This window comes from Cryptomeria japonica, chromosome 2 (assembly GCF_030272615.1).
Source record: "Cryptomeria japonica chromosome 2, Sugi_1.0, whole genome shotgun sequence".
Classification (NCBI taxonomy): Eukaryota; Viridiplantae; Streptophyta; class Pinopsida; order Cupressales; family Cupressaceae; genus Cryptomeria; species Cryptomeria japonica.
The window spans coordinates 471,464,083-471,536,171 of NC_081406.1; the positions used below are offsets into that span (position 1 = coordinate 471,464,083).

Sequence of the window (72,089 nt, forward strand, 5' to 3'; positions counted from 1 at the left end):
TTTGTTCGCAGGCTCAGATCCATTTACCCTTGCAAGCCACTCCGATCTCATTATGATGAATTCAATTATGCCCTAAATTTTGACGAAGGCTCTTGGAAAGAATCAGATGATCTTTACCATTGTAGTTCTGCCAGATTTGCTTCGCCACTACAAAAGGCTAGGGTTTTCTGAATCTAGATCTTTATTCAGGTATGGTTGTTGGCATTGTTGCTTTTGGTCACTGTGTATCCTTCCACACAATTGCAATTATCCAGACTGTGGATCGCTTGGAGTTTGCAGGCAGAATGAATTCTAGGGTTTGTAAAACTGCTATTCTAATATAAACCAATGTCTATCCCTTTGGTGCCAACTAATGATCACTCTTTATCCTGTGTTCCATGATTAACAATTTTTTTTGCGCGCTTCTCTAAATTTTCCTGTCGGAGAACTTTACCAAAAAAAAAAATTACCCATCCACTAATGAAGACAATGATGTACCCCGATCATGGATGCAAATTACTTTTCATTTGATTTCTCTTGGTGTGTTGCACGAACCAGCACAAGTGATACCACAATTTTCAATTTATACATCTCAGCCCATATTTGTTATTGCAGGGTTCTAGTCAATTTCTTTTTTGTTTCTTTAATTTAACATTATTAAACTATATAAATTAATTAATTAATTTAATAATTAAATCAAACAATAATCACAACACTATACAACAAGAATAACCCAAGGAATCACTAGACGCTAAACAACAACTTGCACCAAGACACTAAACTGACAAAGGTGATCAACTTAAACCTAGAGTATAGAGTGGTTTTTCATGTCATCTCCGGTCAACTTGCCATTGGGATAAGACACACTCAGACCTGTGAAGCTAGGTGGAGTTGATGTCTGATACCTGCAAACTTGTCATCACCAACTCAAGTACAACAACATATAATAACATATATCATATACTAGGAAGACAAGTGAAGGGGAATCGCAATGCCATATCATGCTCATGAATAAGTGGTATGACATCATCCCTTTCACAACCGTAGTAGAAGACACTCACAATCAACAAGCACTATCATAGTCATCCTCATCATAAGATAGGGTTAGTACACAACATGATATCATCAAATCACCATAAGCAAACATGAATCACACATATAACATGAATACATATCAATCATGGAAGAGTAATCCATCATCACAATAATCTAGGAATGTCATCATCCACAAGTAATCATGATGTCAATATAATATATCTAATATCCATAAGGAAGCATCTAAATCATAAGTAAACCCATAAATATCTAATCAAAGCATCACAAAATAGTCTTAGCTATGATAATATAGTCTAACAATGCACAAAAAGGAAAGATGAATTAGGAAGGGGCACTACACCATTCCCCCTTGTCCCAGGCTTACTCTTGGAAGCCTAAAACAAGTAGGAAAGTAAGTCTCTCAACATGTTGCATCCTCCCTAAAACACTGATGAATCATCACTCAGGTCCCCTTGGACTCTTACCTACTCCATGTCGCGACCCCTGAGGATCAACTATCAATGCTACAAAATGTACATGGGCACCAAAGAATGTTTCTCGTCCATGACCTGAAACCTCGCCTACTGCACTATGATGCTCACCCTGATGATTATCCATCGTCACATATATATGATGAGACTGCCCTACATCACTTGTTGTGGGCTCTAAAGTTGTTGGACGTTGAACATATACTTGAGTAGATCATTAAGGACAACTCACTACATAATGTCCCTAATGACCACAAATGAAACAACTCCCTCAATTGAAACCATGAATGACTAAAGGCACATTGGGTTGCTGAAAACTACCTCCACTAGAGTTTTGTTGAGAACCCTGTGTTGCCTGAAAGTGAATAACATGTTGCCTGCTACTCTCTTTGTCACCTCGTGATTTGTGTCTATGGGAACATTACGATTCTCATAAATATCCTTCTACTGAAAATACTCACCTCTGAATGATGGAGGATCACTCCTAGAATGTCCCAACACCTGTGACTGCACACCTCTCACATTTGATCCCAAAATTGGAGTGCTAATAGTCTACACACCAGGTGTACCTCTTAAAGCCAAAGTCAAGTTCTCCTTATCCAAACACGCATTCTCTACAACTACCTCCATAGTCTTAGGTTTGTGCATCCAAACCTCACCGCTAATGCGGTCACAGAGACCTCTAACAAAATGTTGAATCAACATTGGCTCATCATCTGCTATCCCATAGTACTTCTTAAGATCAAAGAACTTACGCTCGTACTACTCATCTGACACATCTTACTGCCTCAAAACATGAAACTCATTTGCCTTCCTCTGCCTCCAATGATCTAACAAGAAATGAGCACGAAACCGCTCCAAAAAAAACTCTCATGAAATTGTCGCAAAATCTAAATGCAATTTTTGCTCCTCCATACACCACCATGTAGACGTAAAATCACGAAGATGCATGATTGCACACCTCGCCTTGGTATTACTACTATATGGATGTATAGAAAAACACTTTCACATATCGAACAACCAAGTCTCTGCGTCCATACCACTGCTAAAATCATCGAAAGTAGGAGGGTGAGACCTCAAAATATCTCTCATATGGCCTACTATAACCACATCGTAATCCACCTCAACTCTCCTCCAAGGTGAATGTGAACGCTCCCTCACACACTCTTGTTGGTTCTCCTCCTGCCTTAGTCCCAAATTAACGACCAAGAATCTCCTAAAGCACATTGAACAACTAAGGAATTGCATCACCCCCTTGCTGGCCTTGGTGTTGCTACTCATGATGTGACACTTCAGAAACCTCAGGACGAGGATTCCATCAAGTACCCACATGACCACAACCTCTACCTCTAGTAGGCATCTTGTCTAAGCAAGATGCAAAACACTATAAGATTAAATCTAGGGCAACTAAACACAATTAAAGAACTACTAAGGATAATCATGTGGCTAATCCCACACTAAAGTGCTAATACGCACAATGGGCTCATATGAAACTAGAGTACCTAGTGTATGAACATGAGTTTTGATACCAGATGTAATGCCCACCAAAACACCCTAGAGAAATATACTAACTAACATGCAAATAGAGATTAAAAAAAAATTAAAACATCTACCAATGCCACATAAATAACTATCTCCTCCTATGCATCAAACATTCAATAACAAGAATAACATCTAATCATCATAACATAATCTCAAGAACACATAACACGAGTGGAAATAAACATGATGCATCTAAGCATTCCCTAGCATATCTTAACTCCATTACCTAATCTATTCATAATAAATAACTACATGAACATTACTATAACTCGTGATAATATCTCTAACATTATTTATTCCTTCCATGCATATACATATAAACATTTACTATCGTTTAGTATGAATACATCCATGTACTATACATACATAAACCATCCCCTTTTAAGTTTATTTTAAATCACCAATACCAAATTTTCCTAATCTTGATCACTTATACATTTCTAACATCATATTCCAATTCCAATATAACCTATCACATTTCCAATATTACGAGAGACCAAATGCATGTCATAAAATCCAATACCATTATTATAATTAATGAATCAATGTCCAAGATACACATGCTACATCAGTATGCTTACTTATACATCATCTACCATCTCACATGAATGCAATATCATTTTACAACAAGAAGCATAACTCTTATTTACATTACAATTACATCATGTATCCAATACATACATATGCCATATGAATCATATACATCAATATCTAAAAATATACATTCATAGCTGAGAAGGCAAGAGATCCACATCCACACAAGAGATTCCAATGAAGAACATCCCAATGGAAGAAAGCATCAAACCACTCGATCATGTGGAACCATAAGGAACCACCCCCTACTAGGAGATGACACAAGATCCCACTCACACTCTAGATCTAAGCTGAAACTTAACAACCAAAGGAAGGCCAATACAAAACAAGTGCAAGAATGCAAATCACAAAATCTCCAATCATAAATCCTCCAAAGTCAACACATGAAATTAAGACTCGAGGCATTAGGACCTACATGTAGGAAAAGAGTGTCATCGCATATGACAAATGGGAACTTGGGCACCTATCCCAACCATCCTAGATGCACATGCGGAGCCATGTCAACCTCTATGAAGTAAGGGAGATTATCTTACCTGGGTTACCAAGGCCTTCCCAATCCTATCCTTGATCTCTACCACTGGGCAATGCAGAGGGGCCACCAACTAATTCTTATCTTATTAAGATGAGCTATTCTACCCAAACCCCCAAAATTATTAATTAGATTATCACTTGATTACAAAGCATAAACTCCCAATGAGATATTCCGGTGATCTAGACTTTGAGTAACCTGGCCATCTACTCCATGCAATCCCAATCATTCACTTGGAAGCCCACTCCCCCCTAGCATGCTCCTAGACCTTTAGGGTAATAACATAACAATGCAAAACATGACCATGGAATTACAACCCAACAAGACTTGGTAAACCAAGGTGCAAAACAACCAATAACATGAAAACCACAACAAGAAGGCTCACAAGAGATATACAAAATAAGAAACTTCACCAAGCATGGCAATAAAAGAACTATAACATAGGTATAAAAACAAGACCAATCCAAGAGAAACTCCAATACTCAACAGTGAGGCAATAACATCCCATTGGAGTTCTCATAAACATTCCTCAACAATAAGGCATCCTTCCTCTCATTGGAGCAATCAAACACATAAGCACAATCCTTAACGGTAGGGCACAAAACCTCATACCAGAGCATAAAATCATTATGAAAAGATCAAATTACATCATAAACAAGTTAGAGAAACTTAATTCAATCCAAAAATGCCTTTGGAAAATGCACAAAATCCAAAAACTAATCATACAATTCAAACTGCCAATTTCGGCACCCCTAGAGCTGTTTTGCACTCCTAGTTTGCAGATTAGCATCCCTAGTAGCCATAATAGTTTTTTGGGTTAATTCCCTAGTTTTTTGGGTGAATTGTGCATCATTATGGGTCTTAGAAATGACATTTTGGGTAATAAAATCAGGGAAATTTGACAAATAAGAAAATGTCCCTTGCCCAGGTCTGCATAGGAGATCACAATAGACCCAAGAGAACTCCCAAAAGGTTCAGGAGATCGAAAAATCATAAGGGAAACACATAATTAAGGGATTACACACTCATGGAAAGAATTAATCATCAACATACAGTCTTAAACACTCTCCAAAAGTGCTTAGAATGACACCCTGTTTGCACATCAACAAGGGAAGACATAATAACAGCACAATAGCTACAAGAAAACATTACAAAGGCTATTCCGAGCCCTATCACATCTACAGAACTTCACAAATGGTCTATGGCCACGATGCAAGTGACAATAAGACAATAAACAACTCTTGACAAAGTCATAGAGAATTACAAACTTGCAATCATGCATAAAACTTTGGGATAATGCATAAGACACATAAGGAGAATGCCAAACATTCCAAAATCATGATAAAATTCCATATAGTTACAAATAAGGGGAATACAAGTCCATTAAAGGAGAATACAGAATAAACACTTCCCAACAGTCAACACTTTTAGAAATTTAAAATCAATCAATCAATCAAATACAAATCCCAACCTTCCTAAATCTCTCCCTCAAGCACAAATTGAATACTCTAAAATTCAATCTAATCCCAATACAATCTTTAACAGGTATCGTGCATACAATCTTTTCATAAATGAAATTTGTAGAGAGAAAAATAAGAATCTCCAACGTGGAAATCACAATCCCGACAAGAATAACTGATGAAGGGCAATCAATCCAACAATCTTCAAACGAAACCTTCAACCAAAAATCTTTCGGAAATCCAATCCAAAACTCAAACTAAATGCAAAGCTTTCAACTTAAAAATGTAGAGAAGCGAACCACCGTGAACACACAGGCAACCAAATTTATAAAAAATAAAACAAAACTATAGAAAAACCTCAACCAATCAAAAAATTCAATGAAACAATATAGTATACCTACCATACCATATACCAATGCAAAAATAAAATAAAATAATATTTACCAAACTTACCAAGCTCACAACCAATGGTAAAATAGGGCAGGTAGAATAAACAAATAACTAAATAACCAAGGGGGTAAAAGGAAATTAATAATAATATAATCAACCCATATAAATAAAACAATGGGCACAATTAATTATAAAAGCCCACTAATAAAATAATCAAAGAAATATAAAAAAATACCCACATAATATTATAAACCACGACAAATAATTAAATAAATAATAATTAATCCTCAATCATAATAATGATATTAAATTATTAGTTTAAATATAAAACCGAGGATAATTAACAATAATAATCACCTGTTAATTTTAAAATATTTATATCGACTATTTATTTAATTTATTATTATAAACTATATTAATCCATTAATTTTAATTTAAAATTATTAAACTATACAAATCAATTAATTAATTTAATAATTAAATCAAACAATGATGACAACACTATACAACAAGAATAACCCAAGGAATCACTAGACACTAAACAACAACTCGCACCAAGACACTAAACTGACAAATGTGATCAACTTAGACCTCGAGTATAGAGTGGGTTTTCATGTTGTAGACACTAAAAATTGTCCTAATTCTTCGACGACACTTTTCACTAATATTAGTCATCTAAACTATTTTTTTTGTATTAATAATAGCGAATAAACTGAGGTACAAAAATGAGAGTTACAAATTTATCAGTATATCATAACTATGTAAAATAAGATCTTCTTGTACATGCTACGTCAAAACAAGTTCTCTGCACAAAATACATGTCTGACTAATGATTGGGTTATGGACAACGGTTGTCTAATTACAAAACTAGGGATGACTAATTACAAAAAAGACTGTCCAAGGTACATGCCTGGACTAAATCCAGGTGATCCATCATGCAAGTCCTTCCATCCATACTAGTCTGCGATCATCCAGCATCCTGGCAGATTGGATCATCTGTTGTTGCACCAGATGGCCATTTCCTCTGATTTCTTCCATGAGAGCATATAGGGCGTTCACAAATGGGGTTCTCTCAGCATTGGTTCTTCCCTGTGTGTAACCATGTGATAGCTCGAAGATGAATACTGTAGTGTGTCCATCTGATAGGAATCTCTGAAACTTCTCTTTGTTTAGTCTGAAAACCATGGTAACCTGCAAGCAGACGGAGTGGAGAGTGAGACTTCAAAAGACTCAGTAAGGGCCCTTTATTGCCCTCAAAACTTTTCTAAATTCCTAACTTTCCATAAATACCAAAGGATATCACCAAAAAGTAAATTCCAAAACATATTAGTATCTTTCTTAATGCCTTTAATGCACCCAGTAACAACATCAAGAATACAACTATGCAATGGAAGAGTAAAACCAAACATAAGCCAAATTTCCTTAGCAATAATGCAGTCAAAAAAGATGTGTCTACTGGATTCCTTGACTTTACAAATAGAGCACGGATCCTCTTTCATATAATCAGATCTGACAGGCATCTTATCAAGTAGTAAAAGCCATCTGAATGTTTTCTTCTTAGGAGCCAGTGGAGAACCCCAAAAGGCCTTTAGAATATTGCTCCATTGAGCATGCGAGAGGTTAGAATACCAAATAGAGTTGAGATGGTTAAGGATGCTGAATTTAGAGGAGAGGGTTTTATAAATAGAGATAGGTTTAAGGTTCCCAATCGGGCTTCCATCACTCCAAACAAAGGAGAGAAAATGGTTATCATTAACGGTACAAGTTTTGGGAAGCTGAAGGAGATTAAAAGCATTGCATAAAATGTTATGTCCTCTTATTAGATAAAGGCAGCTTAAATTTACTGGAGAGATCGTCCCATGGGATCAGATTGTCGTTAGCTATGATATCTTGAAGACAACAAATTTGTTGGCCCACTTTTTGGCCAAGCACCCTTGAGTAAGGGCGAGAGGCTTACCGTTATGGGTTAAGTTCCACCAGATTGACCTTTCCCCAAAGACTTGATTATCTCAGCTGATCCAACCATTGCCAACACTAGACCTAATGTCTTCCCATGCTTTCCAGATGGTTTTAAAAATAGCAGAGCCAGCAATAGAGACTGGAAAGGATCCAGCTAGCAAATCACTAATGGGGAGGAACTTCCATGATTTAGCTTTCTTAGGAACCCCCAATCTAATATTATTGCGTACGAGAACTTTCCACAGTTCATTACCTTCAAGTGCATGAAAAATCCATTTGGCAGCCAATGCAGTCCCTTGGATTTTCATATCCTCAAGACCTAGACCTCCAATAGATTTATCCATATAGCACCATTCCCACTTGATGGAATGAGTTTTCCTATGGCCTCTACCATCCGACCACAGAAAGTCCTCGATGGTTTTCTATATCTCATTGATCTGATAGTTGTTAAACATCCATAAAGATGCATAATAAATACTATAGGAGGAAAGGATCTTTTGGCACACTTGCATTCTTCTTGCTATCGATAGATAGTGTTTATTATATTTGGTAAGTTTGGATTCAATCTTCCCCTTAATCCATGCCCACATATCCTTAAGGCAAGGAGAGATAGCAAAGGGGATCCCCAGATATTTGACAATTATGTTTGGACCTCCCCATTGATAGCCATAGGTAGAGAGCCAGTCTGGAGGTTTCTCAATCCATCTGAGCATGGTAGATTTGGATTGTGAGCTATTAGCCCCCGAGGCGTCATAGAACAGAGAGAGCTTAGATGATAGAGCATTCAAGTTCTCCTTTGATAATTCAAAAAATAGAGTAGTATGATCTGCAAATTGAATGTTGATCAGCTCTGAGTCATCTGGGAGGGAGATTCCCCTAACCTTAAGGGAGAGAGAGTCATCCCTAAGCAGATAAAATAGAGCATCAGAGGCTATCACAAAGAGAGCAGGGGCTAGAGGGCATCCCTGATGAATAGATCTATTGAGCTTGAAGGGCTGAGAAATATGACCATTTACTTCTACCTGGGCATGAGCATCCCTAAGAAGGACCTTAACAAACTGGCAGAAGATCTCGGGAAACCCAAAGGCTTGGAGCATAGTGGAGATAAAACCCCATTCAATCCTATCATAGGCCTTTTCAAAGTCCAACAAGAATATGGCCACCTTTTGATCCAAGACTCTAGCCCATTCCATAGCCTCCCAACTTGTAATAAGATTTTCCAAAATGTATCTCCCCTTAATGAATCCGGTTTGGGTGGAGCAGATAAATTTAGGTAAGATATTTTTGAGCCTTAAGGCAAGCATCTTAGCAAGAATCTTATAAGATATATTGAGTAGAAAAATAGGGTGCCAATTCTTGATTAGAGCCTTGTCTCCTTCATTGGGAATAAGCTTGATCAACCCTCTATTGATGTTAATTCCCAGAGACCTCGTCCTGATGGCTTCATTATAGACCTCAAGAAGATCATCAACAACCCATGCCATATTAGCCTTATAGAATTCAATGGTAAGCCCATCCAGCCCTGGGGCTTTATCATTATGAAGAGATTTAATGGCTTTAATAATTTCCTCAGATGAGAAGGGTTTACTAAGAGAATTAACCTCATTGGGTGATACGATCTTAGGAATAAGAGTCCCACATTTGACCCTAGAAGCCCTGGATGCAGGAGAGTCCTCAGAGGAGAACAATAGCTTATAGAAGTTGAGGAACTCACTCATGATTTCCTCATCAATAGAAATTTCCTTGTCATCCACCCAAAGCTTGTCAATCCTTTCCTTACATTGTTTTTATTTCAGAAGATTGAAAAATAACTTAGAACCTTTATCTCCTTGAGAGAGCCAAAGCATCCTAGCTCTGGTTTGGGCACCTAGTGCTTTATGATGTTGTCATTTTCTGAGTTCATCTCTAGCCACTGCCACTAGGTGGATAAGATGAGAGTTTCTAGGATCATTTTGAATTACTTGTTCCACATTGTGGAGATTAGAAGATAGGACAAGCTCAACCTGCCTAGCATCCTTGGCCTTCTTTTTACCAATGGTGCTAAGGATCTTCTGCCGACTTTTAACCATAGTATCCCATTTCTTGATATAGGAGCCATTAGTGGGATTCCATTTATTAAAAATCCTCACAATATGGATAGCAGCAAGAACTTCCTGGTCTTTAAGGAGATTGTTTTTAAGAATGAACTTACTACCAGTCTTGCTATGGGGTTTGTTTGCACTCCTAGTGACAATCTCAACAAAAATGGGGTGATGGTCAGAGAGGGAGGAGAGTCTAACCACCACCTAACACTCTTTATGATTCGGGATAAAGGAGAATAAATCTTTATTGGTGTAAAATCTATCCAATCTGGAGTAGATTATGTTACCAACTTTCTGAAAGTTGCACCAAGTAAACCAAATGCCCTTATGAACATGTTTTAATCCTTCCAATGGGTCAAACAACCTCTTAATGTTTTTCATTCTATCCCAGTGAAGCTTTTCCCCTCCTTTCCACTCAATAGAGATACCTCCTAATTTGTCTTCCTTATGCTCGACCATATTGAAATCTCCCCCCAGAATCCATGGAATATTAGGAAGAGAAGCAATCCACTTCCAGAGATCAGATCTATCTCTATAGTCATTGGGGGCGTAGATGGTGCATAGCCCAAAGGAAGAGTCTCCATGTTGGAAGGTTACCCAAACAACTCTATTACAAGGGGAGACTCTTGAGCAAAGGATAGAGCTTCGCCAGTTAGGGTTAATAAGAATGGTTGCTCCTCCTTTGCCTTTCTCATGCTTAGTGTAGAATTTGAGGGAGTCCCTCCAAATAAAGTATAGATTGACCTCCAATGCAATGTTAATTGCTTTAACCTCCTGAGGTAGGACAATGTCCGGATCCTTATGATTATTAAGCAATATTCTCACCATATATTTCCTGTCAGGGGATTCCAGCCCCCGAATATTCCAGGATAGGCATTTCATGGAGAACAAGCAGTAATTTATCATTCTTGTTAGCCTTAAAGTTGTTAAATCATTTAGGGATACTCGCCTTTTGGTTAGATTTTTTATGCATGGGAGAGAGTTTGCTTTTAGAGCCTAACAACCTCCCTCTTTTCCTTTTGGTGAGTGCTTCACCCTCAGATATTTCCTCATTTGGGTCGTCTGTATCCTTCAAATCCTCACCATTAATGGATGACAAGTTGGATCTCAATTTAGTGTTAGGATTCCCAAAGATACTGAGAAGGGGCGGGGCGGGGGAGGGGGGGGGGGGTGAATCAGTATCTAACCAGTTGACATATTTTGTGACCTTATTAAGTATTTTGCATTCCAAAATAGTGTACCGGTAAACAAGAATTAATGCAGTAAATATGAACAATAAAGACAACGTAGAAAGAACGCCATAACAGAAGATGTTTAACGAGGAAACCCGGTGTGGGAAAAACATCGATGGGATTTGTGACCCACAATATTCACTCACTGGCCAATGAGTGGATATTACTTACAAGAGGTGCCTGCACATGCAGGAAGGCAACTGCCTAGAGCTTACTGCTCAATTACAAAAGGAAGTCTCACTGACTTACAAAATGGATTATGAAAATCCAATATAATGTACTGCTACAAAAAGCATCTGCTATGCCAGGTTCAGTACCGGTTGAAGCTCATACAATAACCATAAACCCTTCTACAGAATCTGCCTTAATATTCGCTCTACATATCCATCATATCTATCCTCTATGTCGTGTCGCACAAAATGATCTACAAGATCTCATACTTATATATGAGTCTAATTACAATATGTCATGTCGGCTTACAAAAAGATATTACAATTAAATATAAAATACAATAATCAAAATCCTGTCGGCTAGGATGCCGATAAACATTATTGTCGTTGTCGGTGAACTATCTATCAGTGTAGAGTCTATTGGTGCTGGTTCCATAAGATTGCAAGGTTGCCATCAATGACAATACATTCAATCACCTACAATTCTCATTGGAGTGTGCAATGCCAACAATCTCCCCCTTTGGCATTGATGGCAACACCCATGAGAAAAATTGTATCCAAAATTTGAAGTCCAAAAATCTTACCAAAAATGTGTGCTCCCCCTAAGTAGATGATCTCTAAGTTATTGGATTTTTCTCTTCTCTACTACCCCCCCTTTGACATCAATGACAAAGGTTGTCAAAATGTCAATTGAGTGCAGTTTTAGCTCGAACCTTGTAACCGGTTGGTTACAATCTGGAATAGGTATGCTAGTACCAGATTCAGGCTCTGAGTGAACCTGTCACTGTCCTTCAATGTTGCCTCTGTTCTTTGAATTGTATAGTGAGGTGATGCATTTTCTCTTCCAGTGTCTTCTATCCCTAAATAAGTGCCTCTGAGATCTCTTTCCTCGAAGAGATGAGGTTATCCAATTTGGGACTAAGTCTACATTTAAGATCTTTTGCCTTGCCTTTTATTCTTTCCTTTTCCTTCTCTAACTTCTCAAGTTTCTCTTCAAATCTAGCTATCTCATGTTCTATAACTGATATTGATTCAGATGAACCAATGATATTGTCAGCTATATCATCAATTTCCTTTTGCACTTTGCTGATCTCCTTATCGATATCCACTGTCAGAAGATTTGTCTTACATGTATCTCTATATAGTTCCTTAAACTCCATTGTTGTTTTACTCAATGCCGGTAAGAGGGTATCAATGTGTCCCATGCACTTCTTTATTGTCTCGTCAAAGAATTTCTCTTTTTCCTTATCCATTTTCTCTTTAAATATCTCTTCATTTATTTGATCAACAGCCAATATGTTGTCAGTGATGTACTTAGACAATGTGTCTAATTGACTCAAAGAATCTTTATTTTCTACATTGCACTTGGGTGCAATCAATTTAAGAATGGGGATGGTATCATCTATAGCCTTATATGCCAGTGCATTGCAATTAGTAATCTTCTTAATGGAATCCAAAAGTACCTTAGTTACATTTGTTGGTCTGAATTCAGTCATGGAAGTACTAGATGACTGTCCAATTACCTTAACAATCTCCATGCTACCGGTGGTAGTAACAACTTTGCTTGTTTTGACCTCTGGTAGGTCAGTTTGTGTCTACATTTCAACTAGCAAAGGTTTAGGTTTCTTAGCAGTTGTCGGTGGCACTGTCTCTATATGTACCTGAAGGTCAACCTGTTTCTCTGCCTGTTTCTCAACTTGTGTCTCTATGCTCTCTTCTGCTGGTTTTTCTAATTGTTTCTAAGTGGTATCCACTGCCGATTTCTCTGTTTGTACCTCTGCACTATCCACTATCGGTGACTCGGTAGGTTTCTCTGTATTCTCGGCAGCCAATTTCTCAGTCTCTATTAGTTTTTCAATGTTTGCATCAATGGTGTCAGTCACCATTCCAATCTCAATATGTTTCACCGTTTGTTATGCATGTGTCTCTACCTCAATATTTTCAGTCGATGGCTCAGTATCCACATCTTTCTTCTCACCAGTGGTCTCCTTATCAACCACAATATTGACCTCCTGAGTATCAATGTTCATTGTGTACAGGATTTCTGATTCAGGATTTGTATCCTCATGTGAAATCTCCACATTCTTAGTAGCCGGTGTGTTGTTAATTAGTACCGGTGGAGTATCAGAAGGTGGTGGAAGGTTATCTATCACTTTTATATTTGGTAGTCCACCTACCTTGCCTTTACCTTTGTCCTTATCCTTTTGGTACACCTTGAATGTTTTTGGTCTATTTAGTTCTTCTTGTTTTTCTTTCTCCACAAAGAAAATGTCCCATTTATCTGTTGTCTCTTTTGTGATCTCATTAACCCTGTCGGCCATTAGACTTACATGTCAGTGTCCACTAGAAAATATTGTTCTGTTAGCTTCACTGTTCAGTTCATCAATTTCTTCAGCTGATTTTACAGGGTGAACAGCTAGCAGTTTCTCAATCTTGATTTTCTTGTCTAGATCCATAATGGCTAACCTTTTAGCATCAAGTCGCCTATATAGGTCACTAGGCAAATCATCTACAACCTCTATCAAAAATTTGTTATAAATGTCGAGGTGTAAAATGATACTATTTTCTATGCTTTCTTTCTCCTCAATGGTAAATGTATCATATAATTTGCTAACATTTGTTAAGTTACCATCATCTATTATTTCATTCAATAGATTGTCAAGAGGAGGGATAACCTTTTTTTCCTTTTTCTTCCTTGGTGTCATGTTTTTAGCTGGGGGCCTTACAGCCTGTTGTTTTTGCCTTGTTGTCCTGGTTTTCTTGGGAGGAGGAGAGGGTACCGGTGAAGGTTTTCTCTTCCTATCTACTCTTTTAAACTCAGCTGGGATATCACTTTCTGATGAAGTTCCAACTGGTGAGAGGTGAGCTTCCAGTTGTAACCCTTCCAAATCACTTTCTTTGATACCAATGATATTCATTATGTTTTCCTTTATCTCTTTCACCAGCTTAGATGCACTCCTGATATATTTTTATCTTCTCTTCCTTTGTTTCAGTGTTTGCACACCACTTTCAATGGTTTCAACATTACCAAACACCTTTTCCTCTGGTTCTCTAGGGGCTTCAAGTAGGGCTTTGGCATATGTCTCAGTAATGTTCACATCAGTCTCATAACTCATCTCTATCACCCAAATAGTTCTAGGAAGAACTGCTTCCATCCAGATCTCATCCTTCTTAATCACAAAACAAATTTCTTTTTGATATTTGTCAACAATACTCTAAGGTAACCTTTCCCTAGTTTTCATTTTAGCCTTAAAGGCTTGGAAGTACTCTGTTATTTTGTTTTCCTTGTATGTTCCCATGCTGGTGAAGATATCCAATAGTTGTTTACCTACCGGTATGTCATAACCAAAGTCTTTCCTGCCTATACCGGGGACTTCTTTTATAATATATAGCATTAGGCATACAAGAAGATTTCCAAATCTGAAAGTACCTTTCTTATCTCCTTTAATTTTCTTCGGATTATCAATTAATTCATCCTTCAACCATTCACATACATCTATCTTAGCATCATTGTTAACCATATCATATGCACTCTTGATACATAAACTAGAAACTGAGTTCAGTCAGTTATTATGTGTGGTTTTGTATCCTAAGATCATACTAATGAATCTAACATTATCATCCTTTACATCATTAACTCTCAAGGATCTACTGTCATGGGTTGCACTAGTTAAAGTCATCACTGTGTTATTAGGAACCTTCTTGGTTTCATCTGGCCTGTTATCGGTGGAAGGTAAGCCAGTCACAGCCTTAACTACATCTCTAGTGATCTCATGGATAGAGCCTAACCAAAAGAATTCTCCATGGACTCTACTAAGTACAATCCTCACAACTTCCTTAGGAAATTCCAAAATGTCAAGGATTTCCACAAAACCTAGGGTTTCAATAACCTTATGTTCTAGTTTTACAATTCCACTTTCATCACAAATAACATGTTTATACATTTTCACGATTTCATCTGAACCTAGTTCCTCAATATGGCAATGTATGTAAATTCTTGGGTCTTCTACATATGCAACTCCTTTAGGGATTTTAGAAAATGCACCTAGGGTATCATCCTGCTTTGCTAATTCAGGAATAATCTTGAATACGGGCCTAGGGCATTTAACTACTTCAATAACAGTAAGGTTTGCAATGAATTCAGGAGCAGAGGAGGAAGCCATTGATAAATACCTTAATCTGCCTTATAGGTTTGGATGCTTGAAATATTTTGCTTCACTTCTCACTGTGGATGCCTTCGCTCAGGTTTTTTGTGCTCTTAGGAAATTTGAATGCTCGGTGAATGAAAAAGCGTGAAAAACACTGATTTATAATGTCTTTTCCTTCAACTACCACAATAAATGCTTGTCGGTTAAGTGAAACTTAACACATATGTTGGTAAAGAAGAAGTTCATCTTCTCACCATCAACTGAGGGTAAACTTGCATGATTTTCAATTTGCTGCAATACCCCCAAGGGTTACTTTTTAGTTGGATAAAGAATCTCCTACCAGTGGAGTAATACTCTGTTCTATCGGTGAAGGAATAGTCTCATCAACATTTTGATCTCTCTTTCTAATCCATTGTTTTGAAAATTCTTGCTTTACCTCATCAACCTTCTCTTTTCCTTTCAAACTTGGTCCTTTGTTATTTGCCAGTGAAGTCTTGCTTCTACAAAATTTTGCAATATGTCCAATTTTCTTACAAGCATAACATGTCACATTGTTCTTCTGAATAGCCTTTCCATATCCTATGCCGGTATGTGTTCTGCATTGATTAGATAGGTGTCCAAATCTTCCACAAACATAACATCTTACATTCATTCTACAATTTTGTGAATTGTGACCAATTTTGTTGCATTTGGAACATTAACCGGTGGGTGCATTAGTGTTTTGATAGTTTCTAGATCTACACTGATTTGCTCTATGACCATACTTGTTATAGTTAAAGCATTTCCCATTAAATTTGTAGGCATTAGGTTGTCCTATCGGTTTACTATGATCATGATTGTTTGTAGTACCAGAGCTTTCACCAACTTCAAATCCAAGTCCATTAGTGTCTCCATTAGGTTTTTGACTTTTCAGCATATCATCAAGTTCTTCTGAACTTTTCTTGAATTTCTCTTTGTGTTGATTTGCAGTAGCCAACTCATTTTCCAAAAATTCCTTCTGTCTCATAAGTTCAGTTTTATCATGTTCCATGTGATTCAAATCTGTTTTTAACATATCATTTTCATGACTGAGTCTTAGATTTTCAATTCTAGCATCTTTGAGTCTCCTAGTTAAGTCATCTTCATTCTTCTTTCTGTCTTCAGTGTCTTTACAAAACCTCATAGTCATATCTTGCATCTCATTCCTCAAGGTCATGTTTTCTTGCCTCATCTTGCTTACAAGATCATTAAGAGTTTCCTTTTCATCATCATCATTTTGTATCTTCTCATGAAGTTCTCTTCTTTTGTTTCTAGCAATAGTGAGATTCTCCTGAAGTCCTTGAATGAATTCATGCGTAGTCCTTATATCATCTTCAAGTTTGATATTCTTCAACTTTTCTGCATCAAAGTCTGCAAGAGCTCCTTCTAATTGCTTTCTCAAGTTTTCCATCTATACCGGTGTCAGAATCTTCCTCAAGTTGTTAGGCTTTTGAAAATAAAGGACTAGGATCTAATACCAATTGTGAGGATTTCCAAAGATACTGAGAGGGGGGGTGAATCAGTATCTAACCGGTTTACATATTTTCTGACCTTATTAAGTATTTTGCATTCCAAAACAATGTACCGGTAAACAAGAATTAATGCAGTAAATATGAACAATAAAGACAACATAGAAAGCACACCATAACACAAGATGTTTAACGAGGAAACCCGATCTGGGAAAACCCTCGATGGCATTTGTGACCCACAATATTCACTCACTGGCCAATGAATGGATATTACTTACAAGAGTGCCTGCACATGCAGGAAGGCCAACTGCCTAGAGCTCACTGCTCAATTACAAAAGGAAGTCTCACTAACTTACAAAATGGATTATGAAAATCCAATATAATGTACTGCTACAAAAAGCATCTGCTATGCTAGGTTCAGTACCGGTTGAAGCTCATACAATAACCATAAACCCTTCTACAGAATCTGCCTTAATATTCACTCTACATATCCATCATATCTATCCTTCAAGTCGTGTCGCACCAAATGATCTGCAAGATCTCATACTTATATATGAGTATAATTACAATATGTAATGTTGGCTTACAAAAAGATATTACAATTAAATACAAAATACAATAATCAAAATCCTGTCGGATAGGATGTCGATAAACATTATTGTCGTTGTCGGTGAACTATCTGCTGGTGTAGAGTCTGTCGGTGTCGGTGCCATAAGATTGCAAGGTTGCCATCAATGAAAATACCTTCAATCACCTACAATTCTCATTGGAGTGTGCAATGCCAACATTTAGTTTCCACCTTAGACTCATGAATGTGCACTGAATAGGCATCTTCCGGGGAATCACCCTCAAACATTCTTGTCTCAGCAGAGCAAAAGGTTATAGGGTTGTCAATCGTTGGAGCAGCCAGGATAATCTCATAAAGGACATTATCATCATCAATCAAGGAATTTGCTTTCACAGGAACAAATGTCGGGGAGGTAATGAGGATAGAATGAGGGGAGCAACCCTCATGCTCTGGGGGATCCAAAGAGTCATTCTATACTAATGTCGGGTCAAATGGATTATCCCAAGCTTGGGATTGATTAGTTGCATGAACAGATTGAGGATCACAGAGGGCAGGGGGGTTGCAACCCTACTCCAATTAACATCATCCCCACGATCAACTCCTTCAAAGGTCCTAACTATTGACTTGACATGAGAGTCCTTGCCAGAGTCTCTAGAGGGGTTCTAGATCCATCTACCTCTATGCCTGGGTCGACAGAATGAGATTTCTGGTGTCCTCTGGCCCTAATTTTTTCCAAGGCTAATTGTTGGGCATTCTTCTTTTTAGACCTCTTCTTTTTCCTTGAGGCCACCTGAAAGCTAGAGTCTTCGATTCCATCCATTTGGGAGACGGCTGCAGACACCGCTGAGTGGGGGGGTTCCACATTAAAGGGGTCAAAGTCATAATTACTTTCAAAGTTAGGTGGATTGACAGGTTGAACCATTGGGAAACTAGCCACTACATTATTGATGGCCTTGCTGAGAAAGTCCAGTTTATCTCTAATAGACGGTTCTTCTGAAGGTTTAGAGGACGAATGGGGTGGAGCAGGGCCACCTTTATTAGCAGCGGTTCCAATTGGGTTAACATTGGGTTTAGACCTATTTGAGAGAATAGGGCAAGATCGTTTGACATGTCCTTCCCTTCTACATAGGAAGCATGAGTTCAAACCACCTAGGGTTTCCAAAATGCAGGTGAAGGATTCGTCACGAAGTTTGATATCGATAAATCTAGGGATGTCAACGCCCGAGTTGATAGAAATCAAGACTCTGGCATCCAGGTTGGGGACAAGATTTGTAGAGTGATCAATTCTAACCACTTTTCCTATTGATTCAAGAACTTGAGAAATGAAATTCCAAAAAATGGGAGGTAAATTTTTAATTAGAAGCCACCGAGGGCAATAAATAGCCAAAATTTCTTCATTAATCGCATCAAAAGACCATTTGAGGGCCCTAAAGGTGGTTTGGCCAACGACCTAGAATTGTTTATGCAGAACCTCTATCTGAGATTTATTATCTTTAAAGAAAATAGCAAATAACCCTTTTTGAATCATTCTACAGAAGGAAAAATTGAACCCTAGCTTTCTAACCGACACATTTTTCATCCAATAATCAAGAAATTTCCTAGCCGTACACTTATCCAAATTAGTTACTGCAAAGAAAATGGCAATGTCTTGGAGTCTTTTATTTTCAAACTCAAGGGCTTCAGTCATGGCATCGTTAGGAGAGATAGAGAAAGTACAAGGAGCCAAGGTAGGGTCCTTACCTCGTCCTCTGTCTCCGCCATTGAAGCCTACAGAAGAAGCACTTACCAGAGAAAATTTGGCCTCTCGCGAGACCTACAGAGCGTCACCAACGATGGCGTCTCAGAATGATTTACCAAAAATCTCTTCCTCCATGGTTTTTGAAAAGGGCACATGGGTCGCGTCTGACCCATTAACTTCCGCCTCCATTGAGCATTAACTGCTCCTGCCTTCACTCGTACCTGTAATTACTACAACCGCGACGCACAAAGAGCTTCGGCAATAGGTCAGTAACAAAACAAGAAAAGTAGGAGAAAGGCTTACCATCGTGGAGGAGGTCTTACCCCTCGTCCACACGCAGGAGCGAGAAGCCCGATGCCATGCATGCAATGGGTCCACATCAACCCTAGTTGCAGAGCCATCTAAACTAATTAAATAATTTTAATTATTTAATTAGTACTAATTTTCTTCTTCTAATTTCCTATGATTAAATAATTCTTAATTATTTAATTACTGTTCTTCTAAACCATTAGTTAAATAATATTTATTTTTTAATTAATATCCATCATTATCTCTTTCCAATTAATTAATCTTGATCTTAATCAACTAATCCTAACTATTCCTCTTTGATTAAATAATTCAATAAATTATTTAATCCCTTTATTCTAAGCTAATTATTCTTCCATGATTATCCCCTTTCTCCAATTGTTCTAATGAAATAAATTTTTAATTTATTTAATTGTCATGTGTGGATGAAATAAATGAATTTTATTTATTTATTTATGACCCCACTTATCTCTTCCACTTTCTAATTTTTATATCTCTTATCTTTTCAACTTGCTAATTTGGTATTAATGAGAAGATAATTAAAGATTTTATTATTTATTCTCATAATATCTTCCCATTTGCTTTCTTCTATCTTCATCCTTCCCCGAATGGCAACTCTAATGTGCACTTAATCTTGTTCGTTGGTTATTTTCAATCTCAAATCAATCTTACCATCCAATTAATCCTTAATTTTTATATAAATTGAGCTCTCATTGCTCATTTTTAACAACCACATCTCAAGTATCCTCACGCAGGTGATTTTGCTATCATCTTGCTTCTATCACACTTGCATTTTGTAGGTGAGATCCACAACACATTTGGAGGAAAAAGAGAAACAATGGAGGTCAAGGAAGGAGATTTTTACATGTGGTTTACGCTTTTGTTTTGAAAGCTTGTCTTTCCTTCTTTCATTAAATGTATTAGGATTAATTTCTTAGCTTGTTATGTTTTGTGGTTGCATAACTTAGGCTTTGATATGTTATTCTGAATTCCTAGTTACACATGTCATCTTTGATCAACTTGCCATTGGGATAAGACACGCTCATACCTGTGAAGCTAGGTGGAGTCGATGTCTGGTGCCTACAAACCTGTCATCACCAACTCAAGTACAACAACATATATAATAACATATATCATATAATAGGAAGATGAGTGAAAGGGAATCACAATGCAATATCGTGCTCATGAATGAGTGGTATGATATTGTCCTTTTCACAACTGCAGTGAAGACACTCGCAATCAACAAGCGCTATCATAGTCATCCTCATCACAAGATAGGGTTAGTACACAACATGATATCATCAAATAACCACAAGCAAACATAAATCACACATATAACATGAGTACATATCAATCATGAAAGAGTAATCCATCATCACAATAATCTAGGAATGTCATCATCCACAAGTAATCATGATGTCAATATAATATGTCTAATATCCACAAGGAAGCATCTAAATCATAATTAAACCCATAAACATCTAATCAAAGCATCACAACATAGTCTAAGCTATGCCAATATAGTCTAACGATGCACAAAAAGGAAAGATGAATCAGGGAGGGGCACTACATAAACTTGAGATCGGACTTGTACTATATGTACACTAGGAGTTTCTTTGGATTCCCTTCTATACTATCATAAATTGAAGAAAACATTAAATCTAAAGACAAACAATACTGTGCTGACAAATAACTTAGAAGGCTGGACAATATTGTTAATATTTTCTACAAATCACAACTACATGTAAAAGATAGTTTCATATAAAAATCTTATACAAAATGTCAAATGACATTTGCTATTGTAATACCCTAAAATTGGTCATCTAAACCATGGGCCCCTAATTTCGACAACATCACCAAAGGTAATTAAATCAATTTAATTAATTCTTCAATCATCAAATGTCACATGGCAAGTGAATTATTCTATATTAATTAAATATTTATTTAATTCATTCATTCATTCCAAGAAAATCATTTTGATCAATTATCCTATTTAATTTATTAAATATCCTTGCATATTTAATTAATTAATAAATTTGCCATTTAATCATAAAAAAGGAATTAATTTATCACAAAAGAGGAATCAATATCACAAAGCAAGAGTTAAATTGAAAATAAAATAAAAGAATTGAATTGAGAGAGAAATCAAACTTAAGATATTATTTCTTTCTTCTAAATTGAGAACTTGAAATCAGAAAAGCAAATAAAAGGAATTTAATCATTCTCTAAAATTGGAACTCAAAGCTTTTGAGAAAAGAAGTTCAGTTGCATTGAAAAAACTCTTTTCTTGAATAAATCAAAGAAATCGCATGGAATTACCTATTTTCATCTCAAGTGCATGGAATTAATTGAAATATATTTCCAATGCAAACTCAAACTTATAATCTGAATGCATTTCAATTAAACTATAATTGGAATCTATCTCAAGGTTAACTGAATCTGATTTCTCAATTATTTCAATTATCCTAAATTGTGCTTTTTCTTGATCTCTCTAGTGATTTTCTATAAATTCAGCCTTCATCTCTCATTCAAAACACCCTAGAGATTTATTGTTATTATACAATTTTTGCTCTGGAGTCATTGAAGATATTGTGCTTGCTTTTTGAGATTATTGCATCTCAGTTTAATTTCTTTTTGCATATTTCATGATTGCTTGAATTCATATAGCTTACTATTCATCCATCTAGCATAATCTTGCATCCATTTAGCTTAATATCATGCTCATATAGATTAAATTCTTCGTCTTGATGTAGTCTAGTCATTGGTATTGCTTATACAAATTTGAGAGCAATCTTATACTCGCATCTTTTATAAGGCAATTAGTCGATTTGTTATGGTTTTTATTATTCATGATTATATATGTCTAACCATACATGTAATGACTTAATTGAAGTGTTGTGTCTTGTAGCTTACAGACTTATTCCACTTTTTCACACACACATTTCTGGTGCCCACCGTGGGGCAAAAGACTACATCTTTCGGCCTCGGAGGCTAACTTTTTTTCTTATTTTTCAGATTTTTTTTTATTTATTTATTTATTTATTTTTATTTTTTCTTCGGATTTTCGTCTGTACAGTTGTTGTGAATTATCATACGATTTTTCCCACAGTGTCAGACGACAAACTTCAAATATCATGCAATATCATACAAATTATCGTACGACACGATGAGAATTGTCGTACGGTACTCTGTATTTCTGGGTTAAAAAGCAGATTTCTTTCTTCAAGTTTTCTCATTCAATTTTTATCATACTAACGCTGACCCAGGCTTGTCATTCATCTGTCTGAAAAATTTTCACAGCCTAATCAGTTTTTGCAGAACGCTTGTCGAAGAATATGCTTGTCAAACAAAGACAATATGACTACAGATTCGTTGTCTTTGCAGGTTGCCTGAGGAGATTCGAGGAAACATTGTGTATTCATTAAATTCATTTTTTAGGCAACTAACTTTCTATTTGGTTAAAGAACAAATCTGTATTTCATGTTTTAAGAAAATTCTAAGAGGTAGGAGAGTATGCTCTTGTCTGTATAGGCAATCAGAAATACAGACCCTTGAGGCTTTTTCCAAAGTTTGAGATTTGTATATCTTTAGCGGGCCTACCCTCTCGAAGAGCTAATAACTCTAAGCCATTATGGTCGGTGAGAGGGGAACGACCCAAGTGAGAATGGCTAAACGCCAAGTAGTCCAACCCACTATAAAATAAATGTGATTTGATGAAAATCAAGTCAATGGCAGTGCTCGGGAATAGCTTTCCTCTGTACCTTTGGGTATATTAAACCTTGGTTTTTAAGGCTGGGAGACCTATTAATTGAGTTTATACCTTGACGTGTCGAATAGATCCCTTACTGGTTCCAATTAAGATTAGAAGCTACTCGGTTCACCTCTGAAAGGGGGGATAATCTTTGTGCAAGAGAGATAGTAACTCTCCCAAGATACTTGTCATTTCGTACCCCCATTAGCGTTTGGAGTCGGCTAATACGATGTTGAGAATCCATTGCGTGAGACTCAGCGACCGTATTCTGATTAGCTATTGGGTGTGTACCTGAGTCTGCAAGCAAAGGTTTTCTTCTCTCACCAATTTCCATAGGGTTAGCATGTTGTGATTGGAGTCATTATACATATTGTGTGTTTACTATGTTTTCATCCTTGAAACTGAAACTGAAATACCAAAAATGGAGAAAACAATAAACAACTCAGTAGTTGAAACTCTGATCGTGTCAAAACTAGTCTATCCTAGTCAAAACTTTGTCCATGTCAAAACTATCCTAGTCAAAACTTTGTCCGTGTCAAAAACTAGTCTATCCTAGTCAAAACTTTGTTTGTGTAAAAAACTAGTCTATCTTAGTCGAAACTCTGCCGTGTCACAAACTAGTCTATCTCAGCTGTCCAAAAATTCAGTCCATCTCAAAACTGGTCATCGTCAGTCATTAAAAACTCAGTTTGTCAGAAATTTTCTCTGTCTAGTAAACTATCGTACGAGTCTTCTGGTTTATCGTCCTTCTACATATCTTTTGTCGTACGAAATTTCATCAAGTCTAACAGTTTGTCGTCCAAGCATCTGTTCTGTGTTGTACGAAACCTGATAATCTGGTGTCCTACTTAGGGAAGTGTCGTCTGACCCTTGATTATGTGTCGTACGAAACACCATTACACTCATTAGTTTGTCATCTGAGGTATACCCATCTGTCGTACGAACCTAGGCAGCAACTCGTACGAAATACTATTTTCATTGTCCTAAAGCTATTAAATTGTCGTCTGGTCCTGTAAAACCTGTCGTACAAATCTCTAATTTTGTCAGTCCAGAACAGTCAAACTTGCCTAAAATAGTCTACAGCGAGCATAAAACTGGTTATCATCATTCTGAGCATAAACAAATCTAAACAATGCACTTTTGTCGTGGTGTTGCACGATTTTGTTGATCATCTTTTCAGCTAGTTCAATCAACCCTTTATCAAATTTAGGTAACTTAGATAAACGTCTTACACATGATAGATCTTTCCTGAAACTAGACTAAATCTTAGTTGCTTCTCTCAATTGATACGTTAAACGAACAACTAGCTCCAAATTTGATCTTGACTTCTGCATCACAAACAACTCTAGGTCACATCAGTCAATAAAAATGCCTACTCAAACTAGAAGCTCTTCTAAAAATTCTGACAAAAGTAAGAAGCCCATGGCTACCTTGGACCAACAAATTCAAGATCTTAAGAGAGAAATTTATGACATTCAAGCTCAACGAAAAGATTCAATGGCCCCTCTTGAGATAAAATGTCATGATATAGAGAACACTGGACTTCAAGAAATGCTAAAACAGTTACATAAGATGGAACATAAAGTAATTTAAAATCAAAATTCAAATCTCATACAAGATCACAAAACACCTTCACCAAGCCAAAAAGACATATATTCCCTAGATAGACAGTTTACACCTTTGGGGCAATCTATTGAGTCAGCTTTGGAAGAGCTTCTTAAGAACAATCTTATCATATTGCCTAAAAAGACCACACGGGGATGTGAAGTTTTGAGTAATTACTATGCATATCATAGGCATAACAAACATAAGACTTCAATGTGTATGAAATTAAAACATAAGATTCAAGATCTCATTGATATTGGTGTCATTGAAATTGAAGATCCTAATGACTCACCTAAAGAAAAAGAAGGAACTAGTTCTAAGCATGATCAAAATCATGAACTTATGTCTAGCAAGGCCCCATATGTGGCCTCCATCTCTTCCATGATGCCTCCATATCCTAAGGCTTCTCAACAACAATCCATACCATATCCCTCAAAGGATGAACCTAATGATGAAACTTCTCGTGTTGATCCTCCAGGGCTATCTCAAGGGCCATCCCATCCAATGGTTGAAAAAGATCTTACCTCCCTAGAATCCCACGAGGATCCCATTATACCTTTCCATTTCTTCCAAGATGGTCCCCTTCCATCTCAAGAGCAAAGCATATTTCCTAAGAAAGACCATGATGCCTCTTCTACCTTTTCAAACAATCTTATTCAAAATGAAGAGTCAAATAATCTATCCAATGGCCCTCTTCCATGTCAAGATAAAAGTATACCTTCATCTCCTTGTCATAATCTTCCACGTTCACCTCAAGGATCCATCATGCCTACAAAGCCCTCTCATGATCCTACAAGTCAAAATATTTATAAACGTAAAGGGGTAGACCTTCACAAGCAATAACTCGTCCATGTTAAAGAAACTATTAAGGGTCATGTCCTCAGTGACATTCCTCAAGCTAGTGGTATCCCTGTTAAACCAAAATCCAGGTACACGCCTTCCCCTTCATCTCTTCCATCCATTTTAGGACCCTATATTCCTCCATCCCTTGTGCAAGATCAACAAAGGCGTACATCTTCGTGTACCTTCCATCCATCTAGAAAGACACAAAGGCTCACTGAGCAAAAGAAATCAAAATCAAAAGTTATATGGGTTCCTAAGGCACTGGTAGAAGAAATGTTTTTCCAAGCTACAAAAGAATGGAAAATCAAAAACCATGTGGATCCCTAAGCGTCTCCTTGAAGCACAACTGTCTAGAGAAAAATCCAAATCCACAACCAAGATTGTTGTTCCTCCATTCAAACCCTCCAAATCCATTTCTCCATCACCTCTTTCGTCTATTTTGGATCCTCATGTCCCAAAATCCCTGGTTGTTCCTCCATCCAAATCTTGCAATTTGAGATCCACTTTTCCTCCATCAATCCACCATCCCTCAAGATGTGTGCCAGTGGTGATCCCGCAAACATTTCCATTCGCTCATGCACCAAACTTTCAACATCTGGTCCATTATCCAACACCTCTTTTTCATCCTTCCATTCCCATTATCCAATCTTTTTCCTAAGACTTTACCCTAGTTTCATCAAAAAATCCCCCCCCCCCCCAAAAAAAAAGAAAAGGAAATCAACATTGGAGATGTTGGACATGTACACTTAGCTGAGTCCTTCTTGGAAAGACATCTTTATGCTGGACCAATGAGCTACCAACACAAAAATCCCTGACCCTATGAACAACATGTACCTTCAACGATATCATATCTAAGGGCTGGGTTAGTTCAAGTTTTGCTTTCTGCATTGCATATCATTTTATTCAAAGCACTGCATCACATAGAGTTTCTTTTTCAAATGCATCTCATTCATACAATTTTTGCATTAGCATATAGCAGCATCAATAAAACAAGGTAATTGTCCAAGTTTATCATTTTTTTGCATTAAAGACAAACAAGGGTCGTCTCCTTTCTTATATATTCAGACACGAAGTCCTTGAGGTCATAGGGTCATTCATTTTTAACATTACCCTGTGACGACGCTTTACTTATGGTTGGGTAGTGATTTCACTATTTGAGACTTGTTAACCCAAAATCTATCAATTGCTATATCTCAAACACATTAAAAAATATATAATTCATTATAGACACCTAGTTGATCATATGACTAGTGAAAAATCTAAAATTCTACTTCAGCGCCGCTGTAATTGTCACACCCAAGTAGGTTTCATTACTTACAAGTCAAGGCAAAAAAAAATCTACTATGCCAAATATTCATCTCAAGGCAAAAGAGCAATGATATATAACTAAAATATCATGCATACAAGTGTGACAAAAGTCTTGACTATGGGAACATGCGAGTAACTCCATCAGGGCTATGGACGCCTATTGGCAATGGAGCAATATTCGAGAAATTACAGTTTATAACCTCGTTAGAGCTCTAAAAGCTTGCTGGCAGTGAGACTCTATTCGAGATGCTTTTGAAGTTAGAATAATCCACGTAGCTAGTCATATAGGCTGCTAAGGATCTTTAGTGAACACAAGAGCGGGAATTAACTCATTTGCACTCACATGGGCAAAAGAAGATCAAAGTTTCAAGAACCAATGGGGAAGTTTTCTGCGTCTCCATTTGTAAATCCTAGTCACTAAGTGTGTTAATTTGGATGTTCCAAGGGACCTCAAGGATTGATTGACCGCTTATCTATGGAATGTTTTCTACCTCCAATTCAATTGGTGTATTACAAAGTGTTAAACAAACATAGTTATCCTTGTTCGAATAGGAAATGCATCTTCATCGTGCATATTGCATTAACATAGGTCATATCGAAAATCATTGTCTCCATATGCACTCTACAGATCATCATGTCATATAGGTTTGTATACTGGGGGCATAGCTGAGAAAAAATCCTAAAAATCAAAAAATGTTCTGAACAAACTCCTAAAAATCATAAAATATCCTGAACAAAATCCTAAAAATAAAAAACACAAAATAAAAATAAAAAACTAAACAAAAATCGAAGCAAGAAAGCATAGACTATCCTTGAAACCAAATCAACCAAAGACAAACTCTCAAAGTTTGCAATTGAACTTATCGCATGTCTTGTTAATCAATCTATCAAACTTTATCAAACATAAACATGTCTTATGCAAGGAAGGGTACACTTGAAACCAGACAGATCGGTCTTATGCGAGGTACTTACTCTTTGAAACCAGACAGATCGGTCTTATACAGGGTACTTACTCTTTGAAACCAGACATTCCTATCAATGATCATCAAATCAAAACAATGACATCGATCAGTATGGCTGCAAGATTTTATCCAGGTTCGTCTTATCTCCTGTACTGAAGTGTTGCATCTACGCTTTCGCTTATACATATATTTTAGTCACTTTTGTGACATCCTGGTTCTTTTAGAACCCTTGTGGCTTGAAACTGATCAATATCCTAGTCTTAGGGTAATCGACTGAGCAATTTATGTGTCCTAAGCAATATCAACCAAGTCATCATTCTGTCAGTGATACCCGGTCGTCCAATCTGAGTCAGTCACTCATCTCCTAACTACTGAAGAGTTTTATCACTGAGTACACAAGCAAAACAACATTAGTGAAAAAAAATCACTAAATAGTTTGATATATGCATGAAATTTTCTTTGTGTGTTGTCTTTTATATTGGTTTTCGATTATTATTCCCTCTGAGTAACTCGAGGAAGTCTATCTTGACTAAGAGGAGCAAGGATTAGGGGCATAATATTTTCTTTGTTTTCTGCTCGTAGGAATGATTTCGATGATATGAAAACATCTAATCAACTAGGTGCCTGTGATAAGTGCCTTCACATCAAGGTGAAATCGCCACACATACCTTGACTCCGCTTATTTGTATGCTACGGGGAGGTTGGCATCATTTCTTTGTTTGTTTTGATGGAATTTCTTTAATTTGCAATCCGGGTCCATGCGTAATCTGTTTAAGGATATGAACGAAAAAAGGGTCATTATAGACAACATAATTAATATTGCACATGAAAAGGAAGGAACTCTATTTTGCCTGCTATGTTTGTAAACGCTCAGTGATGAATATTAAGCATTCCAAATCCAGTGACTATTTTAGGTTTCATTCATTTTGCATTTTTTGTATTTCAAGTGATTTCTGCATGATAACAATGATCTCTTTATGAGAGTTTGAAGTGTCGTCATTTCTAAGTTAAGTGGTATCTCTTTTTCATCATTTCTCTGATCGAGTACTTGTGTATTGAGATGTTAGCTGCATACATACGCATCTTAAATAAATTCATTATACACGCTTATTTGCATTCACATTATTGCATAGAAAAATAAATAATTTGCATTACTCGTTACTCATTTTCATCATTTATTTGCATATGAAAAGAAATAAAAGAGAACATTCATATTCATTTGCATTACATACATCCATATTGAACATATATGCATACATATAGAACAAAGCATATAGAAGAAAGCATCTCATACATCAATCGACACAAGTACAATGAAATCAAATCAAGATCTCGTATATATAATCATCAATATCTCGGAGAACAAGTGATATAACTGTCATATACAATCTCCCATCGGAGCAAGAATCGTATGGGCTACAAAAAATGGGGTATCTAACAAAATCTAAGAGCTATAAGAAGTCTAGCTCTCTACCTCTCCCTCATCACCAGGTGGTGGAGGAGGTGGAACCTGCTGATCAACATCCTGTCTCGGTGCCCAAGCTCCCTCAGATCGTGCCATGTATTGGGAATAGGTAACAACTTGTTGTGCTACAAGAACAACTATGTTATAAGCCGCAACATAATAAGTCGCCCGACTAGTCTAGTGCAAAACCTCCTCCTGAAGAGCGTCTTGCTTTGCCCTTACCTTTGCAACCTGACGATCGCGCTTTGCCCTGAGCTCCACCAGCTGATGATCACGCTCAGCTCTGATCTTAGCTAACTGATGATCTTGCTTCGCTCTGAGGTCCACCAGTTGTCGGTCCCACTCTGTAAGTTGTGTCTGAGTCACTGTCAATTGTGACTGCAGACCTGCTAATCGCGCTCTCATCGACCGTGCTGCATTAGCTGCTCCTGACTCCCTCATAGGCTCTTCGCCTCCATCTCCACCCTGCTCATCCCTCCTCTGTCATACATGTCTAGGAGTTGCTCGCTCCTCCTCTCCTCCACCCTCCATCACCCTAGCTCCACTCAATCTGACACCAACAACCCCTAGGGATCCGCCCTCTCCTCTCTGTTGTTGTCTCCTCTCAATTGGTACCCTATTGCTGCTAGCACTAGGATCACCACTTGCCCACCTTGGAGCCTCTGCTCTCCGTCCCTGCCTCTATCCCTGTCCCTGTGCCTACATAGGGGCATCATCCTCAACCTTGTCTATCAGAGGTACCTGCTCTGCTGGATCTGTGAATCTAGGGAATGGATGTTGCTGGAACCAATCCCCGTACTGGGGCAATACCCCCGCATCTGCAATATCCTCCAGATAATCCCACCTAACCCACGACAACCCTGTCAACTCCTACATACCCAAGGCATATGATAACCTAGGCCCCCACCCTCGCCTCTCCTTGTCTGCATAATGAGCATATGCAGTAAACTCCTGTGAGATCCCCTGAGGCCTACCATACTGCCTCATCACCTAAGTAACAACAAAGTGCTCGATGACTGTCACTGATCTGTCGATGAGAGGATGAGTCATGAATAGATCTCTGCGCACAGCTCTCCAGTCGTCCCAAGGCTCCAGACCCCTGTACGATCTCCATACAACAACTATCAAATCATCCAGCTGCCATCTCCAGTACTCTATCTTGCCTAGATGGGGCTGAGTAATGTATCCACAATATCTATAAACAATCAGTTGTTGCGGATCTTTGGCATCATCCATTATAGGTCTGCACACTGCAATGTGCTCTCAGGCCCATACTTGCAAAATCAAAACCCCTGCTGCCATGCTCTTCCCCTCTCTATAGACAATCTCATGCATCTCATGATACATGTACGCCAAAATACACGAACCCCATCCCAATCTCTCAGGGTGATCCACAAGCCTCTGTAACATCCTAGCCCAACCGCATAAGAATCCCTGTTGTCTCATGTCTGACATAATGAAGCAACCAATAAATCTTGCCAAGACACAAGCTAGTGGAAACTGCTCACTGTAACTGGTCATCATGTCATCCCAGCTGATAGATCGTGTAAGGATGTCCTCATCATGAAATACATGTCTCAAAGCTAGTAGGCCAGGACGTTGTGTCGAATCATAATCCACCTTATCCCTAGCGAATGAAATCCTAAGAATCCTATATACATCCTCGGGAGTGATAGTCATCTCCCCAACTGGCAAATGAAACGTGTTATGCTTAGAATGGAATCTCTCGACAAGTGCGGTGAGCATCCCGTGATTCACACGGATATCTGACATCTATAAAAGGTGAGTAAATCCACACAAATCAATATATGCTCTGTCTATATCGGATAACTCATGCACTAGTCTCATATTTGGTGGATAGACACATCTGAAAAGAACATGTGGTAGTCGAATCTACAAGAATCAAACAATAGAGCATCCGAGAATCATCCAAATCATGCTATAAGACAAGTAAAACATCACGCAAATCCAAAACAATCAATTGCAAAATCAAAATTTCATGTTTGCACCTTTAAAAATGCTCTTTGTTTTTCATATGACATTTCACAGTGTGGGCAGAAACTCATACGAGTGAATAGGTATAGGACGATAAAAGACTCTGATACGACACAAAAAGCCTTCGCACTACAAACTGGTCTCTTTTACACACACTCGTACGATACAAGGGGAGTCTTGAAATGACAAAACTAATGGTTTTAAACGATAAAACAATACAAAGCAGTTTGTTGTACGACACAAGATGTCGTCTCGCATGACAAAATGACAACGATCGACTTTAAAAAGCCATAAAATTCAAAAAATCAACAAAAAAATTCAAAATTGATGAAATAAAAAGCATAAAATTAGACTCTTACCGCTGGCTCGTAGTTCCGAGGTCGATTATGACATCTCTAGCGCTCAAATTGGTTCTCCTGGATTGAAATGACCATTTTTCTTCACAGAAGGCTTTCTCAAATTTCAAACTTGGAGAGGTTAAAATGAATTGAAAATGACACTTTGACCCCTTATATAGCCAAAACCCTAATTTTCAACTTGCTCCGATGGACATGAAAATTGTACCCTTAGCTAATTTGCCTATCCTGACTCCATTTTCGGGATCGAAATCAAAATCCGAGATCATTCTCCTAGTCAATTTCAATACAATTTGGATCACTAAGCACTTTTCATCAAATGCTCATTATTTCTCCAATTCGCGCTCATTTTCTAATGAATCAATGTTAAATCTTGATTTATTCTACAAATCAACTTCGCGCTCAATTTCTCATCAATCAACGCTAAATCTTCAAATGATCCTCTGACTCAATTTTTGTGCTTAAATCATTATCATCACCAATAATTGCCTAAAATCATGTACCCTCACTATCTTTCGATTTCGCTCCCGAGGGGGCATACTAGTGACCTTATGACCTCACATCTTCAAAGTCGAGATTTTTTTTCAAATCTTCATCAAAAGTTGAGCAAAAATCTATGCAACTAAAGAAAATCAAACAAATTCTTATTGCTAAGGGGCATCTTAGCTTCATCGCTTCATATCAAGTTGAGATTTCTCGTTCATCTGAATCAAATCAATCGCTAGGGGCATATCAGTTTCATCGCTTTTCATCAAGTTGATATTTGCCTTCATCTGAAACAGTCTCTTAACGTTAATCAGTTTCATATCTTTTCATCAAGCTGATTATTCGTTTAAACTCAATCAAAAGTTTAAAGAGTATCTTTGATCACACGTTCAATCTAAGCAGGTGTTCAGTTTCATCGCATCAAATCAAGCTGGACAGTTTATCTTCTCTCATCGTGTCTTGATCCATCAAGTTCAAGATCAATTTTATCTTCGCCCACCGTGTCTAGTTCAATCAAGTTCTAGATCAGTAAGATCAGCTTCTTGATCAATCAAGTTCAAGTTCGGTATCTTTGCTCTCTATCGGTCCTAGTTCAATCAAGTTCGAGATCGGTTTTGCTTTAATCAACTTTGTTCGGTTTCATTGCTTCAAATCAAGCTAAACATCTTGCTCTTCATCTGGTTTGTGATCAATCAAGTTCAGAACTGGTATCTCCTAGACATCAACATATTCTTTGAACCAACGCGTCGCTCACACATTAATTCAAAGAGGGGCAAATGTAATACCCTAAAATTGGTCATCTAAACCATGGGTCCCTAATTTCGACAACGTCACCAAGGTCCTAACCAAAGGCAATTAAATCAATCTTGAGCACACAATTAATTAATTCTTCAATCATCAAATGTCACATGGCAAGTGAATTATTCTATATTAATTAAATATTTATTTAATTAATTCATTCATTCCAAGAAAATCATTTTGATCAACTATCCTATTTAATTTATTAAATATCCTTTCATATTTAAATAATTAATAAATTTGCCATTTAATCATAAAAAAGGAATTAATTTATCACAAAAGAGGAATCAATATCACAAAGCAAGAGTTAAATTGAAAATAAAATAAAAGAATTGAATTGAGAGAGAAATCAAACTTGAGATATTATTTCTTTCTTCTAAATTGAGAACTTGAAATCAGAAAAGCAAATAAAAGGAATTTAATCATTCTCTAAAATTGGAACTCAAAGCTTTTGAGAAAAGAGGTTTGGTTGCATTGAAAAGACTCTTTTCTTGAATAAATCAAAGAAATCGCATGGAATTACCTATTTTTATCTCAAGTGCATGGAATTAATTGAAATATATTTCTAATGCAAACTCAAACTTATAATCTGAATGCATTTCAATTAAACTATAATTGAAATCTATCTCAAGGTTAACTGAATCTAATTTCTCAATTATTTCAATTATCCTAAATTGTTCTTTTTCTTGATCTCTCTAGTGATTTTCTATAAATTCAGCCTTCATCTCTCATTCAAAACACCCTAGAGATTTATTGTTATTATACAGTTTTTGCTCTGGAGTCATTGAAGACATTGTGCTTGCTTTTTGAGATTATTGCATCTTAGTTTAATTTCTTTTTGCATATTTCATGATTGCTTGAATTCATATAGCTTACTATTCATCCATCTAGCATAATCTTGCATCCATTTAGCTTAATATCATGCTCATATAGATTAAATCCTTCGTCTTGATGTAGTCTAGTCATTGGTATTGCTTATACAAATCTGAGAGCAATCTTATACTCGCGTCTTTTAGAAGGCAATTAGTCGATTTGTTATGGTTTTTATTATTCATGATTATATCTGTCTAACCATACATGTAATGACTTAATTGAAGTGTTGTGTCTTGTAGCTTACAAACTTATTCCACTTTTTCACACACACAACTATATGAACATTTAACTTATCCTTGAATAACAACTAACTACAACAACATTAACAAACTAAACAATAGAGTAGAACCATACCTCGAGTGGGCCCTACTTAGGTATGTGCACTCTTTGTGCAAAACAATCAACGACAATCAATACTTTAAATGAAATCACTCATAGAGATGAACAATTGTTGCTATATTGATTATTGAATTGAAAATAAAAATACATAGAATTCTTGATTATTCATCCATTATTTTTGCAATGTATATACAAACTCAACTAACTCCTAACCAACTTAGATTAATCATCTTAAATTTACTGCTCATCATTGTTAAGTAGGGAGATGGTTATTTGCTAGAAGAACACAATTGGAAGATTGATTTAACTAATTCCTAAATATAAGATTTTCTTACCTCCAAGTATGCAAATACATGTATGTAACAAAACAATATTTTCAATAACTATAGTGGAAGAGTCCTTAGTTTTGCAGTCACTTATTGGCATAGGAGTCTTATGCAACTACTTAATGACCAACTTGGCACTCGCTTGCATGTTGCTATAGGTTCCCATTTCACTTAGCTACAATATTATATTCTCTCATTATTGTTGCTCTTTCTTTAGCTACATAAATAAATGTGTCATCGCATCCTTACTCCTTTTGCTACAGAACTCATTAGTCTTATCTGATCATCATGATAAATCACACCATTTCATCATATTTTAACTAATTATGCCAAGAGGTATCTACAATGACATACAAATATTCGTAAACAAAAAAATAATTTTGAATAAATTTGATGTGTAGATGACGAGTAAATGCATGCATGTTTTAGTTTCTCTATAAGTATTATTTTATTACTCTGAATAAAATAGAATCATTGTCACTTGTCTCTAAGCATATGAATTGTTACATCTTTAATGAGAGTGAAAGAGTGCAACATTATTCAACTCCATGTCCTTCTTGACAACTAATAAAGATGCAAGACAATTATGTGATATCTCTCGACATTATTTTACATATGTATTTTTTAGAATATAAGTATACTAGTAAACATACACTTACATAAATACTCACCATATCATTAATAATGATATTCGATGCTTTATGTTTTTCATAAACTTGGGAAATGTCATGAAGTTTGCAAGAAAAATATGAAAGTACAACAATTTTTAAGGAAAAACAAGATAAATAAAGACAATTAAAGGGTTCATCAGTCATCATGAGAATGTCACTCCCTTGGGTGTCACTCATGTTTTTGATTAAGCAAAAATAGGTTTTGAGGGGACCCGAAACCCCTTACATCAAATAGTTGAAATAAAGCATTAGAGTATCATAAAAGTACCTAGGTCTAAGAAACAAAATTGGCTGCAATCCATAAGCAATACAACCCAACAACCACAAAAAGACCAGCAAAAGGCTAACGAGATGCTAGAAACAATAGCAAACACATACCACCTACTTAAAAATGTCTAAGCCCTAGGAGGCCTCCTTCTCAAGCATCAACATAGCCTTGGCAACTTCCTTAAGGTCCAACAGGTCTTGTGGAAGAGACTCTTCCACCAGTTTAGTGCTTTGTCTTGTTCTCCTAGTAGTGGGAGGAGTCATCTTCGAGCTCAAGGCCCCAACTTCATTTTCCAGATCCACAACATTCTTCTCATTATGAATTCTCTCCAACCTGGAAACAAAGTGTTCATATTGGCCACATAAACTTTCATCATAGCAACACTATTCCTTATTATTTTCTTCATACCTTCCTCAATTTCCATAATCTTCTGGCTGATCTCATTGTTCTTCTGATCATATCTTCTCTTTAAAAGTTCAACTGCCTCACCATTCTTCTTTAAAATCTCTAACATCATAATTTTCCCCCCCACAGTCCAAGTAGCATAATCTTCTGTATCCTGGGACACCCTCTTATTATTCACCATTTGCCTATCTTTATGCTACTGAAGTCCACCCTCTTTAATTTTGGCATTTGTGGCTCTTAATTTTAAGTGCAGAGTCTTAATTTCATGGAAAGTCCACCTGTTGAAATGATAAAGATCAACCGAGGAGCTCCTAGCAGTGCCTAATATGTCAATCATGGATTTTGGCTTGTCCTTTAATTCCTCTGAGTCTAAATCCATCGGCTCAGAATCCTGGGATTCATACTCATGCGGAGATGACTTACCCTCCTCCTCAGAATCAGACATATGAGCCATGGAATTAGCCCTCGACTTAGGAGGTGAATTGGCATTCTCCTCCTCCTTAGAGTCAGTCTCCCCAAGGTCATTACTTGGTTCATACTCCTTATCATCACCAAAGTCATTTTGAATTTGCTTAGCCATGACCTTACAATACTCATACATCAGAAGGATAAGACCTTGATCGGCAAGAGGGCTAGCTTTATGGTACAAGAGAACCCTTCCAAGCTCTCCCTCCTTCTTTGTTTTTTTGGTGTTATGCTTCTTATGAAGCCAGTGTATGTAAAATAATGAGCCAAGTGCTCATAGGTCCTAGTTAGGGTCCTAGAGGAGATCTTAGGGGTCATAAGTCAAGATTGAGATTTTCTTGAAAATGGAGGGTATGTGTGTCTTTGTGGTGTTTAGGGGTCCTTCATAACATGGTGGTGTCCTTAGGTTGGCCCAATGTGGGTTTAGGAGTCATGAAAAGCAACATTGAGAAAGTTGCTCAGAAGTTGCATGACAACTTTTAAATGTTGTCAAGCAACTTTTCCACCAGGAGGTCTAAATCCTTAGTTTGGCGTGGACAACCCTAATATGGGCACACAAACTAAGGCAAAGGTGGTATAAGTATTTTCAAACCCTAAGTTAATGGGTTGGATGTCAGAGATTGTACGGCTCAAGCAAACTGAATTGACTGTGACTGTTTTGTTGGTTACCAGTCAGTTTGGATGAAGCTACCGAGCAAGTTAATGGATTGATTTGCATGCAAAACTGTGTGAAATGTCTTCTATGGTGTAAATAATTCCATTGTGAGTGATTAGATTAGATTTTTATTTGCCGGTTGAGTGTGTTTGTAAATAGTTTGTAGATTGCAGTCTCACTGTCCAGTTTTGGACTAGTTTGTGCAAATGAAGTCTTAACTCCATTCCCTGTTATGGAATCACCATGAAACCATGGGGAATGAGAGTGAAGACCCTATACTATAGTACCATGCAAGTAGGGCCCTTGAAAATGCAGGGAGGCCAAACAAAAACCCACTCCTAGGCGAGACTGGACAGTGCCTGGCTAGGAGAGGCCAAATTGCAGAGGTCTTGAAGAGCAAGGTTGGTCAGAGGAGAGTGCATCCTTTGGAGGAAGTGCAGAGGAGTGAGTGAAGCATCATTGGTGTGAAGGAGGAGCCTCCACCAATCCAAACAAGGTGGCTAAAACTCAAAACACTCACTGTGACCGAGGCAGACCCTAAAAACCCTCACAAAAACCCTTGAAAACCTTAAAATCCACCTAGGACAGTGTACGGACACTTGGAGGCCTAAAACCTAGAAAATCCTTGAGTCCTTGCCAAATGAATGGCAGTCCATTTTGGGAGTTTGGGTTGTTTGTGCATTGTTTGTGAGAGGAAGCCCTAAAGGACCGGGTAGGAGGCCTAATTGGTCCTAATCCCTGTAGCCCTATTTGAAGGCAAAAACCCAAATTAGTGAAATCGGTAAGGGGTTGAAGGCTTGAAACCTCTTGCGGGCACATGGATGGGTGGAAAGACCATGTATGAGACCTATTATAACCTTGCTAAGACCTTGGAAGGTGTGGAACAAGCCTAGCCCTTATTAGCCATAGTAAGGGGTTGTGAGTCTCATGAGTAGGTGAGACCTTAGGAGCAGCATTGCAACTCATTGGCGGGTGGATTGGGGAAGGTCAGGGGATTCCTCAAGAAAAGGAAGTCCTAGAGACCCTAGGGTGTGTAGAGAACACCAGGTGATCCAAGGAAAGGATCCAAGAGCATAGACTAGGCTAGTTTATCCTTAACCCCATCCCATCACTTTAGGATTTTTAATGTAATCTGCAACATTATCATTCAGAGAACAGGCGAGATAATAAGGGACAAAAATCTTAATGCCATGGCCAAAATGGTTTAAAAAGACAAAATGATAGCTACAGATTTTTGTAAACCTACCATCGACAGTGACATACTCCATAATTGCCCTAAGCATTTTCCTCCAAAAAAGTTTAATTTGAAAAGGGGTAAAGTAAGTTTTCTTTAACCTTACCAGATTATTCCTCTCCACATCAGATTTAGGGAAGGTCTTCATGGCATTGTTAGACAAATTTCGATCCCTAAAGAACTTCATGCCTTCCATGGACATACTCGTCACCTCCACAATTAACTCCTTGTCCAATTTGATGGTTTGGCCAAACATGGTGACTTTCTTCTTAGACCATCCCTTAACAAAGTCTTTGGAGGCATGATCCTTCTTACCATGCAACTTCTCCATGAAACTAGGCACCCCTCCCTTTTGCAGTCTCCTCCAGATCTTCTTTTCCTTCTTCCAAGCCTAGCAACTCGGGGGTTCATTCCTGTTGATATTGCCTCCCATGGTGATGACCAACCCAAAGATATCAATCACAATCACAAATTGAAAGCCTTGACAATGAAAATAGGGGAAATGAAAGTTAAGAGACTCTGCGGTGAAATCAACCTAGAAAGCATGTGAAAGGAGCCAAATCATCCCGCCTAGAAGCTTCCCCCTATCGATATAATAATTTCCATTCATGCTCTCGTTATGTGTAATCATTATTAGATAAGGAGGAATTGATACCATTAATTCGATAAAAAAATAAGCGCCCCTTCACCTCAAAAGGTAATGAACCTTCATTTTGCCACGAAAAAGAGGCAATAGAGCTAACTCCAAAGTTAGCAAAGAAGTCTGCACACCTATTGGCTTCTCTAAAAATATGAGTTATAATACAATCCTCAAAGTCATCAATAATCTTAAGGGAATTAAAAATGATATTCTGAATATTCCAAAAGGGTTTGGCCAGTCTTTTGAGACATCTAATAATATTTAATGAGTCCCCTTCAATCCAAACTTTATTAATTTTTAATTGTCTAGCAACTTTGAGGATTTCCAAAACTCCCATGGCCTCCGCTATGTTATTGGACTGAATCCCCAAAGGAAAAGCGATAACAGCTACACAAATCCCATTAGAATCTCTTATAACATCCCCACATCCTGCCCTACCAGGGTTCCCCTTAGCAACACCATCAAAGTTAATTTTCATCCATCCTTCCGAAGGGTAGTATCAGACAATACCATCCCTACTCTTTTTAGCTTTGTAGTTACTTATGTCAACTTGAAGCCCCCATTTCCTAGCAACAATCTTATCCTCCTCCTTGACACAGGAAGAAGAAACAGGCCCAACATCACCAATATATAGGTTCAAGTTCTCCATTTCTCAAAAACAATCTCAGAAGAACAAGTCACATTTCTGAATATACGATTGTTTCTTTCTTTCCAAACCTGCCAAGACACAAAAGGCAATAAAAAATACCAAAGATTTTTCAAAACGGGATTAGAAGAGGGGCACTTCCATTGAGTAAAAAAATCTTCCACCTTCTCAAGAAGACCCAATCAATACTCCAAAGATTAAGGATTCTACTCCAAATATCATAGGTAAAAGGACAATGGAGAGCAATATGTGAAACATATTCACTATCATTAAGGCACAAAAAACACCTATTCGGTAATTGAAAACCTCTCCTCACGAGGTTACCTAGAGTAAGGATTTTACTCTGAAGAAGTAGCCAAAAAAAGATGTTGATTTTTGGAATAAGAATCTTAGACTAGGCTTTGGCCCACACAAGAGGATGTGGAATGGGAGGACTCATAACCTTGATGGCAGAAGCAACCGAGAACGAACCATCTGAAGTCATATTCCAAGTAAAAAAATCATCATGATCCCGATCCACAAACAAGGACAACAAAGCTTGCTGGAGAGGAGAGAAGACAACATCAATATCCTCTAGCCTAACCCAAGAAGATTGCTGCCAATAATGACTAACCAGAGATCCAATTATTTCTTTACAAATCTCCATAAAAGGCACCAAATTATCATCATAGCATAGGAGTCTATCAAACAACCAAACATCTTCCCAAAACCTGGTATTGTTACCTTTGCCAAGAACCCACCCAACACCAACATCAACAACATGTTTAGCCTTGATGATGCTATTCCAAATAGCTGAACCCTTAGGGATGTGGTTGGATTGAAAGAAGGAGGCTATATTTGGAACATCCTGAAGATACTTATTATACATCTTGAACATCCCGAATATCCCAAACATCCTGAAGATACATCACTCATGTTGATGTCTAATCATCTCTTAGTTTTCCATTCAACCGTGTAGGGTGTGTTGCATGGGGATGCATGCCACCCAATTGTTCTTCATAGTCATTTTCCCCCCTTTTCCTTGCACTTTTTTAAGGACATCTCTTCTCCACACCATTGATATCAAGTGGCATCATACACAACGAAGAAACCAATGCATGTGTGTTCATTATCACTTATGTGGTGCTTTTGCTCTTTTTTTTTTCTTTTTCACATTGGCTTTTTTTAAAAAAAGTTTTGTCTATATTAGTTTTGTATAGGTATTAGAATATCAACTCTTGTAAAATGACCATTTTTTCCTTGGATCACCTAGATGAGTGTAGTATTGATCTTTGCAAGTGTAAATATAAACCCACATGTAGACTTGATTTGTAGCTCTTGGATTTGCTTGCCTTGATTTCTTCTATTTGAAAGTGTATTAGGATTGGTCATGTTTACAAGAACCTTTGAAAATCTTGCTAGATTGTGAGGGTCAAATTCTTTTTGGTTAGACCCTTAGTAGATTGGCTTTACAAATTTGAACAAAGGATTGAAGACAATAAACAAATAAATTGGTTTTAAGATGACGTGTTTTGATGTAAATGTTGTTAGTTTGTTTTACTCTAAAAAAACACTAGATTCTAGATATGCTCAATGAGAACTCCTCAAGTTGTCCTTTATAACTTTGACATGATTTTAAATGAGTGAATGAGTTACTTTAAATACACCAACTTAAAACACAAATCAATATATAAAAGGGCAAATGACTAATAAAATGTCTAATAAGAAGATAATTTTGAATTTTGAATTATAAAAATTCAAAATTAGATTTATGATTTAGAAAGTACCTGATCCAAATTCACACTTGTAAATTTGATCTAAGATGGTGAATAATAAATCTCACTATCATAATCACATCTTTGAAAATCAAAGATAAAATATGATACTAAACATGCACATTTATGAACGGAAATGTTTTGGGATATAACATACACCGACGCAACATACTTGGCGTGGTAAAATCGAGCTGCCTCTGAGTGCAAGGGTTTGGATTAGGGTTTTGTGTGGGTTTGCAGTAGAAGCATGTCTGGGAAGGAAGAGTACCGCGTGTTCGTTGGGGGGCTTTCCTGGGACACCTCCGACAGGGAACTCGAGAGCACCTTCAGCCGCTTTGGCAAAGTTTTGGAAGCCCAGGTATGCTGCATTATTGCCATTCCTTCATATTCTTCTTTCTCTTCTTTTCCATATCATACGCTTTGGCAAAGTTTTGGAAGCCCAGGTATGCTGCATTATTGCCATTCCTTCATATTCCTCTTTCTCTTCTTTTCCATATCATAGGTGGGTCAGATTTGTTCTTAAATCTTTGAATCCTTTTATGCCTATTTTTACCTCGTACTAGGGTTTTGTTTCATAGGGTTTTTCAGTTGTGCTGTAGTTACCAAGATTCTTTCGCACGATAGATAAGAGAGCTGTTTTCTGTTGTCCCGATTGTACCGACGCCCACGGACGTAGCCCCAACCATGTACCTAGCTACCGAGATTCTTTCGCACCGCACGTGTAGCCCTGAACAGTCATCAGATCCAGAGAAACTCCATTTTGCGTTTATTCCATTCCACGAGGCTGCTTCAAACCTTCAGAACGTGCACTACCCTTCCAACCATGCTTTTCTACTAAACCATGAAGTGAAACTTCTCAATATTCAAGGAAGGGGCATATAAGAGCTCCTCCATTATAGTTGCCTCGTAATCTTTTGGGTGAAAGCCTGAAAATTGCCCCATCTTTTGCCCTTGCTTGACCGTAGAACCAGATATTAAGAAGGGATGAGGCAACCACGCTCGGTTGATTCACTCACAACGCTTGTTGCATTCTCGCATGTGAGAATCTATTTTTCCTTTTCGAAGCGCAAAAATATAGCATAGGGAAGGAGGCGGAGCTGCATTACTTGACTGTGTAGCCATGCCCCGCACTTCTACTGGCCTCTGCAGCTCAACCAAAAATATCCCCTAGAGCTATCTGCATGCTGGAATTCCTAGAGCAGATTGAGGTATTCCTTATTTGGAAGAAAAATGTCCTGCATGGAAAAGTTTGTAATCCATGAGAAGACAACCCAATTCTATGGCTGAAGGTAAGTTCCTCAAGAACTTGAAAGCATCCGCAAATGTAGTGTTAGTCCTTTTCACTCCTGGCCATTCTTTATAACCATCTGAAATCCTTAAATACCATCGTAAGTGAGGGAACCTTAATTTGTTGATAATAGGTCTCCATGAGAGACAAAAATTATGAAAAAGTAAAGACAGGTTCCGTCACTTAAATGTTTCTAAATTAATTGGTTACAAAATCAAATACATTTTGTGATGGTTAGTTTTTTGCATTTAATATCATTATATTACTCATTAGGTGATTCCTACATACATCTTGTATTTTTTGTGGTTATTTAATAAGGAACTCTAGTCAGCTAGTTTTACACAAGGCTTTCCAATGATGGATTGCATAGTATGAGCTGAAACATTGATAAAAAAACTAGTATGCAGTTTTCCTGGAAGCCTTTTGTAAAATTTTGTAATTATCTAAAATTGATTACATTGAATGTATGTAATAGTGGCTTGCATATCATATTTAGCATTTGTCAATACTGTTTTGATTGTTATTGTCAACCATTATCAGCAAACTGTTGTATTTTTAACCATTGCTTTTTATTTTTGCGTTTTTAGTAAATCGCGCATTAGGGTCATGGGCACATCTTTAATGATGTGCCTCAATCATACTAGCATTACACTCTAAAATCTTGTGATAAATCTCAAGAAATTGTGGCATGCATAGCTTGGATTTTCCTAATGGGGGGACTTTGGGGACGGGTTTTGGGGATGGTGGTAGAATGATGGTGGGTGGGCAGCACTGATATACAAATTGAGGTGAATTGAAATCCTCAATATAATATCTGCAATATAACATCTTTGTGAGTGCCCCATCAAAGGCAAACTAGTTTTCACGAAGGTAAAGGTTGCAATCAGTATGTAACTTGGGTTATAGCTTTTACAAGCATGCACACAAACCAATTTCCCGCCAATTAAGGACTGTAAAATAGCTTTAGAAAAACTGTACTTTTCTTTTGTAATTGACTTTTAGTCTTTTTCATTGTAATGTTTGTTGCTATTCTCTAACTATATTTGTCATGAAATGTCAAAATCAATATTATCTCTATCTATACAAATATCATATTGTTTTTTAAGTTTAAGAGTTTTTTCTGTTCCATTTCAAAAACAGGTAATTAAATTGCAGTTACACTTTTGCCACACCTTGATTTTTTTTGGTATTGTTGAAGTGCTCAAATCTTTGTTGGTTCCGAGTACAAAATATCATATAATCAAAGTCTGAATAGAATTGGCATGGAATCGGGCAATGTTCAGAATTTTTGTGTCGCAATTGTTTGAAGTCAATGCCAACCCAACCTAGGTGATTCTCAGACAAGTTCTATATTTTCCACAAATTTTGTTGACTTCTTTACCTCAAGAAAACTTAACATTTTTTATTCCTATAAGTTTAAAATCCTAAACCTTATTGATTATTCTTATTTAGATGAAAAATCCCAAATTCTTTGACTACACTCACTTTGAATATTTGTTTCAGATGTAAAATAAATAAAAAATATTATTTTTCACGTTTTTATTTTTAGTGGAATCTACAAGCAGGAGGTGTGGGAAATCAAATCGATATGCTTGTGATGGTGGCAAAGATGAGCAATGCATGGGTGTTTTTCTCATTCACAAAATTGCCTTAGTTCAAAGTCAACTAGCCAAACAAATATTATGTAGAGCATTTCAAGAGAGACATATCGATTGTTTGCCACTAGAGCCAAAAATAGAGCTAAAGTTGGACTATGGTTCGAGATCCACCACAAAAAAAACAAGAGGACTGATCCTTGTGTAATCGCAACAAGAATTGTATTGATGAGGAAGCACTTATTATGTTCTCCATAGGTCACTCAAATCATTTTTGATAGGAGTGATTGAGCTCTTTTCGCCTAGATTTTACTTTATTAAGCTTGTCTTGATGTGTAATGTCCCCTATTGGGGTATACCTAATTTTTACCCAAAAGTAACAATTCCAACAATACAATTTGTGTACAGATGGCATTCCATAACTAAGTCATATAATAGCTATTGAACTTAAAAGTAAATAAATAATTTACATTAATGAAATGATGATTAACATCACCTATTTGGATCTATTCTATAGTTTCACTTCCAACAATCAACCATATTAGGGATTGGAAGGGAGAGCATGATAGGGTGACCAGAAGCTATTCACCACAACTAAGCCCAAGGGTGTGGAACATCCAACCAAGACAATTTGACCCCTTGGCCCACAGGTGGTAGGACATCCAGTCCATCCAGTCCATCCAACTTGGGCTGGTCTACTTACATTGTTGGAACCGGTCCACATGTGATTGCTTGTAGGGAATTAAATAGATTAATATACTAATTATAAGAATCTAGATGGATTGGTAATTCCAATTAATAATAGATTAAAGATACATAAGAGGTTATATATTAAACAATATACTTAAATCATATTGCACACCAATTACTTGCTAAATCAAATGGCTGCTGTTTTTTGAATGTAGATTATATATTAGAATTTCTTATCATTCGATGCCTTGCACTAAATGAGTTTCTGCCTCATGTAGTCCTCAAGAGAGGATGAATGGTCACAACTCTTACCTCCTTTCCAAAAGAGGTGTCTTATTTAAACTAACTGCTGCCTCCTTTAAACCAATTGCCTCTTCATCCCATTGTGGCTGTTGGAAATAGCCCGATTGACAATCATGTGTGGAGGCTCTTTGTTCAAACAAGGGAAAGAATATCATGGGATTATTAATTCTTTTTTGCAATTGTCGGGCTTCAATATTAGATAAAATTCTGAAGTCTTATTAATAAAACAATTTTTTGAGCAAGAGTAATACTCAACATTGGCATGGGAAGACCCTTTGAATGTATATATTTGGATTCATTTATTTTTAAATTTTTTTTCTTGCTTAAGAACAGTTTTGGGAATGTTTTATGGCAGGGGCATGACATGATGCTGATCTTGGGTGGGGGGGGGAGTTACTTGGGTTCTCAATTTTTTCAGTTCACGAGGGAAACTTATTTTCTTATGCATGTGTTTCCATCAATTTAAGAGTGGAACTTTGGAATATAGTCCATGATGAAGGGGCCCATCAACTAGTGATTGTTACACATAATCCTTCCATAATTTGTGAATACTATTAAAATTTATTATTTAAAATATTTTAATAATTAATATGATAAAAGAGTTTTAAAAATGTAATTTAAACAAGTATATATTTTATTAGAATTTTTCCTATTAAATTATATAATAAAATTATGATGAATAATACATTACTAACATAAGATTTAAACATTATAAATTATAAATTATTAAATATTATTATGAGATGTAAACATTATAAATTATAAATTATTAAACATTATTATGTTTATTTTTTATTTCTAATGCTCATTTATTTTTTATTTATAATGAATATGTTTATTTTTAACATATAATTAATATGTTTATTTTTAACATATAATTAATATGTTTATTTTTAACATATAATTAATATGTTAATTATAGTGTATGTATTTATGATTTAAGATACTTATATGTTTTTGTATGGATCCACTCAAATGTACACAACCCTTGAGTATTTCTATGAAGCCAACATATCACACTCACACCTGTTTTTGATTTGGCAAATTAAACTTTTTTAATTTTAATTGGCCAATAGCTTGATGGTAGATTGCAAAGTAGTAATTACAGTGGATTAGCTCAAATTCTTGCCTAATCATAGTGTGACCTTCCTTTGTGTTTCAAGGGGCAGCTCCTCTATGTAAAAACACATAAATGTATCAAGTTCATATAATGTATCAAATTTGATATTAAATGTGATATGTTCATTTATTAAAATTTAGTAGCAATAAAAAATAGATTATTTTGATATGATTGTTCAATGTTTTCATTTTAACAAAAGACACAACAATAGGCATAGCAATAAGATTATATATTTTAAAAATATAGTACCTAGTACATCTATGCCTTGTTGGGGCTATCAATATCAAAATAGCTTTTTGACTTTGGGTCACTCTCTATATCAAATTGTGACTCATCCAATGCAATATCCAACATTATTAGGGTCAATACCCCTATATGTGGCTAGTTTGTTGATATTTACGAGTTTATTAATCCTGAAGTTGCAAGGCACAATGGATTACTACTGGCTTCTTTGCTTGTAGAGGTAAGTAATTCCTCTTCATTGAGTGGGTGAAGCTACAAGTGGACCAATTTGTCTTTGCAATAGGTGAACTAGCTACTCATGAGAGTAGGGGAATGGCAAGCTGTCTCAACTTTGTTGCATCCGTACCATGCCATGTTCGCCATCTCATATGGTTGTTTTTAGCAAGAGTAGCTCTATGTGTCCAACTTGCCTAGCCTTTTATTCTTTGAATGTAAGACCTGTCCCTTTGCTTTTTAAGTTTGCATTCTTAGTGGTGTACATCTTCCCAACTGCTTTAATCAACTACTACTTTACCTCATCATCAAGAGGAACTATATTAGTTCTAGGTGCATACTAGTTGGGTTTAAGAGCATAGACAAACTTATGAAATGGGATGTTTATTGTGTTCCACTTTTTTGTAACAATAGGCCTGATATGCATGTTATAGAAATGTAATTCAAGTGTCGTGAAATGAATTGTTTGCTTTATTTGGTCAAGCATGTTGTCAAATGTTTTATATTAGGATGCTTGATTACCTTTACTTAAAGTGATATGATAAAACAAATATATTTGCAAGCAACATTTAGAAAATGATTACAAGTTGCTTTTGTATATATTGAAGATTTAAAATTGAATTTTTTCATAATTTCAAAATCAAATTTCTTACCCCAGATTGGATCAACAAGCATAATCAAGTACCTTTTGTTATAACTTTTGTTCCTTCTTTTGACTTTTTTTATCCACTTTCCACTGACCACCATGGATTGTAGAGCCTTCTACACCTCTAACATCCACTCCAGCAAAATGAGATAGCTAGCATATTTAGGCTCCAATAGTTTGATGGATTCTTTCTTAAACAAGTCTTTTAATAATGCAAATAATGTGTGTTGGTTACATGCAAGTATTTTCACGTCTCTAGCATCGGCCATTGAAATCTTCACACAATCTATTTGTCTAGTGCCTTTCAAAGTAATCTTCAAAAAAATCTATTTGTAAGTCCTTTTAAGTTTTTAACAATCAAACCAACTAACTTACAAACATGAGCTAAATTGGCAAGTTGCTTAACACTAGAAGGCTCAGCCTTCTATAATTCTTTAAGGCCTCCCTCAAAAGAATTTGGAAGTAAACATCCTTGCATTTCCTTGAGGAATTAATAGCTTAAAGAGAGTATGAGCCAATTGAACATATAACAATAATTTTAATTATTGATTGATGTGGAATACTAGTACACCTGTCATTTATAATGAGACAACCTATCCTAATCCATGTTTGTCTTGTGTGCTCCATTGAAAAGTTCATTTTTAGAACATTGTTTGTTGAGGGAGGCATGCAATCTTAGTTCTCCAAGGATTCAATCGTTTTTTTTTCAAATTTTTTTTGATTAATAAAGAACATGTTGCATGAAATTGGATGACATGGGTAAAACGAATTTTGGCCACAAGGTTATTGGCATCCTCACATGCTTTCAAATTCAACATTCAACAACTATGGCATTTTTAGTTGTAGTGACCTTCCTCTTCACTCTTTTAGAACACTCACCTCTCACATCCCTTATAACACATGACACATTGGAATACTCCCCCATAGATTGTAGAGGTACAACTCTAGGCTTTTCTTCATTATCCCAAACAACCTAGCCATTTCATCTCTTTCAAAGTTGTATTCTCACAAACCCTATTGTAAAATATATGAAAAAAATCAGTTTTGCATACATGACAATCAATTTTTACTCCCCTCTTGACATAATGGACCTATTGTCCAAAATTTTGACTGTAGATAAATCTACTTCTTTTGTGGGTTTGTGCTTAAGGTATTGATAGAAACATGTCAAAACAAAATCAGTTTTAAGGAGATCTGGAGCCCCACATAAAGGTGATAGAGTGATCAGAAATGAATAAGACTGAAAATACATTTTTTGGTATTTTTCTATGTTTTAGTATTTTGTATTTTCGGAGGCCTTCAAAGCAAAATGTAGGGTCAAAATTGTGTGTGTCCCTTAACTCGATAGCCGAAGGCATAGTGTTAAGGGACTAAAATTAGATCTTTTGAAGACCTTTACAACGGTGTAAGTGGTTTCTAGTTAAACTACAGCCCCTTATTTTTACAAAGACGCATGAGCATGCCACATGTCAACACTGCACAATTTTTATAAAGCAAAAGGAAGAAAAGGCTCTAAAAGTTTTGCTAGCATGTCACGTGTAGACAAGGCGTAGGCCTAGGGATGTTTCGAGCCCAAGGAGATTTCAAAAGTGCGCCATTGTTTCTTTCGAGGGTGGAAGGCTACAGGAGGCACCACTTGTTGAAACAAAAGGGCGCAAATGTAGATCAAATTAAAAATCCATGCCAAGGCGGTTGCAACAAAAAGTAGTGGAATGAATAGTTGGTAGCACCGCTGCACGCACTCAAAGGACCAAAAATGATTTAGCTTACGGCAATTTCAACAACCTCCATGATGACGATGGACATGTGGCGGGTATGTAGAAACCTTGTTTGGTTGCAATCATAGTTTCAGATCAAAGAGATTTTCTCTAGATAAGCTTGTGGGTGCATTGTAATAGGGGCTCACAATTTTTGCAAAAAGGACATTTAGAATATTAGTAGCATTGATCTTATTCTGAGACCTTAACATCCTGTCCAGATAATTAATAGAAATCAGATGCAGTGGATTGTGCCAAGTTTGCCTCTCTATGTATCTTATCTCTTCTTAATGTTTAGTTTTTAATGCCATGTGTCATTTGTAGGATGGGCATAGTTATTGATAATTTTAAGTCTTGGCTTTTCTAATTCTCGATGTAAGTTTGTATGGATTTAGATCATGTTAAATACTCCTCTATTTCCTGCAATAATTTACGACTAGGAATTGATTATGCCATTTGATGGGCAAAATTTGTGGATGTAACTAAGACATTTAGGCTTTGATGGACCTTAATGGGTGCTTCTCACAGGAAGAATTGAATGTCATGCTTTGTGTCCTTTGCCTTAATGCATTTCCTTCTCTTCCCAACAATGAAGAGTTTGTGGCATATTGTGTCTATTCTAATGAAGGTAGATGTCTTTAGAGTTAACCACATGGAGGGTTTTAAAGTGTCGTAAAAGATTTGCATTGGCGTATTGCCCTAGTTTAGGTGTTTTAATGTTTGTTCCCCTTTTCCCTTTTCATCCCTTTTGTAACCTGAAGAGCCAGCTTCTAAAATCTTGGAGGTTATTTCACAAGCCACCAGGTCCCACACTCGTGAGATTTCCGGACTGCCCTTACTAAGGCGTGAGCCTTTTAGGTATCAACAGTTACGTATTGCAACAAGGGTTTTATGGTTTTGAATGGGCTTTTTGGCATACATTAATATATATTACTATTAATAATGGTTGAAGGGCATGCAAAAGTGTTTGATACAACTATTGCAGTTTTAAAAGAACCTTGAACACTTGGTTCATTTACATTGACATTCACTTCCTCACCCCCCATTTCATGCTCATTGCTACTGCTCTTTTGATTTGCAAAGAAATTTGTGACAGCAAACTTAAAAAAGGCAACAAAATAATCCCTAAGAACTTTGACAAACTACATAAAAGAGAAAAGAAACTAAAAAAATAGCATCTATTTTTAGCCATTGTGATTATGGCTTACGTGGCAATGTTGAAAATGATCCTCAATGCTGGAAATCATTGCAAATCTTCTGTTTTTTTTTTTTTTTCCTTTCCTATTCTCCAGGTGCAAAAATCAGAAATGGACTTGGCAAGAAATGTTTTTGGGCAATGGGTTTAGTGTAAGGGTGTTTATAGAGCTGCATAGGGGTTGTGAGAAGGCTTCTGGGATGACCACATTGATTTTGAAGTTTTTTAAGCCCTAGTATTTTGATTTTAAAAGACACATCCCAAGACACTTGCATCACTGGTTTCCCTTGCTGTTCCACTGTCTCAGGAGTGGGAGATGCTGGGGGATATGGAATTTGGTTGTGGGAGCGGATTGTAGGACATCAAAGGAGTGAGCTAAAAGGGTTCGTTGGTCATTTACTTTTTGTAAGCTGGTCAAGTGTGGTAAAGTTAATATCTTGGTAAGAAAAATAAAAGAAACTTTATCCTACATGAAAGAGGAAAAGAAGCTAAAGTGGGAAAAAGGCTTAAGCTTTAAGGTAGCTACTTGTTTAATAGACTAGAGCATGTTTTTTGAAAGCAGCTCTGGCACATACTCATAATTATCGTGTTTGGTCAATTGAGCATCCATGCCATGCTAGATTTGGTCTACTCTCCCACAAAAGTAAATCTATTTTTTTGTTCTATTTTATTTTCTCCTATTTTTCCAGGAACATTTTAACCATAGAGTAAGTTGCTCTTTCAAAAATTTATATATGTTTTTGCTGTAGATTCAGATTGTAATCTACAGCTTTCTTCAGATTTATTTCTCTTTTCGGCTTCATCTTTTGTAGGTAGATGATAGATTTAGAACAGCTGAATGACTTCTATCATTTCAGATTTGTGTCTTGATTTCTTTAGCAGAATTAAATTCATGGCTGGTAGTATTTTAGACTTAAAATGCTTTTCCACAATTTTTTGCACTTTCATAAATTTGCTCTCCTGTTCCAATTTCGTGATTTACCTGTATTTTAGACTTAAAATTCTTTTCCACAATATTTTGCACTTTTATAAATTTGCTCTCCTGTTCCAATTTTGTGATTTAGACTTAAAATTCCTTTCCACAATATTTTGCACTTTTATAGATTTGCTCTCCTGTTCCAATTTTGTGATTTTACCTGTATTTTAGACTTAAAATTCTTTTCCACAATAAAGTAAAATTGAAATAACAAATTATAAACTATAAAGACTCACTGACTTTGTTACTGTTCAGAACCCAAACACATGCGATCTTATTATGACTGTAAAGATTCAAAAATAACTGTGAACATGGCTTGTATTTCAAGAAATGTTAATTCCTTTTGGAGTTTGCTTTAGACTGCTTTCGTGCTTTGCAACCTAATACTTATTCACCGTGATGATGAATTAGATTTTGTTATTGAAAATGTCAAAGGTTTATCAAAAAGTCTCATAGGTCCACCTGGAGGCCGTTATTCTACAAGTTACTAGGGTTGATTGTGGAAGAATTAAATGGATTGCTGGTATATATTTAGTAATCATTGCAAATTAGCACATATTTGTGGCATTACAAAGATTTTTATGAAATTTCAGGAATGGAACTTCAAACATCTGGAATAAGATATAATCAATACAAGAGACCTAATGGCCAGAATTTTTTTTTTTGTATCATTCAAATGCAATTTGAATTTATTAATCCTTTTTAACTCTTTTGGGTCAATCTTGTTTATTTCATTATTTGTCATCCAGTGCAATGGTCTAGGTATCTCTTTTGCTAATGTTTGTAGTTTCATGAAATATTTGTTTTATATTTCTGTGTTATGTTTGATTAATAATGCCTTTAATGAATTTAATATACTAAAATCAGGGTTATATTTGCAGGTGATGTTGGACAGAGAAACAGGTCGGCCCCGTGGCTTTGGCTTTGTGACCTTTGCTGATTTGCGAGCCATGGAAGATGCTATTGATCAGTTGCATGGAAGAGAACTAAATGGGAGGAGCATCTCTGTCAACAAAGCTCAGCCTAAGGCTGAGGTAGATTCTGACTATGGCTATGGTGGGTACGGTTCTGCAAGAGGGGATTATGTTGATAGAGCACCAGGACGATCTGATTGCTTCAAATGTGGTCGTCCTGGACATTGGGCTCGGGAGTGTACTGTGGGTGGGGGTGGTGGTCGCTTTTCATCTCGCCCTAGATATGGTGGAGGTGGTCGTGGAGACCGTTTTGGAGGGGATCGTTATAACAGCCGCTATGATGACCGTTATAGTGGTGGCCGTTATGGTGAAAGGGACCGTGGAGCTGATAGTAGGGACAGATATGGCAGTCGTGAACAATATGGCAGTGATCGTTATGCATCTGACCGATACGCACAGAATGGATATGGAAAAGACAGGGGTTATGAGCGTGACAGTGCAAGGGGAAGTGATCGATATGGCAGTGGTGGCAGCGGTGGTCCTGCACGTTATGAGGGAAGCTACAGAGAGAGACCAGGACCATATGATCGTCCAAGTCGGGGCCGACCATCATCTTATGATGATCGTTATTAATGACTTAATGTTTGTTGTGTTTATATTTTCTGGATGTTACAGATGGATGTTACCTGCAGACTATATTCTTTAAGATGAAAGGCTTGTAGTTGTGATTGGATAAGACAATGCCAGATAATTCAGTTATGCTATATAATCATGACCACATGTTTTCATGTTGTTAGGCTTTTATTTAAACAGAAGTTGGTACATGCAACACAGTTGAGCATGGTTTGGACTTAAATTTAAGGGCCTTCTCTGTATGGAAGAGATTGACAGTCATTCTGATAAACATCATCTTTTGCAGTGCCTTTGAAACCATTTCAAATATATTAGAAGTGGAAGTGTTCAGCTACATATGTTATTGTTATGTTGAATTTGCTTGAAAACAGTTTTGTTTGAGATGGCAGCATCTTTAAGTTTCTAAGAAACAGAAGTGGCATCTGGTAATTTCAGAGTGAAGACTTAAAGACTCCATAGGGAGGCTTGGCTTTTTATTTGAGATTCTTCATCTGACGGGACAATGATTTTGAGATCTGAGATCTAACATATTTGCAGTAGTGATTATTTTTATTGTTTCTTGCTGTTATTTCGTCACTCGTTATGTGGGCTTCATTGTATTCTGCTTCCAAAAGTGGCAATGTCAGTGCATTTGATGAGGTTTTCAAACACGTAGATGGAACACAGTGTCTTCTGAGAAACAATGCCTAAACAACAAAGTTGGGTTTTGGCAAATAATGTGTACACAATCTCTCTGGACATTGGTTTTCAGATTATTCTACCTGTTATGATCGTTGGTTTACAGATTACCTTAACAGTTATGCATTCTGGCATGAATATTTAGTAAATTTGTGCAAAAATCAGCGCACTATTTTGAAACATATATTCACCTTAGATCCAGCTTCTGTGCTATCCTATTAAACTGGTTAGCAGCCATCCCATTATGATTGATCAAGGGAGTAACTAAATGCTTTCACCTTTTTTTGGCAACCTGGTGGGGCTCAACTGTAACCTGCCGTCTATTAGAAAGTTGTGTGGTGACAGTAGTACTTGTTAGTTGATCAGATATAGAATGAAATGACTCACTGTGATCAGAGTTCGTGTGTATAATGGAAATCTGTACTGGCTTTTTGCAGGAGATAACCTGATCAAAATCCTCGACTGTTTGTTTTAAAATATACAATGTTCAATGAAAATTTAGAATTGAAACAAGTATATCTATTGGTTATGGCCAGTTTAACTTATTATTTATCAGAACAGTTATGTTTTGTCACAGTAATAGTTGTAAGATACTAAGATGATAAGGTTTAGAATGAAGCAACTTGCATGATGACAGAATGCATGTGTATTCAGGAAATCTTGACTGGGTTGTGCAAGAGACAGCCAGATCAATAGCCTCAATTGGATGTGCTATATTTTGTAGTGTTCAATGAAAGTTTAGTGTTGAAACAAGCATTGCTGAGGCAATCTAGCTTTTATTAAGGTGTCTTCCTGTGGATTGTGCAAGAATCAGTACACTACTTTGAAAAACCATCAACATAGATCCAGCTTCTATGCTATCTTGGTAAACTGGTTAGCAACTGTCACATTCTGATTGATCAAGGGAGTAACTAAATGTTTTCGCCTTTTAATTGCAACCTTGTTGTGCTCAACTGTAACCTTCCGTCTCTTAGAACAGTTACATGTTACGGTAGTACTTAGTTGATCAGATTTAGAATGAAATGACTCACTGTCATCAGAATTCATGTGTATAAGGGAAATCTGTACCGGCTTTTTGCAAAAGATAACATGATCAATATCTTCAACTGGTTGCCTTGAGATATACAATTTTCAGTGATCATATAGAATTGAGACAACTATGTTTGTTGGTTATGACCAATGTAACTTGTTATTTATCAGAACGGTTATGTTTTGTCACAGTAATAATTGTAAGAGGATAAGGTTCAGAATGAAGTGACTTGCATGATGAACGGAATGCGACATATTCAGAAAACCTTGACTGAGTTGTGCAAGAGGTAGCCAGATCAATAAAGTCAACTGGGTGTGCTATATTTTATTGTGTTCCATGAAAGTTTAGTTTTGAAACAAGCATGGCTCAGACAATCTAGTTCTTATTAAGGTGTCTTCCTGTGGATTGTGCAAGAATCAGTGCACTATTTTGAAACTCTCAATCAAATTAGATACAGCTTCTATGCTATCTTATTAATGTGGCTAGCAACCTTCCTTTTCCAATAGATCAAGGGAGTAACTAAATTCTTTCACCTTTTATTTGCAACCCAGTGGTGCTCGACTGTAACCTGTACAGTCTTGTAGAAAAGTTATGTGTGGTGACACTAGTACTTAGTTGATCGGATTTAGAATGAAATGGCTTATGTGATCAGAATTCACGTGTATGATGGAATTCTGTACCAGCTTTTAGCAAGAGAGAGCCTGATCGATAACCTGAAGTAGTTGCATAAAAAACGCAATGTTCAATGAAATTTTAGAATTGAAACAAGTATGTCTATTGGTTATGACCAATGTAACTTATCACAACAGTTAGGTTTTGTCACAGTAATATTTGTAAGATGATGAAGTTTAGAATGAAGTGACTTGCATGATGAACAGAAAGAATGCATATTCAGAAAATCCTGGCTGGGTTTTGCAAGAGAGCCAGATCAATAGCCTCAATCGGATGTGCTATAATTTCTAATGTTTGATGAATTGAGACAAGCATTGCTAACACAATCTAGCTCTTATCAAGGCATGTTCCTGTGGATTGAACCATTTGCATACTGATTTCTTATTTCACCGAATCATGTGTTGAAGTGTGATCTGTATCTGATTGAAAAAAATACTGCAACTATGAGATTGTACAAAGCTTTGTAGTTTTGTTGGAAGTTAATTTTCTCAACACAGTATCTGATTGTTTAAAAAGTTACAATCTGTTTAAAATAGAACTCTCTTGCCAAAGAATGAGTTGACAGATACTGTGCTTCAAGGCAACTCAAAAAGAATATTTGGTAATTATCACTTGCGGTATACTGCAACTATGAGATTGTACAAAGCTTTGTAGTTTTGTTGGAAGTTAGTTTTCTCAACAAAGTATCTGATATTGCAAAAAGTTACAATCTGTTCAAAATAGAACCCTCTCGCCAAAGAATGAGTTGACAGATACTGTGCTTCAAGGAAGGCAACTCAAAAAGAATATTTGGTAATTGTTACTTGCAGCAATCCTTGATGGTTATAGAGTGGTGACACCTCACTTTCACTGTAGTAAAACTAGTGAGCACTTGCCCTGAAGCTACATTTTTCAGATAAATGGCAATCTTTTTTCTTCCTTTTAAGATATACTTCGATATATAGTCCACTCTGGGATTGATCAATCAAAATCACATGTAACCTAAAATTTTCATGTAGACCTTAGTGTAACCTGGAGACATTCATACACAGTTTGGTAAAGCATCCAAATAAGCTAAAACTGATCTGTGTTTTGTTATTTTTTTTGGACTGTATGTACCTTCATTTTATGATCTAAGTAGAAATGTGTCTTCAATTTGAGCCTTTTTCATCTTTAATATATTGTTGTACACATTCTGTTCATTTTGATGTATTTCTGTTAAGCTTTTCAATTAATATGAATGAGATTAATTCTTCTCATTCCAATTCAACCATATGTAATCCAAATCTGAGGTGGATTAGAATTTGAAGTAGCAATTAGAATGGGAGACTTTCATATTGCGAGCTTTTAAACTTGATAGAATGATATAAATGAAAGGGGAGCATACATTTTATATTGAGTTCCTTTAGCCTGTATTTGTGAACTGGATTTGTTTCAGGACAGGTTCAACCCTAAATTGAGAAAATTCTGAGTAACAATAAGAATGAAAACCAGCATGAATTTTATGAACCAGAATTTTTAGGCATGGATACTGAACTAATTTGATTGGAAGGCTGGCATAAGTTTTATCTTCGAGATTATTGAACCATATTTAGAAGACCACAATTACGTCAGAACAGTTACAAGTTGAGTTGGTGATATTATCTTAACAAATATCTGTGTGGGTTCATCAGTTTTTGTTTCACAATATTATTGTTGTTCACACGAAGTTTTAACTTTTGACCATTCTGTATGGTTTACAAACTCGGTCACATTATTTTGTTGCTTTTATTGATGTTTTAACATAAAGCACTTTAGCAGGAGCCACATAATAGGGAAGACACTCAGACTGAAGCAAATATTAATTGTTGTCGGTAATAGGATACGAGTAAACACTATGGCATGCAAATATTTTCTTGCTACTTATCTGTTTTTAATCTTAACTGTTTCTTGCATAGGTACTTGATTTTGTAAATTGCAAATCTTAGTGGTCAACCAAGATGGTTTTTAATCAGTGGCCTTAATTGTGGCTGTTACGTGGACTCCTTGTGGAAAATGGTAAGCAGTCTTGTCTAAAATTAGCAGGCCTGGTGGTGAAGGTCATGCATGTCAAATCGGTGCATTGCTTTGTGGTGACCTAAAAACTACTTATATGTTTTCATTTTTTCTTCTAATGTGGGAAATTGGTGGCATTGTTTGTAGAGGGGAAGGTTGAGGGGCTTGGGTTCTATGTCTTATAAATGGCAAATTGAAGAATTTTAGTGAAATTTGGACTGAATACAGTTTGAAAAATTGTTTTGAATTTGTGATGGTTATTTACATTGTTCACTGTGGATTTTATTTGCTATTTATTGCTGCTGAGTTATCATTTAAATATGTCCAATTTACTTTGTAGGCAATTGTTCCTGTTCTCGATGGAGAAATCTCTTTTGGAAGTTCATTGAAGTGCATTGCAAAGGAAACCATGCTTAGTATGACTCCCTGTGGTTAGGGCCATTTGTCATCAATGATACTCATGGAGAAGATTCATATTTTCTGGAAAATATGAAGGGTGAGGTTCAGGAACTACCGGTCAACGAACAAGTCCTGGGAGATAGAGAGGGGCTCAACCATCCATTGGCATCATGTCTGTGTGGCTAGAGTTCTTGTCTCGCTCATAGGAATTAGGCTAAATTTAAGTTGAAAGGACATTTATACAAAAATATAAGAGGCTGTAAGCTTACTGTTCTATTCAGAGGCGCATAAAGTTAAGCTTGAATATGATGAAAATTTTATCTTTTCAAAGTCAAATTTAGGGAAGCAATTGTATGTACTTGGAAGTTAATTTAATGTTTGAATTCGGCATAACCAATTCTTTAGCACTTTATTTTAATTGGGCAGTTTTCTTCTTTCTTGGAAGATACAGTGCCTGTGGAATTTGGGTTATATAAAAACTGTGGGACATTGATTTCGTGATCTGAAATAGTGCTTTCAAGCAGTTATTTTATGAAATTATTGTCAAATTTTCGGAAGAAAATTACTGTGGAGCAATGTAAGTGGTGTAGGGTTCAAATCCAGCTCTCTGCATACCTTCCAGATCCAACATCAAAAGAAAACAATAATTGTATTGATCTTCTAGCCATCACAGTCACTCTAGGTGTAGGTGGATTGGGATTGGCTTAATCCCTGTTTGGTCGCAAGGTCAAAATCAGAGGGTATAAAATTTGAAGATTATGAAGGTAATCAAGAGAACTCCTGTTTGTGATTCCACAAGAGGGTTTCTAATATGCCAAAATCGATGAGCCCCTTTCCTTTTTAACTTCTACATATAATTCAAAAATCAGATTTCAAGTGATCATTGTCTTGGTAGAGGACATTAATATTGACAATTGCCGAGTAATTTGTAAGGGGTTTACAGAAGTTTTGCATTTTTTTGATTGGTAATTTTTCCCTGCAGTTGCCCTTAGATGCCTTGATTGAGGAGTATCTCTTCCATCAATCTTAGCCAGGACATGTTCATAGTCTTGTCTGTTGGTGTATTGCACACCAATAATTGAATGTGAGAGTGTACCCAATCTGATATTCAATATTTTGTACAAATGAGCATTTAATTTATCTCCTAGAGATTTGAAAATGGCTCTCCTCTGTTGGAGCCCGGATGATTTACAGCTTGAGTTCATTTCTATTCGACTGAAGAAAATTTGTATATTACCACAGTTTGCAGCAGGCTTCTACATTTTAGCAAATATCAGGCATATCAAGTGGGCCAATCCAAGCCTAAGAAATTATTTTGTTAAAATTTTAAAATGACTACAAGTGTATCTCACAATTCACATAATTTCTGTTGAAAAGATGTCTAAGGAATCTGAAATCTCCAAGACTATATTTCCCATGTCTAAAATTTGAAGATGGTGAAAAACACGTAATTCATAAATCACAGAACAAAAGCCTAACTCATTGGCAGCCATGTGTCATAAGCATGAAAGGGTTACTTAAGGCTCTTATTAGTAGCAAAATTGTAACTCATTGGCAGCCATGTGTCATAAGCTTGTCTAGGATGACTTTAGACAGCTACTAGTCTAGTTCAGATTCTGAATTTTCTTCTGTCAGATTCTCGAGATGACGGAATTTTCCTCAATTGCCATGCTTCCTACGGTAGTGAGGTGAGTTGCAATTTCATTTAACTAAAAATTAGTTTGGAGACTCGCACCATCTGTTTAAGTAATGTTGCCAGGCATTTTGAGGTTAATCATGATTACTGTGCTAGTAGTAGAGATGCGATGGGTTTAAGATCGAGACTTCTCTCGGTTACTCCTGAAGACTTTGTTGAAGCATTGAAGTCAATTTTTTTTTCCATTTGTCCACTTATATCAGGTAGATCAACACCCTCCAGTGACACGCTTTTAACTGCTCGTCATTGCCATCCAACATTCAATGCGATTTTGATGTCAATACCATTCAAAGACATGTCATTGATGGCAACTTTATGTAGCATTTTGTCTCGTGCCTTGTCAATGTACACATGGGCAGGAGTTTCGTAAGTTTTAACATATCATCTGTTTAGCCGTGACTATTCTCTTGAACTGGATATTTTTAGATAGGTATATTTACGGTATTTGAGCTAGTAAACATATAGGGGAAATTTCATTGTCATTTTGTAAGGAACTTCTAAAACTACCAAAATCTGACATGCTTAAAAATCATTAGAAATCCTATATCCTGAATGTGGCAATAGATTCACCAATCCCTTGGGTTTCTAACTTTCCCTTTGAGCAAAATATGCCCTATATTGGAAATAGTTGCTAGAGACTATTGTTGACCTTTTTCTCTCAACTTAGGATCCAGTCTGAGAAAAGCTCTTCTGCATAACGTGTGTGTTATGTGTTCTTGCATAACGCGACGCTCTCGTTTGTTGACAATTTGCAGTGGTGGGGCTCTAATTCTATTTTTGAGATGACCGGCTTGGGCGATCAACTCACTTAAGATCATCGGTTGGAGGGTTCCCCCGCTATTCGTGGGCCGGTTCCCTTTTTTCCCTCTTCCCAGCTAATGGTGGTTTGTCATCCTGCAACCCCGCAGGGTTTTCTAGGTCTAGTAGATGAGGTCACGGGATAGTGGGGCGGTGATCCGGCTTATGGTCCCCGCTACCCTGCGAAGGGAAAATACTGTTGTCACTGAGGTTCACGAGATAAGGCATGCAAGGCAACGACCAAGGGTGGATTTCCTTGTCCCGCGCGTGCATTTTGGCCTCGCGGGATAAAAAACCAGCAAGCGGGTAGTGTCCCCGCTATCTCACGAGTATTTTTATGATCACTACATGGCTCTGGGGTAAGAAACAAAGAGAAAACAAACAAAGGCTTATCCTGCGGGGTGAAAATCGACCCACGGAGATGCCGTGGGATAAGAACTCAGAGTGCCCAATGATCAAACACAATGATGAAACATGGACTTGGGGTGCCACGTAAGCTAAATGCAGTCGGATCTTCATAAGGGCCCGTTTCAACGACCATGTTTTAATCTTTCAATGGGCTCGTTGAATGCTCATGTGGGGAGTTCTCGCACGTCCATCCTCACGTGAATCTCCCTAATCGACGGTGGGCATTTGAATTTGTAGTGGCAATTGGGTTTTGAATGCTCTGTAGGGGGGTGGTTGTAGACCCGATGGTCGAGACGTTTTTTGTATTTAGTCGGCGCCCTATCTCAGGTTTGATTTTTGTGCAACCACCAAGGATTATTGCCATTACTCCAGACATGACCCTGTAGGCTGTTTTGGACGCCACTCACGCCTCTTTAGTGCATGATGACGATTTTTGGGTCTGACAAAGTTTTCTTAGACGCTATTCCATGCCGTTTTCTCTAGATTTTCAAGGAATGATTGTCCCTCCTTCGCCTTTGTAGCCAATTTCAGACGAAACCCATGCTCATTCAATGCAATACAAATTTTTTTGTCCCTGCAATTGTGTTTGGCCATACTTGTCGACCTTGATTACTTCATCAGGGTTTTCTCTAATTTGCGGGGTTTTCATTCTTCCAAAGGCAGAGGACGTCTTTCAGAGGGTTTTCCAGCACGCCATCAAAGTTGTCGATTTTCTCCCCTCTCATACATTTTGTAACCTAACCTTGGTTAGGGTTAGGGTTTTCATCAGTTGTAATCATTTTTAGTTATGCGTGAACTATAAAGGCAATTTTGCAATCTGTTTATCAGCGTCTTCTCTTTTCTCTGGCAGTAATCTATGATTTCTGCAACTGTAAAATCACCTTGCCTCTCATCAATAAAATTTGTTTGCCTTACCTAGTTTCATTTTATGCAAATGTGTGTATTTTCTTACCTGTTTGTATGAATGCATTTTTTCTTGTTTTTTCAGCATGTGTGATAGTGTTGACTCTTCTTAGGATGGCATCTGAGAACATTGTTCATTCCTTCGCCATTTTTTAAGAATTCCAACCTTGACTCAATCTTAGAAGGCTACATTTAGATAGGAATTAGTGTATCTTTGAGCAGTTTTGTTAATGATTTGTGCAGTTACAGGTTGGGGGTGGATCATTTCAGTCTGAGTGCAAACCCTTTTTCCTTCTTTCATGCAACCTCTCGCTCTTTCTCCCTTTTCCCTGTCAGAATATAGATTAGTTTTATCAAGTGCTGGGTTGGTCCAACATCTGCCCTCAGATTGAATAGGAAGCAGACCTTCTTTGAAGATTCAAACTCACATTTAGCAAGGTCTCACATTTGAGAGGCTGTTTCCATGTTTCACAAGGTTGGTGGTCAAGCTTGATCACTAAGGGTGCAAACTTTTGTGACAACAGTTTTTGGCACGCCCGATGGGATGAATTTCAACATACTTGCTGAGGATTCAATGCTTTTCCTGAGCAATTTAGCTTTTGGAGGCAAACAATCAAGCACTCGGCAACTCTAAGGAACAAATTTGAATTCTTGGTGAGGACTAACTGCCACTTACATGCCAAGAATTCAAACTAGAGCATCTTCTAGAGGTAATTTCCAATACTTTGATTTTCCATATTTGAATTCCAAAAGAACTAGAGGTAGGCTTTCATTGTCATCAACAAGGGGAACTCAAGGAGAATCACCTACACCCTTAAGGTCTCAGTCTACCCCTCCTTTTATTAGATTAGCACAATCTAGAGACCCTGCCATCCATATTAACAAACCCCTATTTGCTATGGCAGTGCCAAAAGCACATACCTTTGTCACCTCCAATGGTGGTAGTCCCTTAGTCCTGACTCAAAAGAATGACATTCCAGTAGCAGCCTTGAAGGTTATACCATTTTTTACTAGAGAAACATCTACCTCCCCTAAAGAACATATCCAGGATGTGGCAAGCATCTACACAGTGTTTGATATCACCCAAGACAATGTTGCAGTGAGGCTTCTTGCCTCCTAATTCAAAAGAAAATCCCTCCAATGGTATAGAGGGCTGTCTTCTAACTCCATTCATAATTGGGATGAGTTAGGAGAGAAACTATGCAAGCATTTTGAGGACAAGAGTGACCATCTGTCACTTATGGAGCATCTGACCACAATAAAAGAGAACTCCATGAGTTCATGGCTGATTAAAATTATAGATTCCAAAAGACATGGGATAGAATCCCATCATTAGTAAAGCCTTCACCAAACCATGTTTTTCTATATTTTTTTAAAGTTTTGAACAGTGACATAGCTGCAATGATTCAATCTATGGGAGGAAATAATCTCCCATTAGTTTATGAGACTGCCATAAGGGCAAAAAATTGCTTAATACATGCAGGAAAGTTGTCTCCTAGGCCTCCAATGCCCTTATTTCCAGAGGCTCCTACTCAACAACTTGTTTTAGCACCAATACCAACGATGTCTTCAAGCCATTTGCTTACACTTGCACCCCCTCCAGTTTCTGAAATCCAAGAGTTTAGAGCTGCCATGGAGGCTTCAATGCAAATAATGAGCTAACAACTGCAGGGATATGAAAATGAATTGTTCTCAGTCAAGAGACAGTTGTGGCAGGCTAACAATAGGCCTTATCAAGCATCAAATCAAAACTACCAGCAATAGAGACCTAATTTTCAAGGGCAGAACCAATGGAGCAATGCTAGGCCCTTGAACAGTTTGAATCCCATAGCCACAAGCACATCAAAGGCTATAGTGCTAATTCAAAACAATCTTGCTCAAGATCAAGATTGGTGTGTCCCATGCAATCAACCACACAATCAAGCCTCATGTCAGAATGGTGAGTTTTCTCAGGCCCTAGTAGCACAGGAGGAACCAACAACATCAGAGCAACAACAATTTGTTGGCTATCTCAGTCATACACAGGGAGATACAACTTTCATGAATTGGCAAGAGGCTGATTTTTGTGGAATGAACCAGACGAGTGGGGACAATGTGGCCAACAACACAAGATCAAAAAGAAGGGCCATACATCCTAGTGCAAGTCCTACAACAGTAGTTCAAGCTCAAGCTTCACAACCTGTCCTACAAACTACAATGCCAAAGCCCCCTGACAAGGTGGCTTCTCCGAACAAGGGGCAGGATTTGACTCAAAAGGTTGTGCAAGGAGAGCCAACTAAGGCCCCTATAATATCAAAATCGGACCTTGCTATTGCAAAGGTCCCTGCTAAGGCTGTCGTTCCCTTTAACATTGTTGAACAGATGAAGAGGGTCAACCTCAATGTATCTATGTGGGATGCTTTTGCTATCCCATCTCAAAGAGACCTACTTCAGGAAGTCCTAAAGGGGATGGATGTTGTAGAGGACACCAATCAAGATTGCAACTCTTCAATTTCTACAAGCCTAGTGCAACCTTTGGAGGCAGAGAATCCAAAGAAAATCAATAAGCCTCCTCCTTTTTATCTATCATTAATCATAGAAGATAAGCTTGTTCATAATTGCATGATAGATAGTGGGGCTAGTAGTTCAGTTATGCCAAAGGGGATAGCTGTCTGCCTAGGTATCAAGTATGAACCTATAACAAGAGGGGTGGTATAACTTGATGGCACATCAATTTAGACTATGGGAGTCATTAAAGATTTAAATCTAATCTTGCATGCCTGCCCAGGTTGTAGTGTGTTGCAAGACATGTCAGTAATTGATCTCCCTGCTTATTTTGCTATTTGTTTATCTAGGGAATTCAATGCCAAGATAGGTGGCTACCTATCTTTTGACTGGTCTCACATGTTGTTTAGGACAAGATATGCTACCAAAGTAACAATCAGGGCTGAGCCCGTTGCCAATGACTATATAGAGCCTTATACCCCAAGTCCTATCAACATGAATTGTACACTCCATGAAGAGAAAGAAGAAATTTCAAAAAGAGAGCTTGCAACTCAATTGGATGAGGTTCCCGATTGCCTACTTGATGAGTGGGCAAATGCATTTCTGTTTGGACCCATTGACGAGGTCAATAATATCGGCATGGGTACATATTGTATACATGAAGAAAACACCCCCATTCTGAATCTTTCAAAGGAAGACAATGATATGCATGAGATATGGGACATGTTCTTTGATGGTTCAAGGAACAAAAATGGTGCAGGGGCTGGTGTGTTGCTGATTTCTCCCAAAGGTGAGAAATAATTATTTTCTTTCAGACTTCAGTTTAGTTGCACTAACAATGTACCTGAATATGAAGCCCTAATTTTGGGTCTCCAAACAACACAAAGGAGAGGGATTAAATATTTGAAGGTGCATGGAGACAGTGAGTTGGTTGTAAACCAGGTCAGAGCTCAAAGCACCACCAAGAACAACCTTCTCATGTCCTACAAACATAGAGCATGGGACCTAATTGAGGGATTTGAGGCCTTCAATATTTCTTGTGTCCCTAGAAATTAGAATAAACATGCTGACTGATTAGCAGCAATTGGTGCCCAACATGACATTCCATCTCATGCTGTAGCAGAGAGAGAACAACAAACCAGACTTGTGGTGAGACCAATAATGTCTGATAACCAAGTGAATTGCCAAGTCTTTGATTCTGATCAACAGATTGTGAACTTCCTGCAAGATGAAGCAAAGTTCTCACATAAGAAGAAGGGTACGCTGCATGACCAATATGGGGATCAAATCATGCAACTAAGCTCAAACAAGCTTCCCAAAGGATTAATCACCTTGGAGGGGATCTTCAACACTGATGATCAAATGAAAGGGAGAGCAATGAACCTAGCCACAAGGAAGAGAAACTACAGAATAGTCTCCATATCTGATGGCAGAGCTCTCAACTTGGGAAAGATATATTCCCAAGGTGAGCAAGGTACTTTTGTCAATCTTTGTCAAGAGTATAATGATATTTTTGCTTTTACATATAAGGATCTAAAGGGGTTTGATCCTAGCCTAGCTTAGCATACCATAGAATTAGATCCTAGTGCTAAACTAGTTAGACAAAAGCAAAGAGCTATAAATCCCAAAATCGACCCTTTGACGAGGAGAGAACTATCCAAGCTTATAGAATCTAGCATTATTTTTTCAATTAAGCATTCTTCTTGGGTAGCCAATCTTGTTCCAGTTAGGAAGAAGAATGGGGAAATCAAATTGTGTGTGGACTTTAGGGACCTAAATAGAGCCTCCCTCAAAGATCATTACGCCCTCCCTTCCATGGAACAAATTTTAGCCAAGGTTAGTGACTCAGAAAGATTTTCATTCTTGGATGGATACTCAGGTTAAATCTTAGTCGAAGAATCTAACCAATACAAGAATACATTCACTACTAAATCGGGCACTTATGCCTGTTGTAAGATATCTTTTGGACTAACAAATGCAGGTGCAACTTTTCAAAGGGCCATGGATATGGCTTTTAAGGGAGTATTAGCAAAATTTGTGCTAGTGTATCTTGATGATATTACTGTATACTCCAAGCATGTGGCAGACCACTTTGCTCATCTCGAGCAAGTTTCCAGAAAGTGCAAGTAGTATGGTGTGTCCTTGAACCCCAACAAGTGTGTATTTCCCACAACTACTTGGACACATTGTATCCAAAAATGGTTTGGCCATTGACCTAGAGAGAGTGGAAGCCATTGCATCTCTTCCACTTCCACATTACAAGAAATGACTTCAAAGCTTCCTTGGAAGAATCAACTTTGTTAGAAGGTTTATCCCAAACCTTGCAGCTTTGGTTAAGCCTCTCATAGCCGTGCTGAAGAAGGATTTACCCTTCAAATGGACTAGTGAAGGGAAGGAGGGCTTTGATCAGATCAAGCAGGCCATTGCCCAAGCTCCTACCTTAGCAAATCCTAACTATGAGAAGGATTTCATCCTTTACACCTTGGGAGGAGATGCAAGTATATCTATTGTCCTAACACAGTTAAATCAGAATGATTTGGAGCAGCCCATAGCTTTTTTCAGTGAAGGCCTAAAGGACTATGAACTCAGATACAACTATGTGGAAAAACAAGTCATCATAGTTGTGAGAGCACTAAAAAAGTTCAGACATATGCTCTCAAACAACAGGATTCACCTCCTAGTCCCACATGCCAGCATTAAGGATTTCCCTCTCAACAAGGATATTGGTGAGAAGAGAGCTGGATGGATCACTAAGGTCATAGAGTATGACCTTGACATCAAAATTACCAAGTTAGTGAGGGGGAGAGAACTCTGTGAGCAGTTCAATTCATCTTTTGGGAAAGAGTCAGAGACCTCCCTCTTGCTATAGGAAGAAGAACATGTTGATAACTAGGGAGATGCACAAATCGGTTGGTTGGAAGTTATGTCTGCCTTCTTAAAAGATGGTAGCTATCATTCACACTTTGATAGAACTAAGAGAAGGCATCTCAGATTGCAGTCCATCCCCTATGCCTTAGTGGATGATATATTATTCAAAAGAGGTCTGGATGGTGTCTTGCTGAGGTGCATCCATGGAGTTCAGACCAAAAGGCTGTTAGAGGAATTTCATAATGGGCCCTCAGGTGGCTATTTCTCAGCAAAAACTACAGCTATGAAGATCATGAGAGAAGGCTATTATTGACCTTCTCTATTCAATGATGCTCACAAATGGGTTAGGCAGTGCAAAGAATGTGCACTTTTTGCAAACAAGCAAAGGTTAGCTGCCCTTCCTCTTCATCCCATTTCAACTGATCAACCCTTTGCACAATGGGGGCTTGATTTCATTTGCCCTATCAATTCAGTATCCAATGCAGGCCACAGGTGGATTTTGGTTGCCACAAAATATTTCACAAGGTGGACATAGGCTATTGCTTTGAAGGATACAACTAAGAATTCAGTGGTTCAATTCCTTGAGGGGATTGCAACCAGATTTGAAGCCCCTTCCACCATCATATCAGACAATGCTAAGGCCTTCGTGGGATCTCAGATCAGTCTATGGGAAGTCTAACATGATGTGTTTCTAAAAACATCATCAAATTACTATCCATAAGGAAATGGCTTAGCTGAGTCCTCCAACAAAAATATCATTAGAATCATCAAGAGGACTCTTGAAGACAATCAGAGGTCGTGACACCTCAAATTGGGAACAACCTTGTGGGTTGATAGGATTACTCCCAAGGGAGATTTGGGAAACTCACCTTTCATGCTAGTGTATGGGAGGGAAGCTAGGCTCCCCTTATCCCTTGAGTTGCTATCCTTAGACCTAGCACAACAGTTGGAGCTCCTAGAAAATGATGCCTTATCGGTAAGATATGCAAAACTTACAGAGCTTGAGGAGACCAGGGAGAAAACCAAGTGTCCATCAAGGGCAAGTAAAGAGATACTTTAACAAGAAGGCCACTCTCAGGAATTTCAGGGTTGGGGACCTTGTCCTAAAGTGGGATGCTGATAGAGAAAAGCCTGGGAGACATTCACAATTTGATGCAATATGGAGTGGTCCCTATGTGATCACAGGCTACAAGGAGGCTAATGCTTTTAGATTAGCTACGTTGAATGGGGAAGATCTCCCCATTGCGGTGAACATAATTCACCTTAAAGCATGTGCTTAAGGGGTTGTTGTTGCAACTTATTTTGTAAATATTGTAATTTATGTTCTTTTGCTTTCCAGCAAGTGCGCGCGCATAGGCTATTCTCTAGAATGACGAGTTTTGACATTTTGCAGGGGCAAAGATTATCTTTTGCTTCAGGGATTTGACTCGTGCCCAATGGATACCCAAAGACACTTGGTATTATCCTAAGAAGGCTTAGGACCCCCTTCAAGTTGCCAATATGTTGACCTTTTTCTGTCAACTTAGGATCCAGTCTAAGAAAAAATTTTCTGCATAACTTGCGTGTTATGCATTTTTGCATAACCTTCATGTTATGCAATCTTCTTTGTTGACAATCTGCGGCAATGGGGCTCTAATTATATTTTTGAGTTGACCGGCTTGGGCAGTCAACTCACTTAAGATCACCGGTTGGAGGGTTCCCCCGCCATTCGTGGCTCGGTTCCCCTTTTTCCCTCTTCCTAGCTAATGGCGGTTTGTCTCCCCGCCACCCCGTAGGGTTTTCTAGGTCCAACAAATGAGGTCGCAGGATAGTGGGGTGGTGATCCGGCTTATCCTCCTGCTACCCCGCAAAGGGAAATACCATCGTCACTGAGGTTCGCGGGATAAGGCATGTAGGGAAATGACCAAGGGTGGATTTCCTTATCCCGCGCATCCCCGCGGGGATAAGGAAATGATTACGAGATAAGTAAAGACAAAGGCGATAAAGAAGGTTTATCCCATGAGGATGATGTGAGTGTCCCCACAGCGTGCTGGATAAGGAGACAAAGAGGGCAACGATCTCCCCACTATCCTGCAAAGATATTTGGGAGGCATTTTGGCCTTGCGGGATTAAAAAACAGCAAGCGGGTAGTGTCCCCGTTATCCCGCGAGTATTTTCATGAACACTACATGGCCTCAAGATAAGAAACAAAGAGAAAACAAACAAAGGCTTATCCCACGGGGTGAAAATCGACCCACAAAGATGCCTCAGGATAAGAACTCAGAGCGCCCAACGGTCAAACACAGTGATGAAACATAGACCCGGGGTGCCATGTCAACTAATTGTGGTTGTTGGATCTTCATAAGGGCCCGATGCAATGACCATGTTTTAATCTTTCAATGGGCCCGTTGAATGCTCATGTGGGGAGATCTTGCGCGTCCATCCTTGCGCGAATCTCCCTAATCAACGATGGACATTTGAAGTTGCGTTGGCCATTGGGTTTTTGAATTCTCTGTAGGGGGTGGTTGTCGACCCAATGGTCGAGATGTTTTTTTTACTCAGTCGGCGCCCTATCTTAGGTCTGATTTTTGTGCAACCACCAGGGATTATCGCCATTACTCTAGACATGACCTTGCGGGCCGTTTTGGACGCCAGTCAACCTCTTCAGTGCATGATGACGATTTTTGGGTCTGACAGAGTTTTATCAGACGCCATTCCATGTCGTTTTGTCTAGATTTTCAGGGAATCATTGTCCCTCCTTCGCCTTCGCAACCGATTTCAGACGAAACCCATGCTCATTCAATGTAATACATAAACTTTTGTCCCTAGAAGTGTGCTTGGACATACTTGTCGATAATAATTACTTCATCAGGGTTTTCCTGATTTGTGGGGTTTTCATTCTTCTAGAGGGTTTTCCAGCATTCCATTAGCGCTGTCGATCTGATCTTCTCCCCTCTAAAACATTTTGTAACCTAACCCTGGTTAGCCCTGGTCAGGGTTAGGGTTTTCATCAGTTGTAATCATTTTCAGTTATGCCTGAACTATAAAAGCAATTTTGTAACCTATTTATCAGGGTCTTCTCCTCTTTTCTCTAACAATAATCTATGATTTCTGCAACTGCAAAATCACCTTTCCTCTCATCAATAAATTTTGCTTGCCTTACCTAGTTTCATTTTATGCAGATGTGTGTATTTTTTTACCTGTTTGTATGAATGCATCTTTTCTTGTTTTCTCAGCATGTGTGATAGTGTTGACTCCTCTTAGGGTGACATTTGATAACATTGTTCATTCCTTTGCCATTTTTTAAGAATTCAAACCTTGACTCAGTCTTAGAAGGCTAGACTTAGATAGGAATTAGTGTATCTTTGAGAAATTTTGTTAATGATTTGTGTAGTTATAGGTGGGCAGTGGATCATTTCAGTCTAGGTGCTAACCCTTTGTCCTTCTTTCATGCAACCCCCCTCTCTCTCCCTTTTCCCTGTCAGGACATAGATAAGTTTTATCAAGTGTTGGGTTGGTCCAACACTTGCCCTCAGATTGAATAAGAAGTCGGCCTTCTCCGGAGACTCAACCTCACATTTAGCAAGTTCCCACACTTGAGAGGTTGTTTCCATGTTTCACAAAGTTGGTAGTCAAGCCTGATCACTAAAGGTGCAAACTTTTGTGACAACAACTATATCTTTCAATCTTCGTATAGATTTAAGCAACCTAATCTTAATTTCAAGGCCTATTATATACCAATAAACACACTCAACATTGTGATAATCAACAACACCATATACTAATAAAGATACTCAGTGTTGTGTTTTATGCAAGATCTGTCAGTGTATGTCATTCGTGCAAAATCTAACAAATATTCTACTTGATGGGGTTCCGAGCATGCATTCTAATTTTGATCTTACCAATTCCACAATGGAGAAAGATCCTAGCATGATTAAGATCTATGAAAATGTTGAATGCAATTTTCCAAAGTTCAAAAAAACGACGTCTCAAAAGGCATCCAATAGTTAAAGCCCACTCTTCAATGGTATCAATAGGAACTATTCCAATTATATGTATTCTTATCTTAATTTGGATGTTGATTGTTTTTTGAAAGATGCCACATGCGTTTAGAAGTACATAAGGAAACATAATAGACATAATTTCGATCATGTACACGTTTTGTAAGCTATGGTACCATCTCTAATTATGTTGACCATTCCTTTTGTATTGAAAGGCGCTAAAAACATGAAGTAGAAGATAAAAATAAATTGATTTAAAGAGGAAGACTCTATACCTAGGAATCAATTGTTGAAAGTTTGCCAAAATGAGAGCTAAGCCCAACTCTTGAATTTGAAAAGGTAACCACCAAGTTAAATGCATGGGTAACTTTAGTACCAAAATCTACTAAAAAATGGAAAAAAATCATTTGAATATAAGCTCGAAAAGATTTATTAACTTATGCCAAACCAATCTGTAGAGAGACCAATATCTTTATAGAGGACAATGCCTCCTAAAAACATAGGAGTCTACTGCATTGAAGGATAATGATAAAAAACCTTCCAATCAGCAAGTCTCTTCGTAGAAACCTTTCATAATCATTATCATTGTAATACATTCATTTAATACAATCATTCTCATGTCCGACTTTACTAGAAATATTCTTTCTTCATTTCTACCAATATAATTAGTTTGCAGTTTTACAATTTGACCCCATATCTCTCATTCAAAATCTTCCATTCAGCCTAAACTAGTCTTTTAAAATCTTCAGATTGGCTGCAATTTTAAGATATGTCACTAGTCCTTTACCTTTAGCGACATCATGGAATTAATATTGATGAAACGATAATAAAAAACGAGGAATTAATACTGATGAATCGATAGTAAAAAATGATCATTTCCCTGAGATAATTTCTCACGATATTAATAGTAATGAAATGATATTAATACGACACATTAAGTTCCTTTCATTCATGGGTTGCCTTTTTAAGGCCTCAAATATATTTTTTTCATGCTTCCTAAGTGGATTCCAATTGATGCCTACATCATCATTCCTTG

The 72,089-nt window shown here is 37.3% G+C and overlaps 1 protein-coding gene across 2 annotated transcripts; it reads left to right on the forward strand.

The window, feature by feature from the left end:
* Positions 1 to 41,678: 41,678 nt before the first annotated feature.
* On the forward strand, positions 41,679 to 53,692 carry LOC131051139 (glycine-rich RNA-binding protein RZ1C). 2 transcript variants are annotated; one of them, XM_057985556.2, is made up of 2 exons: positions 41,679 to 41,909; positions 52,459 to 53,692. In XM_057985556.2, exons 1-2 carry the CDS (start codon positions 41,799 to 41,801, stop codon positions 53,122 to 53,124), a joined length of 777 nt encoding a protein of 258 aa, XP_057841539.1. In that variant the 5' UTR covers positions 41,679 to 41,798; the 3' UTR covers positions 53,125 to 53,692. The 2 variants fall into 2 exon arrangements, with proteins under 2 accessions (XP_057841539.1, XP_057841610.1); XM_057985627.2 differs by lacking the exon at positions 41,679 to 41,909 and adding an exon at positions 41,921 to 41,994.
* Positions 53,693 to 72,089: the final 18,397 nt, after the last annotated feature.

Coding starts and splice junctions, on each gene's coding strand:
- LOC131051139 (XM_057985556.2), top strand. CDS start 41,799: ATGTCTGGGAAGGAAGAGTACCGCGTGTTCGTTGGGGGGCTTTCCTGG. Junction 41,910..52,458: donor GCAAAGTTTTGGAAGCCCAG/GTATGCTGCATT, acceptor TTATATTTGCAG/GTGATGTTGGACAGAGAAAC.